Source organism: Empidonax traillii, unplaced genomic scaffold (assembly GCF_003031625.1).
Source record: "Empidonax traillii isolate 1590-97213 ecotype Southwest subspecies unplaced genomic scaffold, ASM303162v1 scaffold55:size2822071, whole genome shotgun sequence".
Classification (NCBI taxonomy): domain Eukaryota; kingdom Metazoa; phylum Chordata; class Aves; order Passeriformes; family Tyrannidae; genus Empidonax; species Empidonax traillii.
Genome location: NW_020955248.1, coordinates 230864 through 302952, shown reverse-complemented (window position 1 = coordinate 302952; position 72089 = coordinate 230864). Strand labels below are relative to the sequence as shown.

Sequence of the window (72089 nt, the reverse complement as noted above, 5' to 3'; positions counted from 1 at the left end):
CACTGAGGATGGAAGCAATTGGCAGTTTAGACAAGTCCTTCTTAGTTCTGTCTCTCAAAGGTACCTAGTAATTATTCTAAATGCTTCCTAGTACAAGTTGCAGATCAGCTCATTACATTTACACTGTCAGGCAGTTAATGTTTAAAAATCACTTATTTTCTGCTTTTATTGCTCTCCCTCAAAAGAAATATATTCTGTTTTATCTAAACAGGAATAGATCTGACAACTTTGCTTGCAAAAACTGCCTGTAATGTAGTTGAAGGGTTTGCTACTCACCTTTTTTCATTTCCAAAATGAAATAAAAAAGAATTAATTGCTCAGCTGCTACTCTGACATCAAGGAAAACTAAGTCATAGAAATTGTTCTGACACAGCTTAGAAATGGGCTGGGTGCCAGCAAGGAAACATAGGGAAGCTAAAAGCAATATAATTTTGCTTTATGCAGTTCTCTTATTGCTGCACTACTGCAGTACAGCCTGTTAGTTAGAGCCTGAGTGTCTCACAGGTCTTTTTCTTTCTCTTAAAGCTGTGAGCAGTTTTGGTACATTGGTCTATGAATTTGATACTTGCCATCTTCAAGCACCCTTAATGTCTCATGAGCTGGGAAAATGCATTAAGAAAGAACTGCATGCTCAAAATCTTCCCCATGTCCCAATAAATTTTTAAAAATTTTTAAAGAATCCATGACAACTTTTAAAAGAACAAAAAACCCAGAGAAGAAACAGGTCAAGGGGTATGTTAGGACAGTGGGTTTATTTAGACTACAAGTTTGAGTATCTGAATCTGGTTTAAGCCAGAGAAAAGTCAAGTTGCTCTAGATATCTCAAAGATGAAAAAAATATTACTGCCACTGCCTACCTTGAAAAAAAGCAGCACTTTAGCATCAAACTTAGCTGGTTTTGGAGAAAGCTTGGAAGACCTGGCCAGTGGTCTGACTACCGTAATTCATCTGTGCTGAGTCTGAGCAGAATATCAGAGGAAAGCCTGCAGATCTGACTTGCTCTGACTTGCAGTGGGTAGAAATCTGATATTTAAACACAGAATTAGTTCTTTAGTGTACTGGTATGTGAAAAAAATTGCACCTCTAAGTGCAACTGAGGGAATGACTGCAGCTCTATTCCAAGGCCCATGCTTTAGGGCTATTCCTCTCTTCAAAGAGATGCCTACTGGCAAACTCAGGGCTATTTTTACAGAGCAATCTCTGAAAATGCTAGGAAAAAAAAAATAGAGGCAGAAAAGTCTCCTCTTTAGAAATAACCAGTCAAAAAATGCTATATATGTAGCACGTCTGAGGGCTGTCTTCAGTGCTTATGGTGGGGTTTTTTGAAGGGCAGGACAGTTTAAAAGTAAAATTCAAGTGCTCTGCTACGGCTATTTTAAGGCAGGGGAACTGTGTTCTGGAGACTTTTTGGCAGCAGCTGGTGCCAGAGAAAGGCAAAAGTAAACTGCTAGATCCGTTGCAGAAGTTACCACTGGGAAATAAGACAGTTTCATTTATAACCCGTTTTCTGTTTCGTTAAAGAGGCCAGACTCGAATTTTACTGCAATGCACTGCAGGTAGCCCAGCCTCCAGCATGGGAAATGTGAACAACGAAAGTAATTGTGTTTTCAAAGAACAGGACGGTCTGGAAAACAAAATAAAGGTTACTTAGGTTTCATATGACTGTAGTCATACCTTGCTTACAGTGTGTCAGGAGAGTCAATTAAATCTGCAGGTTTTTTGGATGCACTCCTGATTCTCAGCCATTCTCTCTTCAGGGTTTTAACTGCGGTTTAACTGTTGTAGCTTTATCTGGAGCTAAGCAGCTTGCACCAATTTCAGGTTGCTGCTGCTTATTAAAAATTGAACTATACCTTTTCTCTGTTCTTAAGGGATATAGCTGAGATTCTGAGCAGCTCTGAAATTGAGTCTGTAGGTAGGAAATACACGTGGCACTTACTGGATTGCACAAGTAGGAGTGGTATTGGGGGCTGCTTGTGCAAAGCTAGAATGACTTTAACTGAGAGCACTGCTAGTTTTCCACCATTTTGTCAGCAGGAAAAACCTGACTGAAAACGAAGTATTATTGTTTGTAGTGTTCTTATTCCTAGAAATGAAATTAAGTACTTGCCGGTAAGCTGCAACTCAGGCAGGAACTGTTCAGGCAGCCACAGACAATTCTGCTGTTCATGAATCTAATCAAAATTGTGTCACTTGCTCCCTTCCTCCCCTCATGATTTGCCTGTTGCCTTCTCAAAAAACAAAATTACAGTCTTCAGAGACTGATTTTTAAATCATGGCTCGTAGCAAAATAAGACCTTGTAGGAGACTCTAGGTGCTACCACAGCAGAAGTAATTATTTAAATAAACGTGTTTCCTCATCACTGGCTTTTTCGCTAGAGTTCTTGCTCTCCTACTGTAGTGGTAATCAGGAGCAAAATGTATAGAAAAAAGGTTTACCGGAGTTCAGGATAGAAAATCAAGACCAATAGCCTAATTTATAACAACCTGCTAAAATACAAGTTTTAGCTTTAAAGGAATAATAATAATTTTTAAATATTTTTAAATCTCCCTATTCCCAGGAACGCAAAAACACCTTTTCACAGTTCGAGTGTGGATATTCATAAGTCAGCTAAATTGTCTCAAAACGCTCTCAGCTACTTAAGCTAATGAGCTGGTTTCACACTGATGCATGTGAAAAGTACTAATTTGTTTTGTTTTGCAAGGTCAAAATGTACAGGTCATAATCTACAACAGAAAGACAGTAACAAACAGTTTAGAGAGGATAATGTCTTAATTTAATTGATATTATTGCCAAGTGAATATGTATCTAGCAGTTGAATACAGAGCTGTTTGCTTTCCCAATGCTGATAGTATAACCAGTAGCATATGAGACTGATGATACAGTTTTCAATTAATACCAAGTGATGGCAACATATAAAATTGGGTGTATAGGAGATGCATGAGGAGAGTATAATTAATGCGGATGACCTGTTACTGCTTTGCTTTTTTATTATTTTGTTAGATTTATTTATGTTGAATTCCTTCCTCTGGTTAGATTCCATTCTATGCTTTTCTCACCTGTGGTGAGAGCAAGAATCTGCACGTGATAGTCAAATTGACAATAACAGAGATAAGCAGCAATCTATAAAACAGAGTGGAAATTTCCTGCAAGAAATTCACTGTATTTTAACAAAAAGGTTTGTAAAGGCCATGTTAAAATGCTTGTATCCATTATCCCAAGGTTTTTCGGACGGATACCATATTCGTAGGAGTACAAGTCTCCCAAATTTATTTGAGGCTTTCTAATACAACAGAAAGATTATTTCTCTCGTCAGGATAAGTGCAAGGGGACTGCAGTGCTATGTATAGTTTAGTTTTTTCTATTCTTTCGGTTCCATAATTGGTTCTTACTGCAGCAGCTTTTGTGGTGACCTATTGCATTACCAGGAGTAAAAATGAACCTTCTTGTCATTGCAGCCCCACCACCTCCACCCACAGTTTTTTCACAGGCTTTTTAGAAAGAAATGTACAGCCTGCTTTATATGCACAATTAATAGTAACACATTCTCCTGTGTTTTTATAGTCAAAGGAAAGGAATAAAATTCAATAGGATTTTTTCTTCTGTATACATTTCCTATACGCATACCTAAAACCAATTTTACAGCTAAGCTAAGTCTTCAATTTCATGTCTTCATCATGAATGTAAAGAGTTACTAAAATCTCCCTGAATACATAAAAAAAATCTAAACTCAATTTACTTTCTAATCACTGAGATTTCCTTCATTTGACTCCTCCTCATTTTTCATCTCTAAGGAAACAAGAATTCGTTTTGCCATGAAAATAGTCTCTTGGTTTCTTGATAGTTGACTTGTTCCCACTACAAATACTTCTTTCACCCCATGCCTTCTATTTATCATCTTAGCCGTCTGCTAGTGACATCAATGATGACGTTACAGACGACTCTCTTCGGAGGTGCAGGAGACGCGGTAGCAGGAGGCAGAGGTGGACTGTCCTCAAAGAAGCCAGTGATTTCCTAGTGAAATGGAAGGAAGAAAAGCATAGAACATATTGGGGTGGGGGGGGGGAAGTTGAACTGCTCCTACATAAAAAGATATTTTAAGCTCATGTCAGCTGTTTAGAAACCCATATACAGAAGACTCAGTTTCAGGGAGTGCTTCCATTGCGCCAGTATTATGCAAAATAGATCTTAAAAATATTAACAATATTTTTTTCTCAATAGACCTAAGAATTTCCCTTTCAGGCTTCCTGGCCTGAAATTCCCTTTCATGTCCGCTGGCTCTGATCCTTGATTCTATTTTTCTGTCCTGTGTTCTTCTCTCCCTACAACTGTCTGCTTCAAAAAAGTTACCCTGTTATGTATCCTGCCCAAACTACTCTTCAGCATCTTTGCAAAATGCCCCCCTTGCTGTACTGAATGTCTCTAGAGGCTGAGTTTGGTACTCCAGTGTATTGTTCTCTATTTTGTATTATGCAATGTAGTAATAGGCTTTTGAACCTGAGAAGCTGGAAAGTGTAAAGATAAAGGATGCCTATGAACAAGCAAAGAGGTCTTTATGTAATAACATAACGCTGATGTAGGTGAGGCACTTAGGTACATTGTTTAGAGGCAGACTTGGCAGTGTTAGGGAAACGGTAGGACTTAGTGATCCTAAAGGTCTTTTTCCGCCTAAACTATTCCATGATTCTTTGTGGGACTTTAACACCATGAGGTAGAAATTTCAAGAACAAGGAGTTAACACCTGCAGATGCAAAGTCCATCTGCACTTGTGAGTAGTTGCCTGAATCAACCCAAATCTCTTCCAATATCCATATTTATATAATTTCATCCCAGTGGACTGGAGTTTAATTTTAAATAGCTATCATAATATATGAGGTAGAATCTGTTTTGCTATCTATTCTAATACTTCACTTACCAGTAAGTTTCAAAACAGACTTATTTTGATAAACTTCAGGAAGCTGAAGATCCTGTGTTAACCAGGATATACGTCCTGTTCAAGCTGTGCACATTTTCAAGGCATACGTTTGCTCTAGGCATCACTGACGGCACTATTAGCCACTAGTGGTCGTTCATCTGCAGAGCTTCTGGCAAAACAGTTTGATGATGTAGTGGTAGTGGAAACCTTTCTGTTCATCTTCACTGAACATTTATCAAGTCATGAAGAAAAAGAAATACAGAAATGATAAATGAAAGAGTGAATGTTCATATACAAGTCACTCTGATCCTTATGAGGATATTCTTTTCATTAATTTTAAGTTGTAAGAGGAGGAAGAAGGGCAAGGTGGTTCCAAATTACAATGTGTTTTACTAGTGTTGGTGTGTAATGAACCAGTTGGCCCAAGTGCCAATGTTTTTAAAATGCTTAAGACAGTAGATGATTGCATGTGTAACCAGGAGAAATTCAGATGATTAGAAGCAGATATTTAACACAAAAGAACCCTGACTTTCTTTCTCTCCTCTGCAACAAGGGCTTAGGAGGACTAGAATATTTCCCCCGCAGTAGGCAGTAATATCACCAGTGCTTCTATTGCAACTGGAGCTGATCCTCCTTTGTGTTGTTAGAAAAAGAAGAAACTACCCTTCAGTGAGCACTCACAGGTTTCTCTGATCACCTTTAAAACAAAGTAGAGGATCAGCTAAAGGACAACTTTCATGCCTAGACAAAAATCAATTCTAAAAAAACCTTAAATATTTGTAATGCATTTCAATAACTGTTATTGAAAAGCTATGTTTTAATACAAGGTGTCTTTTATCCAGTTGACAGTTTTACTTCTGTTGATAGTGTTTCTAATTAATGCTTTGTATTTTATCATATCCTTTGTGTTAGTGCACTTAGGGATTTAATTAAATGAGCTGTATGGCACTATTGTGTAATAGGCTATGAAAGGATAGACAAATCTGGAGTAGGAGAAGGCACTGTGTAATCACACCTGGAGCATTCCAAGTACCTAAGGAAGGGAATATACCCTTTATCAGGAAATTTATACCTGATATGGAAACTTTGCAATGTATCCGTGAAATAGGTTTGAGGTCATGCAGAGAACAGTCTGATAACTCTGTCTAAAATGTACGCCAGGTCTTCATGTGAAATAAGTGGTTACTGCCCCAGTGAAGCCAGTCAATTTGTGTCTGTTTTCATTAGGTGAAATTCTAGTTGACTGCCCTTTGAAGTTGGTTTGATTTTTGAAGAAATCAGAAATTGGTAACAGGTTTCTCTGCTTGTATACTGGCTGATAACACACAAAACTAGTATCCAAGCATATAGTAGTTGAGATCGTTATCTCTCTTTACAGAAAAGGCTTAAAATCTACAGCAGGACACCAGTTGTTTAAATAGGTTGGGTTTATCTGTCCACTGCTAACAGCAGTTTAACAGGGAAATAAGGCCCTTTTTTCTATACTAGAATAAAAGTAACTTTCTTAAAGGAGGATGATGAGAAAAAAATACAATTGAAGCTAAATAACATCTGTATGTCAGGATAAGGCCCCCTCCAACCCAAACCGTTTTATGATTCTATACTGCTAACACCAGTTATTAGTAGAGGATATTTCTGTACTACAGTCATGACGAAAGGTACAGATTCTTAGAGTAGTTTAAAGTGATTCTACCTTGGTAACAGATTGACAGCTACCCGGGGTAGACAGGGAGTAACTGTGATTGACATATGGCTGAAAGCAATAGAACTGTGAGTGACATAAATGTGTATGATCTTATAGGATTGCAGTGTGGGTGGATTAACAGACACAGACATGTAGAGTGGAAAGCAGTAGCTTGATGATGCACAGAATGCAAGTTTGAACACAAAGCTCTTCAGGAAGTGCCCTGAAATTCATACTAGTCTTGTCTTTGTTTATCTTTCTTCAAGACAATTATAACAACAATGAGAAAAGCTGACAAAAAAAAAAAAAAAAAAAGAAAAATAGCCCGCATCCTTGCCTGCTCCTTTTTCTCACAACAAAGAAAGAGCATATCAGAGAAGTTCAAATTCTTTCACGCTACTCTCATGCTGGCACAACTTAAAAGTCTTGGTAGTTCAATTCATGTAAGCATCCAAAAGTTTGGCTGATCTCTGTGTTCCCCACTCGTCTTAGACTTGATGAAGTAGACCAGAATTACCAGGGAAGAAAAGAATTCCTTTCAGCATTTCCATGTTTTGTTTCACGGTGAAAAAAAAACAAACAGAGAACTTTGAAATGAAAAATTACTGGAAAAACTGACAAACCATTCTTGAGTCTCTAAAATTATTTGTTTAGGTTTGATTCCAAATTAAGACAATGGCTTGCTATTGTGTTTTGTTTCTAGATGAGAATCAGCCTACACTTGATAGACATAATATTCCAATGGTCATGTTTGGTCCTGTCAGGATCTTCTGGAAGGAAAAAAAAAAAAAAAAAAAAAAAAGGAGACTGCAACTCTTATGCAAGGCTAAAGAAAGTAAATTAACAATGTTTGGAATTGACATGGCACTGTATTTTAAGATCTGGCTTCATGCAGTGCAGTTGTAGTTAAACGGATCAAAGGAACTGATATAATTACAGTTATAGATTGCAGGCATTTTTAGTTGATATTTTGCCCAATGTCTAAATTTTTCATTTGTTGCATGTTTTTAGTTGCTTAACTCTCTAGATTTTATGTCCAAACTTCTGACTTTTCCCTCTGACCTGATGTATTCTTAGAAGCCAAGCAAAGGGTTCTTGGAGCTTTTTAAGTATGCAGAAGCTGCAAAGCCAGCTACAGAAGTAAACAGTGAAGATCAATAGCAATGATATCTCTCATGTTCAAAAGGACATCTTCCTGCAATTTCAGTTCTCCTTTCCAAGATCTTGTCAAGGAGTGAATAGATGTCAAGAGCTGTGGAGTACCCTGTCATCCATCAAGTAGCATTGCCTTCATTTAGACTGATGCATTGAGGAGCAATTGAACTGTTTGAGTTCAGAACTGTAATTTGTTTTACTTTAACTTGTAAATGTCTATTGAAAGTTTCTTTTTGGAGTTGCCTTGCCAGTGTTTGCATTTCTCTCTCATTCCAAAACTTTCCTAGCATTATTTCTGTTCTCTTGCCTGACGCCTCCCTATTTGTCCACTATATCTTGTCTCATCCCCTTTTGTCTTGAGAAGACAAAGCAGAAGCTCATGTTTCTGTACATCTGTGTTTCTTCTAAATCTAGGTGTCACACACGTGTGTTCTGAGATATCTGCTACCAATAAAATAACTTTGAGCCTGTAAATGCTATTTCCACATCTGTGGCAAAATAACCTTCTACTATTAGTCTAGTTCAGTGTGGAGGCCATTTTCAGAATTCCTAAGGAAATATATTAAAATTTACACAAAACACTAAGGTCACTGAGAGTGTAAGAGTCACATGAAAAAAAAGTCGAGCACTGGCCATGATGGAGAGAGAGATTCTCAAGCCATATATTTTTGAAGGTTCCAGCAAGAAAGCAAGGGCATGTTAGAGACAGTAAGGAAAAGGGCTGATCTGCTTCAAAATTCAGCATCTGCATGGGTGATGTTGGAGGTCCAGTCCTGGGTGGATGAAATGTATTCCTTCAAATCTTAATGTTTAAGCTGAAATACTTGGTTTGTGTGCTGCTTTTTTTCACCCTTTCTCAGTTTGTCTTCTGAGACCTGTGTGGGTGAAGTAGGGCATTTTATGCTAAATCAATGGGCACCTCCAAGGTATTTAAAAATGAGTATTTCATGGCTTGTTTTTGGTAGTTTAGGCAACATTATGATTTTGCTCACTCATGCTCTGCATTGCTTGTATACCACTTTTCCAGTAAAATATGCTTCAGACTTCTTTACGCACATTAAGCATTAAGAAAAATTTCAGTCTGGTTACAGAAGTAAGAACTGCTAATTAGTCACCCTACCTGGTACATATATTTAAAGATACAATGTTGTGTAAACAATTAGTTCAAAATGTTCTCTCTGTTACTTCATGTTGTAATAATCATCTCTGCTCTTGACCCCACCATGATTTGTTTTTCTTCTCTTATCTTCCACCTCTCCCTTTGTTCATAATTTTTAGTCCAATCATAAACAGTGTCAGTCCCCAGTGGTCCATGTTACAATACAAAATATCAGCTTAGTGTTGCACAGAGGTGAAAAAGTCGAAGGGAATGTTAAGAGTTACTAAGAAAAGAATAGAATAGGACAGAAAGCATCATTGTACTATTGTACAAATTCCTGCTGCATTCTCAGCCTTGAGTATTACAAAGAACTAGAAGGAATACAGAGAAGGGGAGCAAGTGTGATTTAAGGTATAGAGTCATTTATACAGGAGGAAATACTAAATGGTTTCATTTGCTTGGCAAAAAATAGCAGGAGCTATTATGCAGATCTATAAAAGACGTGTGGAGCACAGAAAGTGAGTAGGAAATGACTACTCGTTATTTCTTGCAACACAGGAAGTAAAGGGCACCCAGTGAATTTATAAGCTATAATAAATTAGCTTTAATACAAACTCAAAACAACACATTTCTCCACATCATATAATTGAAACTCAGCTCTACAGGATTTTGAGGAGGCCAAGGCTAGAAAGGGGGTCAAAAACAGACTGAGCAAATTCAGAGGAGAAATACATTTGTGGCTGCTGAACATGATGCTCTACATTCACCCTTTAACATGATGCTCTACATTCACCCTTTATGTCAGCTCTTTCAAGCTGTTACATGACTTGAAGCTACAAGGTTGTTTCAGGAAAAGATCACCCAGAATTTATACTGCTTTTTGTAGCCCTTACCAAAATAGTACTTACGTTTTCCTATTGCTGAAGAGAGGATCCTGAACTAGGGGAGCATTTGGTCTAATTTTGTGCAATTATTCTTAAATTCTCTGAATGATGTCATTTGACAGTAAACTCAGAAACCTGTTCCTATATCAAAGTGTAGTGAGTGATTTACCTCCTGGAGATTTGGATTTCATCTTCTTGGACACAGTTTGATCTCACCAAGCCAGACATGCTGGTCTCGAGCAAAGTAGGGGCCACTGGTCTCAGGAAAAGTTTAGTCTGTGTGAAGTTTTGAAAAAAGAATGGCTAGATTTCTAAAAACCAACAATAAAATGGAAAGAGAAGTAAGTTTGAGGAATCTGGGAGATGTTTTTCTAACTGTACTTTATTAATGATGGTTTCCTGCTGTGGTTATTTGCATACATTTATTGAGCAGAGCAGAGCTATTTTCCTTGCTCTAGTTTTGCCTTATAAAACTCCAAAGTATAAAACTCTCACTCATTCTTGCTGGGAATGAAATGTTGGTGTGACGCAATTTAACTACGAGCAAGGTGGTTTAGTTAACAGTCATGGTTTGTCATTAATTGGCAGGTTTAGGATATGTGGTTTTGTTTTGTAGTAACTTTCAATCTTTCTTTTACATCTTTCCTTTCCCTCTGCAGCAGTAATTGCTCATGTGCTCTTCAGTGGTCATAGGACCATGCAGCTCCACACAGGGATAGGGAAGGCTCTACAAAAAAATTCAGTGTATTTGGGGCAGGACTCAGCAAAATAAATGGGAGCCCGTTTTTCTAAAGGCTGATTTATGCCAATTGGGAGATCCTTGTACAGTATGAAGCAGCACTGTGCTGATCTCAACAGAGCTACTTTGTTTGGTATGGGTTAAAAATCTGTATGCAGGATTCTCTCCTTAAGTGCATGCAATTATCCATAGTGCATCTGGGGAAGGTTTCACTTCCCTCTCCTCTCCTCTTTTTATGGTCAAGCAACCCTACAAATGCACTGTTTATCCCATTGCTCTTCTTGAAGGTGATCCACGCTCACATAGCAAGCTGTGTTTGTGGCTGTGTGACACTGGTTGTGCAAGCTTTGGTGCCACACATTTGGTGGCAGTGAAAGCACAGAAGCACTGGCTTTGCTGCAGCCTTGCTACTGTCATCATGTGATACTTGTTGTTGAGATTTATGGGTTTGAAGGCTAAGATTTGGAAGAAAAATATCTTGTCAAGTTGACTGAAGGGAATACTTTACACCTGTGGAATTAGAGACACATTTGATGCCAAACCCTGCATCCAGAAGTGACTGACACATTTCATGTCCTCAGCTGAGGAAATTTCAACATGAGCCACAACACTGCATCTTTCTTTCCCTGAAATTAATCTAAGATTTTGTGAGGGATAGCCACACTCTACAGTTGGAAACTGCAGAGCTAGTTGACTCACTGCAGGTGAGTCAGCTTTCAGCTAGTTGACTCACTACAGGTAACTCCATCCCCTTTTACTGACAGGACCAGAAGCAGCGGGCACAAACTGAAATACAGGAAGCTCCATCTGAGCTTTAGAAAACACTCTTTTACTTTGAGCATGACCAAGCTGACACATGTTGAGCAGAGAGGTTGTGGAGTCTCCCCCCTTGCAGACACCCAAAAGCCATCTGGACATGATCCTGGGCAGTCAGCTCTAGGTGACCCTGTTCGAGCATAGGTTTGGATCAGATGGTCTCCAGAGATCCCTTCCCACCTCAACCATTTTGTAATTCTGCGACAAATGACCATATAATGTGAAGGCTGATTTTTAGTTTGCCAGGACTGTATTTTTATAGTTTGCTGGGGACAGTATTACTCACATGCTGTCAGCCATACCAGGAGAGACTGTCAGGATGCATTAGAAGAGGCTGCTCTAGGCATGGCCCACAATCACATCTGAAGTGTGATCAGATTTCCTTACAAGGAAAACTTCTGCATTTGGTCCCGGCTGGATCTTACAAGCCTGCAAGCAGATTGGGCAGTGGGAAACTTGGCACAGAATGCAAAATTGGGAATAAAACTACCTGGTAGTGTTCAAACACCTAAAAACCTCTTTTTGTTGCTTTACAGCAGTGCTCCCATCAATAAGAACTAGGCCCTTAACCTCAGGAAGAGTACCACCTAATGTCATTACTGTCAAAAAGTCAACGTTTCCCTGCTGCTATCATATTGTCAGAAATCACAGCAATTCCCTATTTTTAGAACAGAAGTGCAAAACATCAGATATCACTGTGCAGTACTCTGCCTGAATAACTGTTATATTTTTAGGGGAGTTAGCATCTCACAGCGATATTTAATTAGACAGTGAGTTGAAACAGTAAAGTGCTTTCTAAATACTAAATATTACTATTACAAAGCATGAAAAATGACAAAAAGGAAAGCCCCGCTTTCCTAAATTCCTGTGGTCTATGCGTGGAAGTCAAAATGGACTGAAGCAGATTTTGTCACAAGCCACTTAAACAGGGAGATGTAGAAGCTTTGTTGTGCTGACTGAGCAACCATGGAGGTGACCCCTTTACAAAATCCCCTTTTGTAATCAGTTTGCACGTCTTCCTCCAGCACTACAGATCACGTACGAGGCCTTGCACAGCACGTGTGGCCATTGCTAATAAGATTTACTTTTTATCCATGCCAAGTTTCATCATCTACTGAGAAGGCAGCTTGCTGAGCAGAGGGAAGAGTTAGATTGTGTTGGATGCTGCTGATACTAATGAGGAACTTGGCAAGAACATGGTGGAATATTGCTATAATACAATAATGTTTTTAAAACAAACCAAAAAAATCATTTCCAGACCTCTTTGAAAAGCAGAAGGCACAATTTATAGGAAATTATTTGTATTCAAGAAGGTGGTAAACAAGTTACAGCAGGTTTTCAAAAAGCCCATTGAAATAATCATCACAAGCAGGTAGGAATAATACAGAGATGACTCTGCCCTCCATTTCCTCATAAGATGTTGTAAAATATTTGGGGGCACGTTCCTCCCCTTCTGAGTGCACACAGAATTAGCTGCCTTGGCTGGAGAACACGTCCTCAGAGTCATAGCACAGAGTTATGACTGGTTACAATTCGTCTAAAAAGTGCTTCTCTGAGGACAGATAAAATCTTTTAGCTTTGAATTTTCTTCCTCTTTTTTTTATTCCTCTCTTTTCCGGCTGCTCTGCAGTTCAATTGCTGAAAATCTCATTTACCCAGTGTCTGAATTCAGACCCAGCCGTGGTCTATATTCTTTACTGTAAACTCTAAGGAATGAGTAGCTACTTGATAATTTAATAGATTTTTTAAAAAAATTTTTTATTCAGTTTGCCAGTTTCAATATAGGTCATACCAGTGTCCTTCCCTATTTCTGATATTAAGGGAAGAGTGCAGGCATGTTTGCCTTAGCATGACAACTATTGGTTCTTCTTTCTTCAGTGCTTTGAAATCTTTCAGCGCTCTGTTATTACGCACATACCTTAAGTAATATGGATGATATGTTTATGTGTAAAACATCTACTAAATTGAAGATTTTAACTACCCAGGTGAAAAATTTCTTACACTTGACGGATGTAAGACATTGTTAGCCAAATACTAATTAAATAGTTGAAAAATAGTCTTTTTGTGCAGAAACTAGCAGCCAGGAATCCAATGCAGCATTAACTGAGTAAAGAATTTTGCACTGCAATATCCAAGCAACTTTATAAACATATACTATTTATTCACTACTATTAAATGTAATTCTGCAAATTAGAGAGCATTTTACATTCTACAGGCCTTCAATTCTGCTGACTGGTAGCCAGGTACCAGATTAGTCAACTCGCCTAATCCCTTGTCTATGTTGCTGAGTCAAATTGGGATATTTTATTCGTAGTAGACAGCACCTGATCGATTTAAACAGGATTACCATGATGTAAGATGGTATTAAACATGATGAGTACATGGCACAGTTCAAAATGGGTGTCTCAGTGGGATCCCAGAGTGCAATTTTACAATATGAAAGAAAAGGAACTCTAGCCCGAGATACCACAATGTCTTGGTACAACACATCCTGAAGTATTCTGAGCTGCACATCATTCTTTGCAATTCCAGCAGAGCAACGTAGGACTCAAAGACAGCTTTAGTGCTCGAAAGTGGAGCTTTTAGTGTGGAGCTTTATTTCCAGCATAATTTTTAAATGGTAGTTTGTACATTTGTTGCAATACACATTTGACTCCTGTCAGTGGAAGCTGGGCAAGAAACTACCTTGGTCCCTCATTTGTGGTAATATGGTAGTCACTCATCAAGACATGCTAACTTTTAGTTCTTACTGCATTTAAAACAGAGGAAAGAGATGACAGATAAAATCACTACTTCCTTTTCGTTTTTTTTGGTCCCACAACTTTGCCCCTGAGAAACATCCTTGTTTGGAGTATATGACTGCTAACACCTTTGGTTTGCTATTTGTTAGTTACTTGGAAGGTAGGGGAATAGAATATTAATTAAAATATATCTGTTCGATATCCATCAGCTCTTCCCTTCTAAATACATCACTGTCACCTATAAAACAGGCCTCTGGTGATCTCACATTTTCCAAGAACTTGTCTGTCTTGGGCCACTGCTGCTTGCCAGCGTGCTGGAGAAAGCTGATTTTGATGTGACACGGATGTCGCCTTGGAAAAATGTTCTGCTGAGAAATATTTTTTTAATTATTGAGGCAGGGGAGAGCGGGGGGAGGGGTGATATTTTTTACACAGACGTTAAATTTCCTGGAATTAATCGGGTAGAAAAATGCCTTTGAGGCATCATTCGGTCCATTAACTGCAATGCCAACCACCAGTGGCTGGACTTGAATACTAACAGATTTTATAACTCTTTACAGTAATAGACAAAGCCAGACAGATTCACAGTTCAGCCGAGCCCTCCTGTTCTTACCTGCTGCCTTCTGTGTTTATACCCCCAGTGTCTGCAACCTGCTTCCTTTATTAACAGGGGAGATGTGAATATAAGAAGCTGTGTTGGTTTGCTCATTTAGGTAAAAATTATACAGATGAGTGAACACCCATCAAACCAGGATCAGTATCTCCTCCCCCACTTCCAGTTACTACTTTAAAATCTATATTATTGCGGCACTATGTCAGACATGTGACTCGTAACACACGGAAGAAAACAGGAGAGTAGGGAGCAGCTAAAAAACTAATTTTTAAAGATGCAATTTCCTGAGTGAAATGTTTATTCCTAAGATAAATGTGAAAAAATATAGAAGGGAAATGAAAAGATGTTGGTGTTATTTAGTGTATGCATGTTCTTTTGTTGATTACTTCATATTATGCTGCATGAAAGCTTTTAATATTTTTTTCTATACAGTGTTCTGAATCATAGTGTCTTTCCTAGGGAAGGTAGAAAGTTCTCATATACTTCCTCACTGCAGAACTGAGTTCAGTAGAGAGAGGTATAGCAGTGTAGACATAGGTTGCATGTGCACCTATTTTGGATTCTTACCTCCATATTTTAGGACTATGCCTTGCTGGTTCTAAGCTGGGAGTCTCCAAGCAGAACTTTGTTGAAATGGGTTATGACAATTTAGCATGCAGAATACTTCTCTAAACTTCTCCTCCACCAACCTCCATAGAAGATGCTGACCTTGCAGCCAGCTCTGGATGAGGCATAAAACTCAAAATCCTTATTAATTGGAGGGGTTAATTATCTCAAATTAAACTCAAAATAATAGGAAATTAACTTTATTGCCCTGATAATATTACATTATACACAGTTAAAAGTTCTTCCCCGTAATTCCTGTAGAATATATAGTCTTTCTCTGAGACTTCTCACAGTGGGTGTTTGGACATGATAATGAAGGGACGAGACAGCTAACTATTTAATAGCTTGTTTATCTGCTTGCTATGTGGTATCCCTGCAGCAGTCTTATTTTTTTGGTTGAAATCTTTTATATGCATGCATTTATAAGACACTTAGGATTGTGAGGATAAAAAACAGCAAATAAATACATTTGGAAAGGGTGTGTTGTACTAAATCAGCAAAGGGTAAGGAGCTCCAAAAAGAAGGGAAGAAAACTGACTCCACCTTAGAAAAGCAATGTGAGAAATGCAAGTAAAAAAAGAACAGTCATCCATCTGGGATTTATTAAGTGGAAAACTTTTTTTAACAAAAGCTGTGGAAGAACAGAAATCAAAAGATCACTGTATATTTGCTGGCTTTTTTGAAGCATCTGACCACTAATATGAGAGCATCTCACAAAGACTAATCAATGGATCTTCAGAATATCCTTATCAGTTTGAGAAGTTTTAGCTTCGTTTTACTACCGGAGGAATAAAGAGGTTATTTATCCAAGACTACACAGGAAATCTGTGGACGAAATAATAAAGTAGGCCTGTATCCGATGGAGTGACTCAACCATAGCACCATCCAGTCTCCTTTCAGGATTGCAAGGCAAAAAGGGAGGGCTGTTGATATAATTCATAGTCAAAGATGACGAGAGACTCCCCCCAAGAACAGATGGAGAGGGCAGTATCATTCTGGTCATGTCAGAGAAAATTTACCTTTTTTCTTGGGTTTTGGTTAAAGGCAATGCCATATATGCTATAAATATATTTTCAGCTAACCCTTGCTGGGCATCTCTGATGGTAGCCAGTCTTAAAAAGCCAAAATGCTCAGATTGTATTTCAAGCTTTGTCCTCATGTGATCATTTTATGAGGAGTTAGAAGACTTGCATGCAGTGAAGATGATAACACCTACATTACAGGAAGTTAAAGCCCTTCAGACTGATAAAATACAGGCATAGCTAATGTACAAAAGAAAAAAAAAATCCTCCTTATTGTTCTAATGGGAGTTTAAACTGGAATTACTAATATATCAAAATTAAACACAAAAATCATGTTATTTAAATAAAATCTTCACACTCTGCATTTTCCTCTGGCTTTTAAACATACATTGCTAAGATTGTATACAGGTGTTAATCTCTGTTAAAACTTTTAGTCAGTGGGATTGCTGGGTGAGCTGACCACATTTTTTGCATAGCTCCTAAGGGGGCTGTTGTCATGCACCATGATCTGAGCATATGTCATTATTTATGTTACCACCAGCGAGAACGACCTTGTAACCACATCCAATATGGTTAAGTGAGATTTTTATGCTAGGACTTGCACATCCGTATTGGAACTGCTGTAAAACATTGAAAGAAGTTGATGCAATTTTTATTAGCTATATTAACTTGCTGTAATAAAGGGTTCTCAGGCTTTCATTCATATTTTCAAGGCACATCTACCAATTGCATCATCTGCTTCTAAGGGATCTGAGAGCTCAGAAAAATAAGACTACCTCCATTATCCTTACTTCTTCTGTGCAGAAGACTGCAACTTTACAATTGTTAGGAGTACACTGATCAAAAAGGTTTAAATTCACTGCTTTCTAGGCCTTCCAAATAAATAGAATAAAACTGTGCTTATTCAGCACATTTTCCATAGAGACAGTAGATCAGAAGAAGCTACAGGTAACTGAAATCAACAGTACATGGATTTGGTCTGTTTCTTATTTGCACTGTAATTTTTCATGCAGGTCTGGCAACACAAAATGTTCTTAGAGTTCATGCAAAGGCAGTGCAATTTACATACACTTTAAAGTGTTTTAGCAATGTCAGAGTTGTGTAAAAGGGTGTGAATTTGTAGTACAGCTAAATGCATCCAATGGCTGACAGTTGTTGGAGTGGACAACCTCACAACTTTCCTTCTCCTCCCCTCTTCCCTAACATGGATTCCTGAGCATGTTTCCCCAGAATTTCAACCATGAGATTAAGACACCACTGGAAAATAACCAGTTCATCCTTTTAAAAGTTATTAGATTCTCCACTGGGGTCCCGTGAGTACAACTCCCTGCACTAATGCATAGCTGGAGCTGAGAGGAGGGAATGGGATGAATCCCTTAAGAAGTTTTAATATATTTGGATTCTTCCATGTAGTCATAGGAATCTCAGCAGGAAAAAAAAAAAGAAACCTTCCTTTGCTGTGTTGAAAAGAGCAGAGATGTATCTTTCAGCATCAATTTGCTTTGGAAAGAAAAAAGTTACAGGGCTAAGAGTGAGATACACGTATTGTTTCAGGCATTGGGAAGCACACACTGGAGGTGCTCTGACTCTTCAGTTTCTTAGTTTTGGGAGATTATTGTTTTTCCCCAGTTAACTGTGAACAGACTATACAGTTAGAAAAAAAAAAAAAATAACAGTTTCAGAGGTTATGGTGATTCCCATGCAAGTCTGTTTGAAGTTAATGTTGCAATATGGAACAACTGTAATGCAACAACAAAAAAAGAAAAGAATGTAAGCTGTTAGGAATTTCTTTTATATCAGGATTATTTAATCTTCCATAGAAAATTCATTTCTGAAGTTTCTTCTGTTAGGAGCTACACAGTGTTCCAAATATTTGAGAAACAGATCAGCTGAAACTATTTGCCTGTTTAAGTCTTCTGGAAGAGGGAAAAGGCTACAGCTCATTTCTGATGAGAAGGAGAAAGCAATCCTGGGAGGCAGACGACAGAAAAGCTGCAGATAATAGTGGTTTTCTCTGTCAGGAAAAGAAAAAAAAAAAAAGACTAGTAATGAATAGCATTTTGAGTGTTAGCTATTTTTTTACCAGCCAACAAATAAATTGTGCTGAAACATTAGACTCTATTCCCATGGTGATTAGATATTACAGTACATATGGTATGGAAACATTAAGCAGTGTTTGAAGACCTCACAACGCCTAAACACAGCATGACTGCCAACTGTTGACCATACGCTATAGCTGACATAAACATGGAGTTGCCTCCTGCTATCCTGCACCTGGATTTGCTATGCAGATAAATCTTAGATATTATTGCAGAGGAAGGCCCAACAAGGACCTTATATACTTTCTCTTCACAATAGCTGCATCAAGTCGACCATACATCCTCACCAATAAAAACAGATGTAATCTTCTGTTTGAAATTAGTTTGTCACATCACAAAAGATTTGTTGTCACCCTGTCCAAAAATTGCAGCCCTTCTGTTTTGCTCTCAATGAAATAGACAGCATTACAACCTTTATGACTGCATCCGACTACATCTGAAATGCAAAAATATTTAGGATTGATGGGCCAGGCTCAAAGGTGCAGCAGCAGACTAAATGCTGTACATAATGACTTTGGTTGGTTTGGACGGTATGTCAACTTGAATAGTCATATCTTGTAACTTTGTACTCAATATCTGGCATTTAGGCTTAGAAAAACAAGCCAAAAATTCTGAGTAATTTTTTTCTGATATTAAACACTGGATTCTTTTGTGAAGTTTCCTACTGCAACTTCACCTCAAATTAAATTTATAACATTTTAGAAGATTATCCGAACAAAGTTAACTCCTGGTAATATTAATTATTCACAAGCTTCTCACCTCCAACCATCTTACAGTTTAAATGTTATGTAGAATTATTTATTCATAAATAAATAGTCCTCATGTTTTTTAGACCTCTGCAGTACCTGATCTATGTAAAAGCTGCACAAAAATAACGGAAAATATGCTACCAGTAGGCAATTTCTCTTTGTTCTGCGTCACAGAGCTATAGCGATATAGTTAACACTAGCACAGAGACATCTTATTCCCTTGTTATTTCACAGATAAATATCACCTGACATTTTATTCTGAAAGTGGTGATCTTCACAGAAAGTGGAAGACTTTTTTTAATTCTGTGTAAAAACCAAAGAATTAATTCTCCTTTTACTGATATATCCTATTATTTACGTGAATACCAGTAGTCTAAATTATGCAAGAATAAAGAAAGTTGTGTTACAGATCTGCTGTAACCACTCTATTGATCTTTACCCATATTTTCAGAGTATTTAATCTATGGTTTCTACAGCATGCCTGTTCTCCTAGTATTGGTCTTGATACTTTCAGTCCCAATGCTATTGCACAGTTCAAACAAGAGTCCATTAAACTGATTACTTGTTATTCCCCACTGATGCTCTCTTCCTAGTTCTGCGCAGGCACCTCAGCCTTGACCCAAAGCAAGTCTTTGTTTTCCTGGTTGTGGAATCCCAATCTGTCAAGCTATTTTAAGACTAGCCATCAATAGACCCTGCCATTCCAGTTTTTAATTAAATCTTTTGGCAAAACCAGGCTCTATCAAACAGGGACTAAGACAGAGAAATGTTTGCTAGATTTAAACACCTACAATAAAGCCTATTTGTGACTACACAAGAGAGTATTCTAACAGATCCATTACTTTATTCCTAAATGCTTCCATTTCCCCCTTTTTCTAAAGCCACTGACATACAGTTTTCATTTTTTGCATGGATTTTTAGCTTTTTTTTTTTTTTTTAACAGATAACATTTTCTTTAGCATGGAAAGCTTTTTCATTTTTAATCAATTAAACTGTCAGCAAACATATTCTTAAAATATAAGTTTGCGCTGTTTTGGCTGAGGTTTGTGTTGAGAAAGTCGAGTAGGAGCTAAAAGAAATTAAATGTTGGTGAGTAGCCTTTGATAGTAGCTCTCTTAGGGGACAGCATAATACAGGAGGTACAACATGTAATTATGTTTTAGTTATCTTGAGGTCTGTTTGTTATATTACTTCTTCTGATGTTGTCAGAAACCATAGCAAAAGGAAGATAATTTTTCCTGGATTTGGCATGCTGGGCAGAGATATTAACACATGATATAAAATGCCTCAAGAGACAGGTTGCAGACACTGAAGGACCTCTGGCTTCCTCTTCTCTTGGAATTATAAAAGTGAAAATTTAGTACCGAGATCTCCTTCTCTGCGTATTCCTTTTTCTCTTTCATTCCTGGTTTCTATTGTTGATAAGTTTTACAAGCACTGAATCTGACATCACACTAATGAATTCTGGTCTGGGGTGAGCTAAATAGACTGACATGATGGACAAATATAACGAGTTGCAGCTGGTAGTTCAGGTGGTTACTTACGGCACTGATGAGTACAGGGTTTTCAAATTGCTTTTCACAGGGCTTTTGAAGTTGAGGTATTTCAGTTCACAAATAGGATGGAGTAAGACTGCATATATTGTCAGTTATCAAAATCCAGATGAAGGGCAATAGCGATTTAAGACAGTGACACACATCTTAGAACTGAGTGACCAAATGTTAGTTGGTTTTTATTGACTGGTTCTGAAACCACATTAAACCACATACTACTTTCAAATTACACAGTGGAGGTGGAAGAACATGCCTGCTTTTGCTGAAAGAAGGGAAAAAAGCATTGAAATGCAAATTCTTATGATACAGTTAGAGTTTTCCTTACTTTAATCACATAGCCCCCAGATTTTTCTACAATCACTTAATAGTCTTGAATTAATCTTATCTATCATTATAAAATCAAGCAAAATCATTATGCACAGCTGCGCTATAGAAGCATCACAGTGCAGTTATTTCATTGCACAGAACAGATGCATGCTGTTGGCATGTCAAAGCCAATAGGAGCTGCATGGAGCTTGTATCAGCAGGAATTCACTTTCACATACATCACTTGGGGACATGAATGTGCAATGTGACAGGCCCATCACTACCAATAATTCATCTAATTTACTACGGCAAGGCGGATACTTGGTTGTGTCTGAAAGTCAACAGGTCAGTGGCTTCATCAAGCGGCTCATGCTGTTCCCAGCAGTGCTGTGTTCCTACTAATAATTTAATCTTGTATTTGAAGTTCAGTTCCTAGCAGCTTACCTCCTCCTTCTCATTTTCTTTCGCTTCTACTTAAAAATATAATGGTCCATTTCAGCAAAATTAACTGTAATTTCATGGATCACTACAACAGGAATAAGTTTTATACATATTGCTGTAATCCGTCTATTTGTTCCTCAGAATACAAATTGACTTGATGAGCAATTCGGTATCTATGTAAATAAACCCTACTTCTAATTGAAAGTGCTGTATTTTCAGTGAAGATGAGGAAGGGAAAAGAAGATTGTCTCTGGCTTTGACTTTGTTAGTTGTTCCAGCATATGTCACTTACATTTTTTAAAGTCCATCATATGGAAAATATCAGCAACAGCTACCCTGATTTCTCTTTTAATAAAAACTCTGCTGCTCTGGTCATGCTTCATTCTTCCTTTTTCTTTGAAAAAAAAATTCTTAAGAAAAAGTTTTCAGAATTTGGATTCTGATATAAGATGCCAGATGACAATATCTAAACCACACAATTCCTCTAGCTAGTAGATACCAATTATCATACAGGAGAGAATAGAATATGACTCTTGTTCTTCCATCAGTGTGCCAGTAATGGGTAAGAAGAAACACTTTACAGTAGGATGAACAATAGGAAGTTTGTTTTCTATGTTCCCTCTTACGTTCAGATTCCCTGTGAGGTTTGCCAGCAGATGGAGTAATTTATATGAACTGGATACTTGGTTTTGTACTGTGGATATTTTTCTACTATGAATTGATTGACATTTTCATCCCTTTTCTTTATAAAGGTCTTAGTAATTATCAAGAACTTCTTGCAATGAAAATAATGTCTGGATATTCTGTTGAAAATAAAGATAACAGCTTTTATATGCTGCTACATATTTCCTAAACTACCAACGTTCTCCACCAATTTTATTAATTATGAAATAGAAAAGGTTACTTAAATGTCAGTGGTGAAGATATTTGAGTGATAAACACTGAGTACTGTCTCGAAGTGTAAACTTCATTGGATTACTGACTTAAGTCCAGTAAGTTAGTGTAACCTAACTTCTCCAGGAGGAACAAACTTACATTATTAAAATTATCAGGTAGTAGTTTTAAACGAAAAAGAAGGAAGTGTTCTTCCATACTATACATTGAGTAAATTGTGGCATTTATTGCCACAGAATGTAGTAAAGGGCAAAAAGCATAGACAAATGTCCGGGAAATAAATGTCTCTTAAGTATAACTTTTCAAATACAATCTCTGGCTCAGCAAGTCAAGTCAGGCTTGTTGCAGGGAAGAATTCCTGGGAGGAATGTCAAGAAGGCTTGCTTTGTTTCCTTTCTTCGTGTTCATTTTCTGTACAAAGACGTTACTGGCACTAAGTGGATCTTATTGTCCTCTTAGCTAAAGGTCACTGGGCCAGGTGGGCCTTTTGCCTGACTCTGTACACCACTGTAGTGCTCTTCTGTGCACGATGGCATCTTTAGGATGACTTCTTGGCAAAAGTCATCACTTTTGCTTGAAAACCGACTTGTTTCTGCGGGTGGCATCTGTCAGAGCTGCAGAATGAGCAAACCTGCTGGCTGAAACTGCTTCAGCACTCGTTTCCCAACTGTCATACACCTGGAGTGCTGGTTAGTAACTTAAGCTGTCTGGGCCCTCCGTGCACCAGGCAGCCACAATAACTACCCTATTCTCATATTAGTACTCATATAACTAGGAATTCATACACAAAAATTCCTTCTAACTGCCTTTGGTTCAGTTCCCTTCAATAATCTAGGAAAATACAGGTATAGGACAGTAATGTAAACAGCAGTTTTAGTATGTATTTTATACTCAGGAAATACTTGTTTGTCTTGTTTACTTTCAAGGCACTAATTTTCAGATATGCCAAATGGATGCCAATTTCTTTTCAATTTTCAGCATTTCAGTTCATCTGTCTTCATATTCAAAAATATTTCCACTGATATATAACCCTAAAATCAGCAGTGATGTCAATTTTCCCAAGTTCTTACTTGTATTGTTGATATTTTTAAGTACTTTTTCTGAAAATAACCTAGAAAAATTTTTTTTTTCTGATTGCTTTGTGCAGCTATAATTACTTACTATTTTTTTTCTTGAGCAATTAGCTTAAATAATCCACCCCAAGCTTACTAATTTTAATTGACAGTCCTTTTCAAGCCATCCTGGATTCCTTTCAGTTCTACAGATACTGAAAATTCTTCAGTGCCTCGGCGTTGAAGAAGCCCTGTTGACAATGGCGTTTGACTTTCTCTGATCCATTATTCATAAAAGTCATGTCAGGCACTTAAACACAGGCCTCCAGTTCTTTCTGCAGATGTTCATCCAGTGGCATTCCATGTCCATCATCTCAGAAAGAGAAACTTTATGTATTGCTGTTAGTTCACTGATCTCTCACATTAATGAACTTGGGGGGCCCTAGGAATTGTTAGAGGCTGTTTTTCTGACTTTTACTTTGGCCTCAAAATATTTTTCATAACGTTCTTCATGTGCCATAGGTAAATAGTTACTTTGCATCTAGAGCCAGGAAGTGATGCCAGACACTTCTCGTGGTGCTTATTTCATTCCCCAAAGCAAAAACCTCAACACACTTTGCAAATAAAACAGCTCAAACGTGAGTTAGGAATTAGGGCTTGTCCCAAAAAAAGGGGTGGAAGCAATAGCCCAACTGAAGTGCATCTATACCAATGCATGCAGCATGGGGAGCAAACAGGAGGAGCTGAAAGCCAATGGGCAGCAGGAAGACTGTGACATAGCTGCCACCACGGAAACAGGGTGGGATGACTCACGCAACTGGAGTGCTGCAAGGGATGGCTATAAAGTCCTCAGGAATGATGAGCAAGGCAGGAGAAACAGTGGGGTTGCCCTGTATGTTGGGGAATGTTTTGACTGTCTAGAGCTTAATGATGGCAGTGATAGGGTTGAGTGTTTATGGGTAGGATGAGCGGGAAGGCCAACAAGGCTGATATCGTGGTGGGATTCTGTTACAGACCACCCACCCAGGGTGAAGAGGCAGAGAAATTATTCTATAAGCAGATGGGAGAAGTCTCAGAATCATTGGCCCTTGTTCTTGGGGGGGACTTCAACTTACCAGATGTCTGCTGAAAATAGATTCCTGGAGTGTGTGAAAGAGAACTTCCTGACACAGCTGGTGAGGGAGACAGCTAGAGAAGGCACGCTCTGGACCTGCTGTTTGTGAACAGAGAAGCACTGGTGGGTGATGTGATGGTTGGAGGTCATCCCAGGTACAGAGATCATGGAATGATAAGAGTTTTCAGAGTTCCTTCAGACAGGTCTGAAGAGCAAAGGAGTCCAGGAAGACTGGATATTCTTCAAGAAGGAAACCTTGAAGGTGCAGGAGCAGGCCATCCCCATGTGCTGAAAGACAAGCCAGCAAGGAGGAAGACTGGTCTGGCTGAACTCAGGAAAGAAAGGAGAGTTTATGATCTTTGGAAGAAGGGGTGGTCAACTCAGGATTACAAAGATGTTGTTAGGTTATGTAGGGAGAAAATTAGAAGGGCCAAAAGTCCAATTAGAACTTAATCTGGCTACTGCCATGAATGACAATAAAAAATGTTTCTATAAATACATCAGCAACAAAAGGAGGACCAAGGAGAATCTCCAGCCTTTGTTGGATGTAGAGAGAAACATAGTGACAAAAGATGACGAAAAGGCTGAGGTACTTGATGCCTTCTTTACCTTTTTATGGGTCTGCAGGTACCCATACCCCTGAGCTGGAAATCAGGGACAGAGAGCAGAATGAAGCCCCCCATAACCCCAGGGGAAATGGTCAGTGACCTGTCACCACTTAGACACACACAAGTCTTCAGAGTTGGATGGTATCTACTCAAGGATACTAAGGGAGCTGGCAGAAATGCTCACGATATCTATGATTCTGTGATATCATTCACTTAAAATTCTGGAGAAAGAAGCAGAGACAGAAATAATTTCATCCTCCATTTCTCATCTGTGTAAGGCAGCCAAAATCAGGATTCCGTGGTAGCAAAATTAATGAACAGGAGATTACTTTCTGCAATAACTTTTTGGTCCCATTCAACTGACCTTAACCAAAAATACAGCAACCATAACAGATCCAAGAAGAAAATACAGAAAATATGCCTAGTCTCTCCTTTTGGCAAGAGTACAGTTTGGTATCACACTAGAAGGAAAGTGGCTTGGTTCTATTCAATAAGGTATGCGATAATAATTAAGTGCTTTGACATTTACAAGTTGAAAACGCAGTGAATAGTCAACCCAGAGCACTGAAAGCCCTAGCAAGTAAAAGAAGAAATGGATAATTTTATTTTTCAGTAACTTTGTTTAAACATAGCCTAACACTTTCAACTATTAAACCACCGCATTTACTCACTTTGGTGCTAACGTAGGTAGCATTTTGAATAAGATCCAAATGCCAGTGTCAGAGCCAGTGAAAGTTACCTTACAGCAAAAGGACAATATCTGCAACTAGGGAGAAGGGAAGGAAATGTTTTGTGTCAACTATTGCAACCCCTCTGTCTAAGGAATTGTTGAAGGGCTCTAAACCAGAGCAGAGAGGTGAAGGAATCAAAACAAGAGCTTCCATTTGTCTATGAATTGCTCTGCTAAACAGTAACAACAGTTTTTCTAGGCCAATCAGCTTGGATCTGTCATCTTTCACAGCTGGTACACTCAATAGGAGGTGCATTTTGGTCAATGCAGCAATAGCATAAAAAGGGAATGCAGTCTCCAAATGATTTAAACGATGCCTGTGAATTGTCATTTCATGGCTTTTTACAATGTTCCTGTTCCTATCCCTTGATTTTATTGGTTAGTATCAGGCTGGATAGATTTCTGCGTAATTCCCAGCTAAGTTACCAGAGAAGGTCCATCTTCATCATGTATCAATTTGATTTCAAGCCTTGGAAAACACACCTACCCTCAAGAAGGAAAACAATCTGTAGTACATTTTAGGAGAACAAAAAGTAAAAATATTAAAACTCATAATAAATATTTGGTTTACATCTGAGGCCACTCCCTCCATCCCCCCTTATGTTTCTCCTGTCTGCTAGCTACCACAGTCCAGATTGAGAAATGTTTTTAATGGAAGGATAGGCATGAATGTCAAGCAAAAGATCAAAATGGTACCTTTTCAATTTTTTAAAGAATAGAGCTAATTAACCTTTTTATCAGACTACATACATTTTCAGATTACTTAAATGGGAAAAATACTGGTTTAATTAAGATTTCACAGGGAGAGACAGTTGCAAACACTCGGAACAGAGAGAAATTGAGATCTTTATGAGGAGGGTGCTGTGTGTTTTACAATTCCTCGTGTCTTTTTGTTGTTTGCACTTCAGATGGAGTCCATTTATATGTCTGTCTCCAGCTGAGAGAATCTGATTTTGTCATGTGTTTCAATGAAGCTATTAAAAAACATCAATCATGAGATTCCTCTTTTCCCTTTGTATGTTTCTCTCTGTCAGACAGGCACTGTGACATTGGTTATATGGCAGCATACATTGATTTGCTTTCTTTTACAAGCTGACTAGTTAATCCTCCTGCAATCATACCTTGGTTTATGGAAAACTTGGTACCCATGTTTTCCTTATCTGGGTTCCCACATGGTTTGTATTTTGTAGGTCTAGGATTTTGATGGGTATGCGATGCTTTCTTCTCTTCCTTTGTTTTTAGTAAGTGGTGAAAAGTCCAAGAGTGACAGCTTGAAGTTCTATACACACACAAAAAGAACAACATAAACAGTGCTAGCATACCCTTCCCCCTCACTTCAGGAGCTCAGGAATATTCCAGATGTATAAAAAGAACGTACTAAATGGCATAGCAAAACAATACCAGTATTTTGGTGGCATTATGTCAAAAGAGTTGAATCATAATTAAAACAAGTTATTAGCCTAAAAGATCCTCCTGTGATCAAAACAAAACACACACATAGAAAAAAAAAAAAAAAAAAAAAAAAAAAAAAAAAAAAAAAAAAAAAAAAAANAAAAAAACACCTGAAACATAAAATCTGGTAGATGTTTGTATTTAAATAATATTCAAATTGATCCATTGAGACAATAAAAGCCCTAAGCCTGGATATAGCCATGCATTCATTTCCAGTCTTTCACTTTTGTTTGTCAGATGATGTCAGATAAATTGTGCCATATAAATGAAGCTGAACGCTGTATAGGTCTTAATGTTAGTAGACAAGACATCAGCATTTGATTCTTGCATTCTATGTCTCTGTTCTTCAGCCAGCTCCATGTGATTAATGCTACAATGCTGCATATATAACTGATTTTTAGTTTGCTTTCAAGATTGATGTCCCTAATGCAAAAGAAAAAATATTTTTTATCTTAAGCCAAATGGACAGTTGTGCATTTCCCCAAATCATTTTATATTTTTAATGTGGTTTTACCCTTTTATTCAAATTACAGTAGATTTTGAGATAAAGAGCTAGTTTTAGCTAGAAATCAGAACATTTCATATTGGAAGTACTTAAATCATAAAAAATGGCAAAAGAGTAATTTAATAGCAATTCATAAAACACCTTAATTGTTCTCTGTAATTTTTTGGACAAAAGATATAGTTAAGAATAGTTTTTTCAATATTAGATAGTTCAGTGTTATCAATTAAATTTTTCCCATTTCTGTTCGTAACACCTGTGCTCTTTTGAAAAACAGGTTGAACCTGAGCAATCTGGCTGCTTGTTTTACAAAGTCAACAATAATTAGGAGTTGAAATATTTTTCTGGTGCTTTTTAGCAATAGGATAGAAAAAGCACGGACCATTTGGCCAGGCTCTGAACCATACTCAAAGAAACAGTACAAAGTCAAGAAAAGTGGCCTCAAGAACTCAGGGCATGTGAATCTCACCGGCTCAAGAACTCGATAATTTATGAATCTATTTCAGCTGCAGCAAATGGCCCTTTCACGGCTTACAGCTCCCTGACAGAATTTAGATGATGTTTTTAGGCTATGATTTTAAGTGGTCCTAGAGTGGTGACTGCAGGGAGAAATTTAACTTGATGTCAACTCCTTTTTACTTTCCCTGAAATGCCTCATGTTAACAGCCACAGGCACTGCACCCAGCAGCCCATGGGCCAGGACAAGGGCTTGTGTTTCCTAAGGCCAGGGGCTTTCTGCTCTCCAGAAGCAATCATTTTTCCAGCCACCCATGCTCCTCCTCCACAGCGACCCTGCTGATCCCTGGCAGCCCTCAGGCAGGAGATGCGAGCTCTGCAGGGCAGGGAAGAAAAGGTGGAAGGAAACAGCCTTTCAGAGGCCAAGCTCTAGCAGGGGCAGGATGAGCATAGTGCACGGGTAACTCTAACGCCTCCGTGAGGTTTTACTTATATATATATATATACACACACACCCCTTAATGTATATATACATATACAACTTGTTTGTATATATATATATATATATATATATATACACCTCAGTAAGATATACCATGAGGTACAGGTGGATGGACTCACATCACCAGGATCACTCCCTACTTATCCCCTCTTCCCCTCAGTGGGAACAGCAGTGATTCTTGGATTAACTTCCCTGCCGTCTTTCCGCCCATCCCACCCCGGGAAATTCGAACTGCTGCCCTGTTTCAAACACCTGCAAATGCCCCGCCCCTTTCTCTGTTAATCAAATCAGATTGCACTCAACCAGCCCTCCCTTCTCCCGTAGGCCGCTTGCATCCAGAGGGGCTGTCAATCATGCATCAGGCCCCTCCCCTCCCTGGCTTCCAGGCCCTGCTGTGAGGAATGGGAGACCCTTTCAATTTTCTGTAGGGGTGTGCGGGGGAGCAGTTCAGTGTGGTAACCCAGCAGTGTCTCTTCAGCCATTGCTCACCTAAGGAGAAGAAAGTTCTATTCTCATATCCATGAGATACTACCATAGATTTTACCATCTGAAAGGATGCACAGCCCAGACAAATCATCAGTCTTCTGGGCAGACCGCAGTCACTCTTGTCCAGGCCACTGCAATACAACCCTGCTAGCGACCCAACTGATGCAACAGCTAAATAGGCAAACGTGCCTTTTCTGTGTTCTTGTAAGAATCAGACTTTCATAACTCTTTTTCTCACAGCTTGAAGACAGCCCCCTGGTTCACACTAATCGCTCAATCTGATGAAATCCTGGACACTCGATATATCAACTCTCTTGGTCTGTGCCTACACAGGCACAAGATGACTGTTGCATTCGCCTGTGTTTGCTTACGGAGATCCAAGTGCATCTTCACATGTGGGTGCCCTGTGGCATATACACCCATAGATTCTGTCACATCGAATGGTGTGTGTAGCAGGAGAGGTGCTCCACGAATTCAGATGCTGATAGCTTATGGCCACCGCTGTCCCCTCATAACAGAAAAGAGGGTGCATTTTAGGAGACCTCTGATGGCTTGCTCTTGGGGATCTTACGTCCAAAGGTGCCATTGTTTTCCAGATAGATATATTAAATAACTCAGGACTGAGCAAGTTACGAGGTGCCCCAGCACAGCTGTAGCATTCAAACTGCTCTAGAGCAGTTTCCCTCACAGTAAAAGAATAAAACCGCTCTAAGCTGAGTCCCACACCCGGCTCGGTGAGCTGCTATGCCTGCAAGTTCCTGCGTGGTTTGTGGTTTGCACCCTATCGGCTTGATTGGCTGTGCTTCAGGAGGGAGAGGCTGAGATGCTGGGGTGAAGACTTGTGTGTCCCACATGGCTCTGCAGACCTTGGTCCTTGCTAAGCATTTGTGCTGAAGACAGGTTGTTATGAGACTTGTGCCATTCGCCCACCGCTTTGTTTCATCACAGAACCTGAAACAGGAAAGTGCGAACACCTGCCTCAAAGGTACAGATCTGCTTGGCTGCTTGCTTCTTTCACTATGAAGTTTTAAGGGTAGATAAGTTGAGTAAATTAGTATCACATTTTCTGGAGAGTTAAACAAATAAGACCTTAGCTGCAAGGCTTGAGATTCAGTGTTTTCTTTTCCACTGCAGGTGCATCAGGTTTTTCTCTTTGTCAGTGGGGGATCAGGACTGTGCTCAGGAGGAGTGTATTTATTGGAACAGAACAAAGAAAATAATGAATGGGGAAATTTCTTTTTATTAGTCAGAAGTACAAAGCAAAGAGATATCCAGATCCCCAGAAACTTTAAGGTTGCTCTGGCAGAGATCAGACTATTGTATCTCTGAGACACCCATTGTGATCCTATCAACAGGGGCAAGATGCCTAGAAAGAAAAATGCTTCTGGCAACTGAACATCTGGCATCATTGACCCTCCTTTTGGTGTCTTCTGTGGAATGTGGTGGTTTCTGAAGGGGTCAGGCATGCTTGTAATTTTTCCTCGATTGCTTTTTAATGTCCATGTAAAACTTTTTGATGTATTGTAAGCGTAATATGCAATATTGTTATGAGACATTTCTTTAGACTGGAGTGCTATAGAGCTGAATGGCAGGGTCTTGTGTGTGTTTCGTATGTGTTTCATGTGTGTTTGTGTACATAAAGTTCATAATAGTTGTCTTGTAGGAGCGAAAGGACATCAGTCTATAAGACACATTTTGGTAGCATCCTATCAGTACAAAATTTTCTTAGAAAAAACAGTTAAACTCCCTTCAACAGTAGTGGGATAATCTGTCCCTTTTATAATTGCCTGGTGAAAAAGGTTTTATAATGACTGAGTTTTAGTAAATGGGCATGACAGGAAGAGCTGGGTTTTGGCGTAAGAAAGAGTTGCCCATCGGTTATGTTTTGGTGTGGAAGATTGTAGGTGATGTAGCCATTCACGTGAAAGAGGCAGAGAGAGAGGCCCATGCTTTAGCCTCTTCTCACAGGTTTCCAAATAGGACATAAACTCTGGTTATGATATGATGGCAAAATGAGTTGTGGAACAGATATGGAGAAAGCATGTTTCCGTAATAGCAGCTCAGTGAAAAAATGTTGTTGCAGTGAAGCAATTCTCTTTACTTTCCTATTTAGTGACATTTACTTCCATTTCTTTCTTACATTCTAATTTGACAATCACACAGATAAGAGATTAAGCACAAAATAGCAGGTTGTGTCATTCCCATTTTTATCAAGAAGACAGAATAACCTGGAGATGGATGGAGATGCAATGTGAAAGTACACATCTAAACTTAGCATTGTTTTGTTGTCTGGATTTTGGAGTTACTTTCCTCTCTACCACTCCCTTCTGCACACATCTCCTAAACTAAGACTGAAGGATTTGCCTGGGCAAAACAGGCAACTTCCAGAAAGCCAGGGCTCTGCTGCTCAAGTTAGTTGTTTGTCCTGATCTCTTACACCTTCTTACATTAGTTTGCATAAAGTGTAGCGTGTCTGCAAGCTTGTCTGGTTTTTATAAGATATAGCCATTATTTTTCTCTTCATCTTTGTCTTCCTTTACCTGTTCACATGGAATTTCTTTTTTTCCCTCGTGATTACATTCTACTCTTGTAACCATACACGAATGCCCTACACTTTTGCTGATTCAAGGGCAACAGCAGTGAGGTTTTAATGTCCTCTGCACAATGTTATACTTTGCTCTCCTCATCAACTTGCAGCTTGACAGCAGCTCTCTTTAGCCACGAGCAATGTCTAAAATTTTAGCAGGCAAGAGGTTGCTATTAAGCTACAGATCTGGAACTACTGCTGTAGACATTCTCTTCTGGTTTATTTTTACTATCTGACATAATGAAGATGGTCTTCATTCCCTTCCCTATGTTTCTTTCCTTAACAGTATTTTCACCTGAAATTCTCCTCTTAGTGGAGCTGTAAGATATGTATATACATATACACCTTAAAATACACTCCCTGGCAAGTTCAGTCTCTGATATTAGTTAGAAGATCCTACATACTGGGGCTGATAAAATGCCATACGTTTGACAAGTAAGGAAATATTGCTACCAACTGTTGCTATGTCTGTGGTTTTGGGGCTCATTTTAGTTTCTTTAGGTTTTTTACAGTATAATAAGGCCCCAACTTCCACTACCTTTCTGCCTTCTCTCCAGAGTCTGCTTTTGGTTTAAGAAGAACGTAACAATTCTATCTTCTTTCAGTTCCTCAAATGGCTATATAGAATCATAGAATCATTAAGGTTAGAGAAAACCTCTAAAATCATTGAGTCCAACCGTTAAGCCAGCACTGCCATGTTCACCCCTAAACCATGTCCCTAAGTGCCACATACAGATTCAATATAATGGTTGTCACACACTTGATCTAAAGCTCAGGGCTGACTACCAGCCATTTTCCAGTCAGCACAAGTTTTATCCATAAATCCCATGATATCTTTCAAAAATCTTTATTCTGCAACTCCGTTGAAGGAGTCTTCTTAGTCTTTTCATCTTCGTTTCCCACCATTCTTTGTATATTTGGGCAGCAGGAAAGGAAGTATATTACCATCAGGATTTATGTGGCAGTAACTGTCTTTCCTGCACAAGCCTTTCATCTTAATGTCTACAGACATTTTTGCCTACAGATGGGTATTTTGCTCATTTGCCTTTAAGACAGGTGAGTGTGAATGCTTTCACTTTATAACTGTAATCAGGCCCATATACGTGAGTGTGATGACACTGGGATGACAGAAGCACTTAAGCTGTACCAGCCAAACTAACCTGACAATCTGCAGAAATGAACTGCTCCCCCAAGAACGCAGTTTTATGCATTTTGGTACCCCATTCCTTTTAAATATCTCCAGGTATGGCTGCACTGCACTTTTTCAGTGCATCTTACAGTACAGAGAGGTGAAGTGACTTGCCCAGGGATGCACAGCAAAACTTTAGCTGAGCTGGGCTTGGAAACTGGATTCCTGATCTTCCTTCATCACCAAACAAGGCTGTCTTGTTTCTGCATTTTATAGTGAGAATTTCATTTTGAATACTATTCCAAATGAGCACTTTTTTAAAAGGGGGGAGAGAGACTTGCACAAACATGAGTAAAATTGGTAGCGACAGCAGCTAGGCTAACAAATGTACGTCCTAGAGTCTTCATGGTTCAAAACACAAACTGAATCCCATGGTACATCCATTCTAGCTGATGTTGTACTCAAATGCTTCTGATCACTACTGTCCCAGGGATATTGAACTCAACCCAGCTAGGTAATCTTGGAGAAAGGAAGGGCATCTTCTTTTCTTTTGACTTTAGCCCAGAATGCTATCTCTGAAGCATAGTGGCTGTAAATACTGTTTCTAGAAGGATATATGAGAATGAAAAAAAATTAACCTGGAAGGGTCTGAGTTCTTCCAGTAGCCATAACTTTTTTTAATTGTTCTGCTAATTAGAGAACCATGCTAAGGTACCATTTAAATAACATCTAACCAGAGGAGACTAACCTTTGAGGAATAAGCTTGCTAAGAATGGACACATTATCCTGGCACTAAGATCAGAGGTCAGTACTGCAAAATATTATGAGATGAAAGAAAATTACTAGAATGCCTGAATGAACATTATATGCCAATTTTTGGCACATAAATTGTTTTTTCCTCTTTTGGAACTCCCAAGATCCATCCTTCCTCCCTCTCCCCATCTCTAATCTTTTTTTAAGTACAGCTTTATCTTTTTGGAGCAGTGTAAAGTACTAATAACATGCCATTTTTTCCCCAAGGCATTCTATGCCTTGTGTTTTCTAGTTTTTCCTTCCCCCCCCCCCTTTTTTTTTTTAATGGTCTCATCATGAAAAATCCACCAGTAATACTTAGAGTACAAACTTAAACCCTCAGAGCTCTGGCATTCCTTTTATATTTTTAAAACCTAGCTACATAAACAACTTCATATTTCCAGGTCATAGGCACTCCAAAATACAGCTGAGTTCTGGCACAGGAGAAGCACTCCATAACCCTGCAATCTGAACAGGGATGTGAAACAACTCCTAAAATTGTCTTTGTGCATAATCGTGCCCCAGTAAGTGTTTTTCATGTGGAAGTGTAGAGTGTATAAGGCCAGGAAACTAGAGGCATTCTCTCTGAGTGTTTGTATATGGCATTTGTAGTACTACATCAGACTATTTGTCTGTCTCATCTAGTATGCTCCCCAAATAGTGGTCAAAACACATTGATTCTGAGAAAGGTGACCAAACCCTCTATTAACCAAGTATGCAGAGCTTTACAAAGGGATGGAACAAACGCTTTCTAACATCAGGGTGATTAATTTACAGTTTCAAGTGGTATTATCAAGTTTCAAGTTGTATTATCATTACACTGGTTGGATTGTCCTTTCTTGATAATTCTAACAGCGTAACAGATCTCTGAGATTAAATTCATCAAAGCAAACAAAAAAAAATCTCCCAGTCTTCTCAGCTGTCAAAGAGAACTGAATCTAGTCTGAAAATACTTTCCCATCTTGAACAGAAGGTGAATCTTAATACACTGAAGCCATCGAGTACTTTCACATTCTTAGTAGAAAGGATGAAGCGACATGCAGTATTACATTGCCAAAAATTACATCAGCGTTGTCATAATCATGTCGTTACCTTCAGCACAGGCCATGTGCTGTACTTGCATCCTTTGCCTACTGATTTGGTATAGCATGTATCACTATCTCCTGTATACTAAGCAATGACACCTGTACTACAGGCCCAAATGCTTTAACACTCCCTTCTCCTTTTGCAGTAATGAGCCCATTCAATAACAAAAGCCTCTGGATTTTTGTGTTGTCAGATTAGCTTTAAATGATGTTCAGGCAAACATTTTCCTTTCCCACGACATGGCAGCAAGGCAGTTCTCAGTGGGGTTGACACTGCTGCTCACAGGAAGAGTTTCATCATTCCAAGCAGCAGCTGCTTCACTCTGTTTCCAACAGAAGTGAAGCCAACTGTCCCTGCTGAAAGATGGTGGAGGCTCTACTGGCACCTGAGAATCCCAGTGTGAAGTGACGAACATTTTGAAAGGACCATTCTAATTGTGGGCAGCTCAGGTGTCTTGAAGGCTCCATTTGTAGCACCGTCTTAAGGAATACATTAAACACTGAGCATTTTTTCGAATGGAGATTTTTTTGTAAGCACTATCATAAAGTTTAAAAGTTCTTGAAAAATCTTCATGCATTGTCTATGCAAGATTTTTGTGATCTTTAAGTAGAATAAAAAACTAGATTAACTAATCCATTATTAAGGCTACAGAAACAAGGAAAATATCAACCCAAAGTGTCAAGTTTCTTAAAAAATCTGCATTTAAGAATAATTTTACTTAGTAAATTAATTAATAGATTTAATTGTAACTTCTCGAGAAATAAATTATGTGCCCTTACAGTAAATGCTGTAATTCCTAATGTATTCTGTGCTTCTCATAGGTACCAAAACCACCAAAGCTGTATTTTTAAATGCAAAACTCAAATTAGCTGTAAGTACACAGACATGCCAAGTGCCTCCATAGTACATACTAATTAATTTTATTTTTATTTTTTAACTGGTTTTTGTCGTCCTGATTGCTTCCCTTGACTGTTGAGGTCCATGTGGCAAACAGGGTTGAAGCAATCACAAGATAATGTCTGTAGAAACGAATCATTCATTAATAACTGCAAATGCAGAATGAGTGTAGAAATATTTTCTTAACTGTCCAGGTCTTCTGAGGGTCAGCTCTTCAAGCATCCTGAGCTTTATTATTAATTAGTTCTTTTACAGAAAGGCTTCAACTGACTTTCAGACACTGTCGACACTGGGTGCTTTGTACTGACAGAGGTTATGTCTTCATTGCCAAAAACAAGCAGCGCTTTAATATTCAAGAGGTTTACTCCAGGTATATTCCTTAATGTGCTGTCTCAGGGAGGAAAAAGCACAGGGGATTTTACACTGTGGCTATCTGCGGTCAGTAATATGTGCCTCCTTGGAAAGTAGCTGTAACAGGTACATCAAGGTAATGATTTAATTGGGAATTTAATAAGCAGTAGCTGTCTTTATTTAAAAATTAAAAAAAAAAGAGAGACTAAACACATCAGTTCTTGAGGTGCAAGCAACATCATAGGGGAAGAAAACCCAGGCCTCAGCAAGCTCCATTCTAAAGAGAAAGGTAGGAAGTAGAAGGGAGGAAAGATGAAGGGCTTGTTTATTTGAATGAGGAGCTCTCCCAGGCAGTTGCTTCAGGACAATTCTTCAGGTAGCTATTAGTACTCCAGAATAAGAATTCCTTTTTCTGGCATGATTTCTATCTCTTCAGTAGTGCCTCAAAGGTCTCCACACCTGATTTTACCCATATTATAACTGTCTTGCTCTAATAAATCATCAAGGGCTCTGCTCTCACCTGAAGGATCCTTTCCTCTCTGCATCCAGCTAAACAGTTTTTACCATTCTTTGCATACCATAACTTACAGAGGCAGTGGGAATGGTAGCACACTTGTAGTCACTGCTCTGAGTCTTCTGAGCACTTTGTGATTTCAGCTGGTAGTTTCAGGCAGATTTGTAAGGAAACCCTCAGTGTTTCAGGAGATGGTGTTAGTGACTCAGACAGAATCAAGCCCTTTCCTCTGAGTCAATACTGAATGACATGCCTTAGCACATTTCTTGCACATGAGACCCACAACTGTAGGTTGATTGCTTGTGGTCATCAATTACCCTTCAGCTAATTGCATAAGCCTAAAGGCGTTTTGCCCTGATGGCCCAGGCAGATCAGTTTGAGTATAGCTTGCCTTCTGCACATCTGACATTTCAATTTTAATTGGGCAGTTGTTGCTGCTGCTCCTAACCCGCTGTGCACTGATGAAAAGTACTGGGGAAAGGATTTCATTGTTAGGTGAAGGAATGGATACAGAGTCAGGGAAAGCAGCAGCCAAACTGGAAGTACTCTCTAGGGTAAAGCTGGGGTCAAAGCACACAGTCATCATATTTTAACATTCAGACTTACAAACTCAGCTAACCCATACCAGGGTTGTCCAGAGAAGTATTATTTTCAGTGAAGCTGCAGCAAAACCCCCCAAGAACTCATAATAGGCCTTCTTAATTAAAGTGCTGGGTAGTTTTAGCAAGAAAAGACAAAGAAGCAGTTATAATCCTTTAAAACACACCAGGGAGGAACTACAGCAGTGTGTGGCCCCTGCCAAGCGCTGCTGCAAACCCCCTCGCTGGAGCCTGTCAGGATACCAGAAATCTAAAGTGAGTCTGAATTTAATTTGTGATTTGTGAAATGCACTGAGAATCTCTTGGAGTGAGCAGTGGTTGATTTCTTAAAGAATTACTGCTATTTTGAACAGTTTCTGTTTGTATATTTAATTTTACTTTTTTTGTTTGAAACGCTCTTTAGCTTTTGAGCAGAATGTTCTTTTAAAATGTTGTTCCCCTGTTCAGTCAAAATCTTGGCATTTTTAAGGAAGTGGTTTTGAATGCATCAACTTCTGCTCTGCAATCTTAGATGCTTAATTGACTTGAGCTTCAGAAACTCTGAGCATTTACCTCTTTCCTTTGTAAGTTGAAGAGATGACCAAAGTCCAACCACCTTCAGAGAGAGCAACCAAGAAAACGGTATTCCCAAATTCAAAGAATGCTTTGTGGATATTTGGAGATTAGCTTCTTTTACAACTATGATCACTTTATTAAATATAATAATTTTTGTAATGCTAAACTAAAAAGCAAGGTTCATCTTCAAGACAGCCTACCATAATCAAATACAGCAAGATATGCAATAGTGGTGAATCTGAACATTGTAGTCCTTAAATCTGACCACAAGTCAGTCAGATATAAGCAGAACAAACTGACAGAGACTGCAGCAGAAAATGGAAGTGCAGTGAGTATAATAGAGGTTTGAATTTTTTAACCTGGAAGCAGAATTACAGTGTTGCTAATATCTTTACATATATTCAATTTGGATAAAATTCACCTCATTCATCATGGAAGTAACCATATTAATCTGTGTTTTGAGGGGTTAAATCTCCTTGTAGCATGTTTAAATCTTATGATGAGTAATTCTTGCCACTGGTAGTTTTCTTACTGCAGAGCCCTTACCAACGTTCACAGTGCATCTTGAAGGGTGAGACAGGCACAGTTCCTACAGTTTGTAGCTCTCAAAACTTTCTTCTGCAGGTCTTCTGAAGTGTGTAGAAGAGGAACACCCTCTTGAAAGCTGTATGAGGTACATGACTTACACTGTTTTCCATTTTTCCTAGTAAATTTTTTCCCAGTTTGGAATATTCCACTTCTTTCCTCTTTTGTATTGTTTTCTGAATTCCATCTACAAATAATCAGTTTTCTGAAATTACATAAGGAGGATATTAAGCACACAGAGGTCAAGAAATAATGATTGTAAAGCTAGCGTCATTTCAGTGTGTGTTTTGATAATATGCAGCCGTATAATTGGGGTCTAGCACTGAAGTCAATATCATCTATGAATGCAAACTGAAAGGAAATCTCAAACCATTTAATGCAGATCTCCAACTTAAATTATTTTCCATATGTCTTTGATCTCGGTGTGTGCATAATTTATATACTTGCCTGAATAAGACTTGTGTTTCTTTAGAGTAGTCACTGTAGAAAAATGAGGTTACATTCTCATCTTGTGCGATTTCAAAGTTAACTCTGCTGTGAGCAGGGGCTTGAACTGCAGGATTGCCAAAAATCCCTTTTAATCTAATTATTGTATGATTCTATAAACAGCTCTGACCTGTTGGTTTCTGTTCAGAATACCATTTGCTTCACGTAATTTGCCTTATGAATAGGAAAGACAGTGAAAGAGTAAGGACAAAAGATGTAACACAGAGCTATAACAACTAGTCCAACAGACAGTCAATAAGATATCAATTCCCTGGTTTTTGTTTTTTTTTTTTTGCTTTCAACTCTTCTTCATGAGATGATTTTTAGATGACAACACTGATGTCACCATAGCATATTCTGGAGCGTAACTGTAGGAACAAATGTGCATGACGTTTTATTGTGTTGTGGAAGAAATAGCATACTTTACTCCCCTCATAAAGCATAATGTTGAATGCAACAGCTGGCTGCTTTAAATATGTACACACCCTCTTCTCAGCCTGACAACAAAACCAAGGTAAAACAATCATACTCTCATGGGTAAGTGAGCTGGTGGGACCAAATCCAATTATCAGGGGATCTGTGAACTGGTTTGTAGCTGTCTCCCCTAATTTTATCACTAGTTCCACTGGCTGCTAGACCTTTACCTCACTAAGTGTGCCTTGGAGTGGACTCACTAACAAAAATTGGATTTTCTTCTCATTCCATTTTATCTTCTATACAAAGCCAATACAAGCACAGTGGGTAAGTTGGAATTACAATAATAAACCTGCAGTTTCCACACAAACAAATGTAAGAGTACATTTTCTCTAAACTTTTTGAACTAGTTTTACACTCACTACTTAATGGGACAGAATCTGCAATGACTAGGCTCAATGTTTAGGCTTTCAGATAACGAAGCATACCTGGCTTAATATGAATACAGGAGTCATGAATGTGCACTTTTGTTTTCATTAAAGCAGTTTTATTTGGAGATTTAAGTACTGCCATTCAGTGGTTTGTGCGTAAACTGTGTCACTGAGCAAAAATTACTGAAACTGAGAGAGGCAATGTGCATTCTATACTCACTCACTAAGGTTAATTGAGTGTGGTATCAATAACTTGCAGAGTGGGAGGGAGGGAGGGAGGATCTGCAGTGCTTTATGCAGCTAGCAAATCTTAAAAACTTCAAGGACACCATAATTTGGACATTAAAAAAAAAAAAAAAAAGAAAAACAACCAACCAAACAATAAATCAGTGTAGATCTTGGTGATGCCCTTTACCTATGCAACGTGCTGCAGATCTGTTCCTCTGGATGCAAATACATCATTAGCTCTGTACAAAACCAAGCCAGACTCTTTTTAGTTTGAGGCAAGATACCAGCACTCTGCTTGTCCCACCCAGCTGATATTTCATCTCCTGAAGAATAAGTTCATGTGTGACCCACTGATTCTATATTCAGAGCGAGATTCTCTATCTTCAGTTTAAAGCACTGAGTCCTAACGCCATAGTCTTGAATATCTCATGAAGTATCTTAAGAATATCTTTGCCTCTCCAGCCTCAGAAAATGTCTCCTGTGAGGCGTTTCACCAGAATCTTTGTCTCCATCTGGATAGGTGCATTTTTCTTAAATGAGAGCTAAGTCGGTGTCTTTGTCCAAAGTTTCGAGCCCAAGTGCTTGAACTGGGGCTCCTAAGCCTCAGAGGTGATCTTGTGCATTAAAGTGGCTTAATGCTTAAAGTTGCTAAATATGCAGGGATCAAACAGACTTAAGGGTGAGCTATAAATGTCAGACTCCCTGCAAACTTGCACTTTGAAATGGAAGTACGAGGAGGAGTGAAAGAGCACAGTGTTAGGCCAGATCATGCATTGAGAGGGTGCCAGGTATCCTTTCCTTGGAAATCTTTAAGTAGATGGTTTACTGCTAATGCACAGAGCACACACTCCTACCTGTGAAGTGTACACAGACAAGCTCATTCGGATTTGTATTTGCCAAAGAAAACACAACACACACGTCACCTGAAGTATGCTCATGGGACCTCTGTTCCTCTGTTCAGGCATACTGCAAATGAACATCTTTCATTTACAGTCAGATCCCTAGAGATACACGTTTCAAATATACTTTTGCTGAGATATGTCCAGGCTTGCATGTAGAGTGCCTGCTCTTGTATGAGGGTAGAAGAGGCACTTCACAGGATACTGTGTTCACCCACTCACGCAGGTAATACCACATTCTCACACATCTGCAGTCTGCTGTTTTCCATGCACTTATTGTAGTATTATTTAAATCTCTTTCTTCCCATCCTGCTTAACATGCAAATATGGATAGCACATCAAGATTAGAAATAAATGTAGCAGAATTAAATCAGTCAACCTGAAATGTCGAATGACTCATTCACACCCTTTGCACAGTGTTCCCTTTTTGCCACATGCAATCTACCGAGTAGTCTGAAGGCTGTGTTGTTCCCTTCAGCAGAGCAGTAATCGATTACTTGCTCACTGAAGGAGTAGGACCGTGATTATTTTTGCAGGGTGTACAAGGGTTATGCAGAGAGCTTCCAATGAGCCTCATTGCCATGATGGTGCCCACACTATGGGAAGGGGAAATGTCGGACTTGATCAACATATAAGGAACTTTTTGTGTTTAATTAAGTTTCAGGCTTCATTTTAGTTCAGTAGCCAATATTCTTACATCATGGTATGACCCAGATATTTTTATTCCAGATAATGAGAACCCATTCCAATTTTATATAGTTCCATTATGGACTAAGATAAACAAGAATGTGTTATTCCTAATTCAGAGTAAAAATGTCTGCATGTTAAATCATTCAGGAACTGCTGCTGCACTTAAATTTCAGAGGTATCATAATACACGTGAACTAAAAAATGCATTGACAAACACGAAATATGTTCCACACTTCTACTTAAAATGGTACGATCACTGTGCAGAGAGAACCCTAGGAATAGTAACAAGCTGGCATTCACATTTGTCTTATAATGAGAAGAAAAGTTGGATTGACTGTTGGAGTTGCATCTTCAAATGTATGACTTATTGTAATTGATTTCTTTTAAAACCCTTTCAGAACCATTCCCAAATGAGGATGCAGTGTGCTTATTGCAAATTTATAGAAAGACTGTTTCGCAGCACTTAAGCCTTGTGATAGGGGTACTGTGTTTAAATGGAAGTTGATCTGTGAAGAGACCCATTCAGCAGAAAAAACATAGTTAATACAACAGAGCAGCTCAGAAGGTAAATATGCAAGTGGTAACATTATGCAATGAAGGTGTCACAACTGTCCTCATTATACCACAAAGCAGATATCACTAGTGGCATTTCAATTTCTCTGTCCTCACTTAAATGTGAAGCTTTCTGTGTGTATCAGTGTGTCAGTTCTTCTCAGAACAAAGGTGGCTGTGAGCTGAAATCGTGTATAACATGTCCACGATAAGAGGGACATAAAAACCTATTTGTCAGATTTCCCATGGTTTTTTTTCCAGTATCATAGCTAATTGTATGCTGAACTAGACATTTGTATTTCATTCTTTCATAAAAGCACAAGAGGAGAGGAAAAATATATAAAGGAAAAGAGGCAAGAAAAACTTCTCAGTACAAAAACCAAAACTTGTGCAGTCAGATGCGATTTTGCACTAAAATAGATTTATGATTAAAAGGAAAAAGAAACTACTTTTTCTTACTGAGCTAACTCTAGTTTTACTTTTGTGCTAAATCATATCTGTCGGCACACAATGTCGTTTTAGTACTGGAATTCCCAATTTTGCACAATTATCTGTGATGGCAGGATCAATCTTAAAAGAAATAGCAAGGAAAATAGCAGTTGCATCACTGATTTTGCTTTTCTTCACATTTTACAGAAAATTTCATCTGCTGGCCTTATCACAGAAACATGCAGTAGCTGATTGGAAACATAGTATTATGTACCCAGCAGTATACACTAGCAGATTTCCATAACATTTTGTTAACATATCCCACTCAAATATATTGCTCCAATATAGAGTCCAATATAAGATTAAAAACTATTTTTACTAGGTTGGATTGATGCTTTAATGTAATGAATTCTCTAGTTTGGGCTATGCCCAGAGATAAAAAAAAAAAAAAATAGCCTTCTGTTGCATCTTTCATCTATTACATAGAAAAGAGGAGTTTGTATTGCTGTGGAAATGAACCAGTGACATAAGGTGAATTTACTTGTATTTTCACAGAAATATTTACGGATTTTTTTTCCTAGATTTCCATTTCACATTGCAAAGTGCATGATTGCACTTAGACAAAGGGAATTTACCGTTCACATGCACATCCAGTGCGTATTCATGTGCAGACCTGCACGAACACCAGAATTCCTCAGCTCTTAGTTACAGTGCAAGAGCACAGGTTTACAGAACAGGATATTGGAAACTACTGTTTTTTGGAATCCCCTCCCTGACAGTCAAAGTTGGAGATAATGAATCTTGAGTATTCTTTCCCGTATTTAGATACCCAAATACAAGGAAAGCACCTTGGAACATCTTGATCTAATTGTAGGTGGGGTTTACTGTCTGTGGTTGGTTGTTTTTAATCAAGTCTGATAGTACCAGAGTCTTGATTCTGTTTTGACTCTTTTGCTTTGGAAGTGGCTTTTGAAAAGTCCTCCCTGAAAGGATATGTGTCTGAAATATAACGTCACTCCTCATCCCAGTCTCTCGTATGATTGATTTGAGAAGTACAATTCTCCATCTGACTTGCAGCTAGCAGAATTCCCCAGAGCTGTTCACAGCTGGTGCAATTTGGAGAAGCTTTGAAGGTACTTGAAATTATACCAAAGACCAGTTTCGGGATAAGTAGTCCCAGGATTTCACAGAGCCCAAACATGGTCTGAAGCCCACTTGATCCCTCTTGACTGCAGTCTTTTAGTAAGGGTAGATCTTTTCAGAGGATGAAGATTGAAAAGGGCTACACCAGCATAAAAGCAGAGGTATGTACATGTGCACAGATTCCAGAACAAATTCAGAGATGTACATTTTGCCCTTTTTTGGTCTACATCCATTTATCCTCCAGTGAACCTCCAATATTCGTGCAGATCTGCTAAACACACATGGTTCATTGGTATACTGATATGGTGTATTGATAATAGTAGTCTGTTGCGGCCCTAAATTTTGTGAATTCATGGAGTGCAAGCTCCACCTGTACACAGAAGCAGTTCCCTTGCTTACATGCACAGTGGGAACATGGCTGGTTTTCTGATAACCGCACACTTGCAGTACAACACGTATCAGTCAGTGCTGAAGCTTACCAAGAGAAGATGAGAAAAATTGAGAGGCAGTTAGCAAGATAAGGTATGAGGAGATTTAAGAGAAAGTAGCAAAGAAGGAAGTGGCTACATTTTTCATATTTTAGTTGTTTGTCTGGACAGCTTGAGAAGGAGCTGCTCGACAATTGTGCCAAAAAAGACGATTCAAAGCAACTTCCCATCAGGTGGCATTCCTCAAGTGTCTGCTCTTTAAGAGCAGTCAGGGAAATTCGTTCTGTGGGAAGCAGTTAATGGAGCTGCATTACGGACCCCTTATTGCTCTGTCTGATAGAGAGACAGCAGGTTCACTTTGGCAGTTCCAGAGCCCTGATCAGTTCAGATTAGGGGCACATCGTCTGTCTGGCTTAATCAGGCATGTTTAGGTATATTTATCATGATTAGAGGGCTGTAGTGCAGGGAGGGGGAAGAAATAAAGAGCAAGATTACTTTTCTCTAGCTTCAAATGGAAGCTTAGCAAATCCCACTGAGTCAAAAGATGCTCATCAAAGACAGAATTTAAATCCTGGAAAGTAATGTTTTGTTGGACACTCCAGCAATAGATTCAAATGTCTTTTGAGAGAAGAGTCTTTTTCTTTCTCTCACTTTCTTTCTCCCTCTACCACTTGCATGCAGCAAAGAAGAAAATCAGCAGCTCATGCAACCCGTGATTCATCCAGATTTCCAAGTGAAGGCACAAATTGCTGTGTGGTGAACAGAGGCTTCCTTGACAGGGAGCTGGATCTTCTTTGATCTCAACGGCCAATCCTTAAAACACAGTTCATGGTCGTAAGCTGACAGGACACCTCAGAACACAGCAGACATGCTTTGGCTGTGTACCCTCACAGCAGATGGCAATATAGAAGCTGTAAGGCAGTTTTTCACGTCTGAACTCTTGGGCAGCAATGTGGCAGTTAAAGAAAGTCTACAGAAATCCAGAAGAATCATTTGTTAGTGAAGAAAAATAAGTCAAGCTTCCCTTTCTCTGTTGTAATCTACTCCTTCCTCCTCTGCAACTCCAGTCGATTCTGTGACAGTTCAGTTCTTGCGATCTTGTAATTGCTGTCAAGATGATAATCTGGGATGTCACAAGCGTGGCTCAGTGTTATCACCATACAAATGCAGAAGGTAGACTAACCTGACTGACAAGAATCAAAAAGCTGCTAGTGAGGCACTAATAATTCAGTGGCAGGATTTATGGAGTAGGGAATGTAGAAGAGAAAGTTGGCAGGTTTGGAAAAATTTGAAGAAAATATTTAATAACATCAAGTTTGCCAGTACTTCTTTAGAATACAAAAGTGGAGGATCATAGCCTTAAATTCCCAAAGACAAATCTCTTAGAAGTGCAGAGATGCTCCTCAGCTGGCATGGTAGGGGGTATATTTGGGGATCAATTAGCAGAATAAAGCAGAATAACGGGAAGCATTGTATCAATTATATAGCAAATTAACACTGTTGTTCAGGATTAAAGACCCATCTCCTTGCAATAAATGGTGCTACATTGATGGGACCAGGCAGTTAAAGTTGCACACTCTCCTAGTGCAGGCACGCCCATAGAACTGGAACAGTATTCTTACAGTTAAAGCTTATTCCTATAAGAGAAATGGCTTCACACCTTTAATTGAAATAGTTGTACCACATGTGCAAGCACAGTAGTCTGTAGTCATGTCAGCTCAACTGACTGTGGTTTGTGATGGTGATGGTGACAAGATCAGCACTAGAATAGCAATAGCTGTGCAGCTGATGCTGTTGGCTGAGCTTTTTGAAAATCAAAGAGGACTGTTGCAGGTGAGGGTGAGCAACAAGGTACGGAGCTTTCAAGACAATCTTTGCTAAGAGGAAGCATAGCAAATGGGGACAGAGCTCTTTCCAGATCAGCTCACGGAGCTCTGCAGAGAAGCTTTTATAGCACTGCCACTCCTGTGCACTCAGTCTTGAAAAAAATAAGTGCCCACTAATGACCTGTCACTGTGGACAGCCTGAGCAGCTGTTTGCAGAGAGCAAAGCAGCGAGAGGATGAATTGCTCTGTATGGAGCATATCTGAACGTGGGAACAGGAATAGATGGGAGATTGGGAGAGACTAGACAGCTTCCATTCATAACATTCAGCTTTATGTGGATTTACAGTCCTGATGCTCCTGAATCCACAGATACTGAGTTATTACTTACAACAATTACTTACAACAATTGAAATCTTCCTTGTTTCCACACTTCAACTTCTCTTTCTCTTGTTGGCATAACAGGTGGAGAAGCAGAACCACATCTCTTAGTTTGCAAGATGCTTTTTAAAATTGTAATAGGTTTTTTATCTCCCTCTTACGATTTATAACTTCCTGGACACAATTTATTGTTCTTCTTTATTTTCTCAGCTATTATTCAAGCTCCCTAGGGAAGTGGTCATAGGATCAAGCCTGTTGAACTTCATCCATACAATGCTCTGTGAGCAGCAGTGAGTTGGACTCAATGATCCTTACGGGTCCCTTCCAATTTGAGATACTCTGTGATTCTATAGTTTATTTCATCTCTCCATAACAAATGGAGAGACATTTTACAGTTCGTTCAATATTAGGTTATCAATATCATCAATATTATCAATTTGCTTTTCTGGAGGCAAACCAATTAAGAACACAGAGAAGTAGTTTGCACTGAGGACTAACAAAAACTGGCCACCTAATTCTTTATATATTATCAACTCAAACGATTCATAGTAGGTAAGATATTTATGTGTTTTATTGAAAATAACGTTTTTTCCCTTTTCTTTTCCCTTTTGTTTTCTTTCTGGTTGCCCCCGTGCTTCCCAGGTAGAAACTAAAGTGAATCAAGTGTCTTGGAAAAAGATTTTTCTCTTGAAAATTTCAGTCCAACAAGAAATTACTAAAAATGTTGAGGCACCGTATTCCTAGACAGTTTTCAGGCGTGTTTGCAGACACATCTATTTTGGGTCACTCACCTAAGTGCAGAAGCAGGTATTTCTGTTACTTATGTCTGAAGTGTCTGGATGTTCCTTCATACTGTTCAACACAGCTGTGGTGAATGTATTCTGCAAGGTGAAGAGCTTAATGTGTTACTGTAACTGTGACAGAGGAGGAGTATATCGAAATGGAGAACAAACAAAAGGGAGTTATTCCGTATTCTATCCTATTTCCTATCCTTTCTCATTGTTGGGAGTGTGCCACTATTGAGAGTTTTGTTTATAGTATAGAAAGCCACATCTTTTATGGCTTGACATTAAATAGATTTAATATTATAATGGAATAGTTCTGGATACATAACAGGAATCCAGGCAGTGACATTGTTTTGTGACATTGTCAGGCAGCAAGCATGAGTGACAGCTCACAGCAGTGTTCTTGCTGGGGGGCCCATTAGATCACATCATGGTAGAAACAGAGAAAATAGGTCGTTCCAGTGTGTAACGTAATGTAATCTGTCATGCTGTCCACAGACCACAAGAATGCACATAGCTTAAAACCAAGAAGACTGTGAGAATTGGTGTCCCACCAATTTCTGCCTGTACAGAAATTTAAATTCCTGCTGTATTGATAGGCACATGTAAAACTTTTCACAACATGGCAAGAGCTAGCTGCTGTATTCTTCTTACAGCCCCCTGCTTTCTGCACCTGTATATTTTTTCAGCAAAATGTATTGGAGCTTATCTTCTTCAAAGGGAGTTCTCATTGTATCTACTTCTGACCAGTTTGAGTGCTTTGCAATTTTCACACTCCCCCTGTTTTAACTTACAGATATTCCAGGGAGATAATTGTCTCCCCAAAGGGCAGTGTGCGTGGGGACTACCACCTACCAGCCTGCTGCTGGACCGTTTGTCTCGGACTAGCACATGGGGGTGTTCTTTGGTAAAGTACCACAGCTCAGAAAAAAGGATGACTTGGGTCAAGTTACAGTTCCACACAGCCTGGATGCTGTGCCCAGCAACAGCAGCTGGGGGGGAAGTAGGGTAAGAGCAGGACCAGTAAATGTCAGAGCTTCTTCCCCTACGGCTGCCCAGATCCCAGCACTCTTGGGAATGAACTCCTAGTGCTTATGTTAGGAGAAATGATGGATAAAAATTTCCTGTTTACCTTTTCCATGATTCTTATTATTTTCTGCATTGTTCAGGTGCCCCAGGTATTTGTACAGTGACACGATATTGCCTTCTGGCTTGTTCTCTGTCATTTTCCAGACACTTCCTAACCTGCCTTTTTGACTTCCTCTCAGCTGACACTGATGGATAGAACTATCCACAGCAACTCAAAGGTGTCTTTCCAGAGTGGTAATTTAATTTGTATTAGCCTAGGTTTTTTTCTCATCAGCAAGTTTTGTCGCTTCATGTTTTCCAGATGATTTATGAATATGTTTCCTAACTTTTAATCTGTTGTTAATCCTCTATAGGACCTTACCCCCTATTCTTTGAGATCCTAGAGGGCTTTTTTAAGATTCTTTGGTGAGAGACTTCATCAAAAGGGATTTAGAAATGCAAGTTTTGTGTTAAGTGATCACCTATATCCACACACTCATCAGCTCCTTTGAAGAATTCAATCAGGTTTGTGCAACATGACTTCCTTCTTCAAAAGCTATATGAGGGGGAATTGCTATGTTATTTCTCTCACATGGCCAGTAATTCTCTTCTTCATTATTCTTTCCACCAATTTCAGGCATACAGAAATCAGACCTCCTGCACCTTTTGCATCCCCTCAAAACACTTCCCAAACACTGGCATTGTGTTTGCTGCTTTTTCTTCTAATACCAAGGCTGAGTTAGGTCTTGCATTGCATGCCACAGGTTAATTGTTCAGCCTTTACTATTTCATGTTCAGTTAAGATTTCAGTCAAAATTCCTAAAATATAGAATCCTTGAATTTACTCTTGTTCATTTACTGATTTTTATCCTAAAACCTGTTCTTCCAGTTCTTTAGCTTGAGATGGTTCCCCTGGCTCTGTTCTTAAAAGAAAACCCCAGTGTGGGAACCTCCTTAGATCCCTATGGAGATGGCAGAGAATTCATTTAGATTTTGTACTTCGTTCTTATCTTCTTTGAGCATTCTTTTTACATCTCAATCATCCGTGAGCCTTACAGACACACTCTGGCAGGCTTCCTGCTTCTGTTGTCTTTGAAAATAATTTTATTACATGTTTTTATGTCTCGAGCTACTTGTTCCTCGAGATATGCTTTTCAACGAACTTATGGTTTCTCAGTTAACTCAGGAGATCTGTGCTTATTTCTGTTTTCCTTATTAGGGTAGAACTTGCACTTTTTGAGGGATAGAACCCTCCTTTAGTCATCTGTTAAACCACCCAGGGCTGAAGCAGCAGCAAAAGGCAGGTCCTTTTGAACTGACACTACCATTTTAAATATGCGGCGTACCAGATATTTCCAGCATTGGAGACTGATAGTTGTCCACACATCACTGTGTCCTGTGACAGACAGTATTCTGTGCCACTGTCCCCCATGTCCACTCCTGACTGTCCTCGTCCGCACATGTGGACCCGTTACTGATGTGGCACATTGTCACTGTAGGGAGGAGCCTGATCGGGGCTGAGCTCTCCGTCTCTTCCGTCCTTTAGATGGTAACACACCTCCTGCTCTCTAGCAGTGCCAGAGGAGAGGAGAGCTGCTGTAAGGTACGGGGTGAACATTGTTCTGAGACTTGAGTGGGGGGAGCTGTGTGCAAAAAGGTACTAAGGAGGAAAGGGGGGGTTTGGAAGAAGAAGTAAGTACTGCGCAGTAGGAGGGGAAGACCATGGGATCCCAGGGCCATCTTGTTTATCAGCTTTCACAATAGGGCAGTGCTTTTGCAGTGTGCAAAATCCCTGTGCCTCAGCCAAATCTGACCAGCTGGAAACTGAGGGAAGAGGTGGGCAAACAGAAGGAGGTGCTTCCCCACCACCCTAGTCCTCCACACCAACTCTTTTAGCACAGCAAAGATTTGCGATTTTACACTCTCAAAGTATGATGTGGTACTGTGCTACTCTCTTTAAGGCTGCTGTTTTACCAGCTTCCCATGTTGCTGCTCAACTCTACTCAGTCGTGACTGGAGTTAGCACAGAAGTTCCAGGTTCCACAGGGAGATTAAGCACCATCCTAGTCTGAGGCATTTCTTACCAACTGCTGTTGGTTGTAGAGCCCTGAAAGTCTGTCTGTTTTGTAAATCCAGTTCCTAGGAGGCTTATTTTGTTTGTACACAGGCTCAGCCCAAATGCTATGCATTGCTCTGGTTGGTGGGATAGCCGGGACTTAAATGCAGCAGTTTTGAGTGTTTTAGTGACTTGTTCTCCCTTATAAATTAAACCCTCTTATCACTGACAGTCAGTGGAGCTGCACCGTTAACTCCATGGCAAGAGGTTTGTGTTTTTGGAACAAAATATTCCCATGCCACTTGTATGTGGCTTAGCTGGTGAAAACAAAGCTATTACCTATCACAGCTCTTCTAGATAACAGGTCCCTTCTCCATTGTTTCTGCTGAAATGTCATCTGGAGTTTCTGTACAGATGTTCAGGGTTGAATCCTGTCCCCAGCTGCTCATTAGTCCAATAGGTTGTTCTTGAAGAGCCGAAGAAAGACACAGTAGCTCCTGCTGTATATCTTGGTGCAAACCCTCAGTGGATAAAGCTTCAGATTGGAGATGTGTGGTATTTTTAATGCTACAGGCATAGAAATAAAAACTTCTGTTCATGCGGCTCCTATAAGCAAGCACATTGTTATAACTATGCTCTCCTTCTGATGTTAATATGTGAGATCAAGCAGGGCTGAGCCTGGGCAATTCCTGAGTGATAAAACTCTTTGTAGGTGGTGACCTTCCCTGGCACTGCTACTGCTGGATTTTGACCCAACATGGTGAAGGGTAACGGTATTAAACTCTTTGGGACACTGCTCTCAGACTATGTTGCTTGCTGACCTGATTTAGGCCTTGGCACTTTCCATCAACAGAGATGCTGATGTTCTTGCTCAGGGAATGGCATTCTGCCAAAATAAAATGCCTGCCTTGTGCTCTGAAAGTCACGCTGCTTTTCACTCCTCCTTTTGTGAACCTTCTGTTGCACCAGTCCCACAGAACTGCAGTAGCCTTATGCCCCTTGGATCCACCCTGTTACAATTGGGAACCACAGAGAAAATTCACCTCCATGCAGAAAGCCAGTGCAAAATGGAGGATACTGGTCAGCTCACACTCAGAACTGAAAAATCCTGCTCTGAACGCTGTGTAGGCTACATGAACACTGTGTAGGCTTCTGTACAAAGGGGATTTTCACAGACAGTATTATGCAGTCTAAAATTGTCCTTGGTTATTTGTACCAGGCAGTTAAAAGCAGAATCTGGTGCTCTGTCTGCAAACTGCAGCACTGTCCTCTGGGATAAAAGGTGCTTAAGAAATGTAAGTTATGATAATAGCGACAAATTTCTGTCTGTGTTGTGGGGTGGTATTCGGAGTCACGCACATGCAGAGAGGGAAAGAATGGGCTCCTGGCAGGGGAGTTTTCATGAGGGCCCAGCACTGACCCATGTGGAGTGGGGATTCTCAAGTTACAGATGGAGGGAGGAACAGGATCAGAAAAACAGAACTGGTTTGAAGTTCAGGTGGTGAAAAGTGGTAGGCTGGAGTTCAAAGACAGGATTATTGGCTAGTGTTGCTTTAGTAGTTGGAGGGAGAAAAGCTTAAGGCCAGAGCATTACTGCATTGCTGATTTATCAACACAGCCAACACTGTGTATGGTATTTGAGACACTTCTAAATCCAGCCGCTGGCAATGAAAAGCACATTTAATCCATGTGTTAGATTGTTTGAAGAGGTATCTGTCTCCCAGTCTCTCTCTCAAGTTTGGGATTGCTGAAATTGAAAAGGAGGTGAGAGAGAAGATTTTAACTGTTTCGCAAACTGCTCTCCTTAAGAGAAGGGGGTCACATTTCCAATAGACCCTTTAACATTTAGGATATAGAAAAATGAAAGGTTCTCTACTCTCTTTTCCCCTCCAGAGAGAACCCTCACTGTCTCTTCTCTGTGTAAGGCACAGAAATCAAAGAGAGGATTTGTATGAAAACAATTTATTGTTTTTAAGTGTGTTCTTTTCCTAAAGCTGGGATTAATGGTCTGCACTTAGGAGTTCCAGGATTCATCTGCATTGTTGGCTCTGATCTCTCTGCAGCAGGCCACCACTGCAAGATAAAACACTGAAAAACAGCCTTTAGTAAAGTAATTCTCCTTTAGTCTTTTTCTTCAGTTATCTTACATGAAAGAGTATCATTGTTTAACCAGTTCCCTCAAGGGTTATTCCTCTTCAATTTAATATCCCTGTGCTCTGTTAGTGTGCAAGGCGCTGACACTGGCTATGGAGGCTTATAGACTGAAGCTCCAAAAATGTCTATGCAAGAAAAGAGGACAGTTCTCAAATCAGGCCTGAGCTGCACCTGCAGGGTTACACCAATGCCTTGGAATAAGAGTAGGGCAATCAGAGAGTGGGCCTAATTAGCAAAGGTTATCCAAAGTAAGAACTAAAGAGCATCAGTAAGTCAACAGAGAGAACAGGGAGTGAAAGTGTTTGGAATAGATGGAAAGCTGAAGACTGAAAATAAAGCACCACTGGGCTTTAGGGTGTTCTGGTTCAATACTGTGTATATTGGAAGCCCAAGGCAGCAGGCTGGAATAGCAGGCATTCAGCAGATCTCAGCTGAGCTATTTACTCAAACCTACCTGGGAGGTCCTGAGACTGCAGCAGCCCCAGTTTTGCTGCAGAACAGTTTCATGCTGAACGAGCAGAGCTCTCTGTGGACTACTAAAAACTTTGCCTTGGTTCTGCGTAGCTCTTATCAGTCACATGAATACAAATTTACCTATAAGCAGCAAAGAAGAGGGTGTTAACAGAATCCAATAGGAAGCACGTAAAGATTTTTTTACAGTTAGAAATGAGTTGTAACAAATCTCAGAACTAATATCCAGTGATGTTACACCCCTCCTCTGGATCGCTTTATCCAGGCATCTTTAGGCAAGCGCAAAGGAACTCTGCAAGCAGGAAGTAGAGAACTGAGCCAATAAATAACTGCTTTCTACAGTTAGCACACAAAGAACTTAGTTAGGATTTAATGAAATATTAGGCTAATTATTAGCATACTCCTCACCTTTGTACAGGCACCTGAAGATTCTTTGCAGGCATCAATCAGAAGTGAAGAGTCAACCTTCATGGTTGCCATCAGTCACCAGCTGGGTCAGTTGTGATGGCAATGACAACTCAACTCAATAACCCCAATGATTCATGACGGGTCATCAGCTAGACTGACTGTCCCAATTAAACCTCATGTGGTTTTGTTTTTTCCCCGGAGATTTTATACATTGGTGGTTTTTCTCTTGAATCCCTGTGCTACTGCTGGTGCAGTCCCAACAGCCCTACGTCTGTCTATAACTTTTGCCCTGCAAACTTGCTCTAAGTTCACTCTCAGCAGTTTAAGTTGCACTGTATCAGAGCTGGGCCCTGGATCTTTGTTAAACAGGTAGTTAAATCCCTGGGTTGTGTGTCAAAAGATTACAGGAGGTATTGTAGAGAACTGTATTGTAAAGAAGATTTTAAAGTGGCATAACTTTGGAGCTTGTTCGGTATCAGCACTTTTTGGGAATCTTGTATCAGTTCTAATAGGAGACAGATATCTAATCCTACCTAGGGTTGTTCATACAGTTTCTTTCTAGGGCTTTCTGGTTACGAATATTTTGGTTCAGGCAAGTTGATACTTTTTCTCAAGCCATAAACTCTGGGTATTTTGGTGAGAAGTGAGGTTAGGTAATGAAACCTGTGGCTTCAGGATCATTGTTCTGGGAACACTTCAGTGTTCCCAGATAATCCTGGCTTAGTAATCATAAAAATTACTTCTATATTAGCGCTGCCTGATCATCTTCAAGAGCAAGGCTTCAAGAGCATCTACGATCGGTGCACTTGCTTAACATGGCACTGCCTACCTATTTCTCATCTTGTCACTGGCAGCCTCACTACTGGCAATGGGGTCTCTGAGCCAGCCATGGGAAATCAGTAACTCTCGATTGTAGAAGTGGTCCTAGTGGGGTGCATCCAAGTTACATGAACAGGAAGTGGTGAAGAAGCGAAGCTCATCTTGCCACTTCCCCTGACACATTGCTCTGGTGATGAAAAGCAGGCTTTGGTTTGCAGGCTGTCTAATATATTTCAGGCTCCTGGGTTACCAACACTGAGGTAAGCTAACTCTCTGCCTGCTTCATCATAGGGAGTACAGTTTTTTCTAGCTGAAAGTTGTGGTCACCCATGCTAAGCCATTACAAAGAAAAGACTCCTTCAACCTTCAATAATGTGGCTCTAGTCCAAGAAAAAAAAGTGCATTTGTTGCAGCCTGTTTGGTTTGTCCACAGTTTGTCTCACTGTTGAGATAAAGAGTAAGTCACTGCAGAGGACAAACGCATTTTTCTGTTGCATAACAGTCACTTCCTTTATTGGGCAGAGTAGTGGTTGGTCTATACATGCTTTTCCCATGAGATTGCTGCAGAGAAAGAGATCTCTTGGAATAAGCATGTGCAATAGGTTGTTTGAACTTCTGACATGAGCTGATTATATCCTCATCCATGCCCTCTCTTCTACCTGCTGATGTCTTTCCATGTCTACTAACTAATGTCTACCAGTGGTTGGTGCATGCTCATCCATATTCAAATCCCAGCATTGCCTTTAAGCTTTCCAGAGGCTAGACTCTGCAGTCCCAGCAACTCACAAGTGTTGACAAGAGCATGCTTCTTCCAGCTTTGCTCTGCCACCAAGACACAGCATGGAAGCCATCGCCAAGTTTGATTTCGCTGCTTCTGGAGAAGATGAGTTGAGCTTCCAAGCTGGGGATATGCTGAAGGTAAGTGCAGCCTTAGGCTTGACTAAACAGCATTTCTGAGACTGCTTCCAGATCTTTCTAGGCACCCTTGACAAAACAGCTGAAGACAGACTTCTATAAACTAGAATACAAATGCAGAATACTGATCTCCCTTAGGGTTCGCAGTAGGTCAACCAACAGTTCCCAGGTTACTTGAGTCTGTGTCCACTTTTCTGATTTTATGTCCATAAACTACGGATTCAGTTGCCCTGCAGTTCTCCGGTAGTCAGCAAGGAAGGGTAAATACCTTTGCTGAGGCAGAGATCAAGTTTTTTGGTAGACAGATTTTGGGGGTCCTGTCTGTTTTCATTGACTATATAAGTAGTCCTCAGTGACTACATTTAGGTGACTATTTCTAACAGCAGGCGGGATGAGTGAGGTCCAGAGAGATTGCCATCTTCCTTATTTCCAGCTCTTAAACTGTTTAAAAGCTAATTATCATCTGTTATAGAACTTAAATCTAACTTTTCACTGTTAGTAATTATTGTTAGTTGCTGCAGGGTTTTTAGGCAATTGCAAATAGAAGAGGAAAAGTCTATGAGACAATCTGTTACACACATAATGGAAGAGTTTAAGAGGTCACGGGCTCTATAAAACAAGGGCTTTATAACACAAGAGTGTTACGTATGCTCTTGCAGGAATTTGGCAATGGGGGCAATGGCAAAAGTAGAGTTGATCGTCTACAACACAGAGCATAGGAAAGTTTCTTTAAAGCTGATTTGCATGTGTTATGGTAGAACAGTTCTTGTTAACGCTACTGAAGTCCCACAGATTAAGGCACTCAATGTTTCACCCTAATTATTTATCTACTTCTCAGCCCCCAGCTATTCTGTTTCAGTTGAAAATGCTTCAGTATTACTCCTCTCTAAGGCCTTAATTCCTCCATTGCCCAAAGAGCAATGGCATATAAACTCTTGTTAGGCCAGGGAGCCTTTGCTACTTCCCTATGCAGTCCCAGATATTCCAGTTAATAATCAGATATTGGATCTTAGCCTCGTCTTTTCCATCACCACCGTTTTTATCTTATTGGCCTTTTAATTCTTGACACTTAGACAAAGTGGCATCCAGACTCATTAATATTAGATTTTTCCAAAGAGCTGAGAGAAGGTTCTGGAGAAATCACTGACTCTCTTCAGCACAGATAAATACTCTTATTCCTAATTCTTCCCCAGTACATCCCTACTATCTGGGGACCTTAAACTGATACCTTCTTTGTCAGGAAACCTTTCTCAGGAGACTTCCATCAAATCCCTGGCTGGGGTGATGGTGTTGGCCAGATCACTTTTCATTCTGTTCCTCAGTTTCCCTTCCTGTAAAATCATTATAAATTGGAGATTCTTTTCCAAGTACACTGGAAGCTGCACACTATTACTACTATTATTATTATTATTATTATTATTATTATTATTAGGCACAGAGAATTTACTACCAGAAAAATCAAAGTGCCTTTTGCTTTAATGTCTTGAGGCAAACAAAATGACGCCTTAGCCACCCAAGCCATAGTAGCAGTACATTTCCCTGAGTAACAACTCTGTTCTGGCATATGCACACATACATTCATACCCCATCACGAGCCCCCTCCTGCTGCCTGCAACAACCTGCTGATTTATGAAGGAGATAAGATGAAGTGTTGATGTAGAGATTAGAAAACAGGAAACATGAGGCCCTCAACCAGCAGTGACAGGAGGAAATCCACCCTCTCACCCCCCCACACATCCTTCTCTGGGAGGATGACACACTGAGAGAAACCTGCCAGCCCAGCAGTGACAAACAGCAGGTGGGTCTTTCTGGAAACCTTGCTTCCAACAGAGCAGGGCCTGAGCATGAGCACAAAGTACCTATCATCCCCTTCGGTCAGCCACAGCAGTTAAAAAGAGCTTCAATCCAGCACCCAGGCATGAGGAAAGCAGTGACTATACAAGTAGGGAACTCCACAGCTTTCTATTCCCTAACTTTTCTGAATCCAAATGCTTAAAAAAGAGCTACGTGGCAGGGAAGGCAATGGAGAATCGGCCCCAGAGACAGTAACATCCTGTTGCCAACACCAAGCAGTTAGAATGTGCCTTAGGCTCCCAAAACCATGAGATTGGCTCACAAAATAAGTATTATTACTGTTAACAATAGATCTTAAATTAAGTCTGTTCCACTTGCTTTCTCCTTTTAAAATTGTCATGGCTTATGCTTTTAGGCTCCTCTCCAAAACCAGAAAGAACAGAAACATGTTCTGTTTCATAAAGAGGAATTCTGTTCCAGGAGATGGAATGTCAAACAAAACACCAAAGACCACAACATTTGCAGTAAAATCACAGCATGGTTGTATTCCTGTCCTCTCTCCTCTAGCTTAGGGCTGTATTAGGGGCCATCAGCCAGGGAGCAGTGAATTTGGACAGTCCTTGGTCATCAGGGAAGATCCTAAGGACCAGTCCAGTTAACATTAATGTGAGCACACCTGAAGCTGCTCCAGTGTATGCTATGGACTGAATTCCTCCTATCCTACAATCTCCTAAGTGTAATGTGTCTTTTAAATACTTTTTGCCTCCTTCTTTCATCTACCTTGGCAAAGCTCAGGGCAGCTGAAGACTTAACCCACTAAATAATCTCTTGGAAATGACTTGTGAGAGCACATGGTAACATCTGTGCAGTTGTAACACACACACACACATATAGCTGCATATCCCTCCATATCCATCATGGATATTTGGATATTCTCCCTTGAGAATCTGAGATGTTCCAGTACCAACTATTAAAAGCAGCATAGAGAATAACTTAAACCCCTATCAAGTCTTTCAAAGCTGAGTTTTTCCATTTCACAGGCATCAGAGACACTCAGACAGTACCCCCAGCCACCTGGACAGGCAGTCAGATGAAGGGATAAGGTTAACAAGCAATCTGTCTAATTCTACTCTGAATTTTCATTGCTTGTTTGCTCTAAAGTGGTCATCAGCCGCTAACCTTGTTGCACAGTGGCTGGGAAGTACAGCAAGTGTAGCGTTCTCTTCTATTCTTACAAGAAATTCAAGGTTTCTGCCAGAATCATGCTTACTTTTGCCTTTCTCAGGAAACACGTTTATTCCATTTATCTCTCCGTTGCAGGTTTTGAGCTCCCAGGAAGAGTGGTACAAGGCGGAGCTCCGAAGTCAAGAAGGCTACGTTCCAAAGAACTTCATTGATTTTCATGTTCCCCCGTAAGTGCCACAGAATCGGTGTGAACCACCATTGCCCATTTCCTCGGGGTGCTGCCACGAGCTTGTGTGTGTGTGTGCACGCACACTTGGAGGCTGGCAAGGATTGCCATAATGCTACATCGCAGTTCTGCCAGTGCAGCGTATTTCTACCCCAAAGCACCCTCTGTTCTCTCGGGGCTGAATGGTTCTCGATGCTCTCTATCACTCCCAAGTGAGTCTTTTGTTATTGCTCCTCAGAGGGATGTCACTGGGATGTGGCAGGAACTGCATTTAGATCTCCTCAGACAGAAGGAGAATAGTCATGATGTGAAGTCTTGGCAACAGAGTTGGAGGCTGAGCACAAAAGGAAGAGCAAGAGATCTTTCCAAAAACGAATTATAAAAAAATAATTCCCTCCCCCTTCGACTCTAAACTACATTAACTCCCTTTTCCCACCCTGTCATCCGCATTCCCTCCCCCCGCCAAGTGTGTGTGAGTTTCTCTCGGTGCACTAGAGGTCAGTGCAATGCTGCACGAATGTGACAGCTGGTGTTACTCATGGATCGGCAGAGATGATAGACCAGACACGCCGCCCCGCTCACACACACACACACACACACACACACACACACACAGTCTCTCCACGTTTCGTGACTGCACACCCAAACACGTATCTGTCAGAGAACAGGCGTACCTGCATTTCTCTCTTCCCGCTGAGGAGATGGCACTGCACTTTCAGAAAGGACTGATGGGTGTTTAAATGCATTTTAAATGTGCTCTCCAGCCCTATGCCATAAATATGACAGTGAAGGGATTTTTACAACCTTTTCCTTTCAGCTGGCAGAAATGCTCCCTGAAACTCCTCTCATTGTCCTCTTTCTTCAAAAGTGCTGCAGCATTTCAGGAGCAAGCAGGCAGAACAAGCACCAAGCCCAGTACAACTGGGAGCATACAGGGATTTTGAGGTTACAAATAAGCGCCTCTGTTCCCTTTGGAGGTGGCACTTACTGGCCTTTTTGGACATAAGCCAGCCTGCTTGGCTGAGCTGAAGGACGTTATTAGTTTGCTGTGCAAATATGGGCTTGTACTTTTGGGCCTCAGGGGGATGAGATCTTCCAGTCAGTTGTTCTTGTTCGCTCTTTCACAGGGCTGTGGCATCATGCAGGAACACTGGCAGCCTCTTTTTTCACACACGTTTTTCTCATGATGCTTTCTCCATGCAAGAGCTGTGAAGAAATATTTCCACTTTGATGCTTTTCTAAGAGCAGCAGGTCTGCACTTGGAAGCAGTTCAGGCCAGATGCCAGAACCAGATGTAGGGAAGAAAGCTGCCTCCTATTTTTGATGTGTTGGTTTTGCCGATCTTTTTCTTGTCAAGTAATCATTGAGACTGGTTATCAAGGCTCATTAAAGTCTGATTTCCCTTTGCAAATGATACATAGGTAAACTGTGATGATAATAAGAAACTCCAAAGTGAAAATGACAGAGATTATGAAACTATCAGTCCCTAAGTTTAATGCAATACAGACAATTAAGCATTACATAAAAGCCGATCACAGATTGTAGATCTTCTTAGCTGTGGAGTGGACATATGCAAATGTATGTGATAATTTTTTTTTTTGTCTACTGAAAAATTCCTACTGACATTGTATTCTTTTACTTTTTATGGTGACTTTCTCATTATTAGTCCAGTGTCTTATACTATTGTTTGTTATGCCTGGCTAAATTTGCATAAGTGTGCTTATGTATTCTGTGCTTCTGCGATTCTGTGGTATTATAACTCTTGCAGGAACCAATTTATTAGTACTAAAACTTTCATGGCTCGCTTCTGCTAAAAATTTATGTGTGTCCCTTGCAATATATCCATCACAGCCCAGTAATTTTCAATCAGTTTACCAAAAAGCAATTTGATGTATATGTCTGAGAATTATGTGTATGTATGTATACATACACATTTGTAATTTAAAATTTCTTTGACTAACACCTTATTGTACTGTGCCTGTAATTACAGTTTCAGATGAGTGTTGCTTCTTAGCAGGCCAAAGCTTACATTGTTCTCTTTGCATCTACGTGCTTTTACTGCTCAAAGAAAATGATCTGCACCCATCAAAACCCTGTACCTTAGCATACACACGGCCACTGGGAGTAGCCATGTGGGCTCCTCTGATCCTTTTGTTTTCTTTCCTCCGCCCTGCTTATTCACATTCTCCCTACCCTCAACTTTTTTTATTCCTCACCTTAAGTCACATCCTTATTCACATCTCCATGATTTTTCCCACTGGACAGCTGGTTTGATGAGAGGATATCCCGCCACGAAGCAGAGAACCTTCTCATGAGCAAAGGAGTTGGCTCCTTCATCGTCCGTGCCAGTCAGAATTCTCATGGTGACTTTTCCATCTCTGTCAGGTATCTGCTTCTCACAGCATATTCCTGCTTCTTCTTCTGTGTAATGATGTCCCTAGTCTCCTCTTGACAGGATTCCTAATGTGACGTAGCCTCTTGGGAAGTTTGCATGCTGCCAGTCACTGGCAGTGCTGCTGTGTTGAGAATGAGAACAACTTAGGCATCTGATTCCAAAACGTTTCTGCCTCTTTTTAGGGGACAAAGTGAATGCCCCATTCCAAAGCTGCATCCCCTGGTGACCTGCTTCTCTGAAAGAGCTACAGCAAAGCAGGGTGGTACATAGAACCTCTCCCACAGCGCTTAACATGTGTCTTTCATTTCTTTTAATTCCCCTGACAGCTCTGGTTACTGAATCCAAGAATTCAGCTACTACCTATTAAGAGATTACAATTACATTGTTAACTTATTTCCCACAGGTCACTAAACAGCCACTGGACAAGGAATGGTTTTTCATTGCTTGCAGCCCAGCGGCATTTCAGCAACTTACTATAGCCCAACCCTTCTCAGAGCATATGCTTTAAAGCAGTGCTCTTACATAATGGTTGGCTTTCCAATTTTTAGTCTAACAGCTGATAACCAGTTTTAAATTAGAGTCATGGTTAACAATGTCTTTTCCAAGCAGTGTGTACTTTCTGATTCAGGGAGCTCAAAAAGTATGTGGGAGGAATGCAGGAAAACATTCTGGTTACATTTATACCAATAAACACCAACACCAGTAAGTACAGTCAGGCTCCTTCTCTGGCCTTGAAGTCAAGCAGTGTGGCAGAGCTGCTAAAACCTCCTCACCCACCAAACCAAACAGCTGTATTCAAGCAGTTCACTGTGAACAATTCCTGATCCGTTCTGTCCCCCTAACCACGGCCCAGCACTACCTAAGGGAGAGAGCTTTTGCATTTAAATCAAAACCATGCTAACACTAACAGCCTGTGTAACTGTAGCACTCCAGGACAGGAGTCAGCATCTGAAAATTCCTTCTTTTTTTTTTTTTTCTTTTGGGTAGGGAGAATTACCGATAATAATGATATTACACTAGATTTTATACAATTATAAAACTCAATGTGTGGCTTTACCTGACTGTGTCTGCATGCATTGGTGATGCCCATGGTGTATAAAGGTGTAATACATCTTTTACAGCTAATTCAGACTGGATGCTAACAGGACCTCCAGAGGCTGGTGGGTAGACTACAAGTGCACCTCTTCACCCTGGAAGCTCCTCTGGCCTTTATTTCAAAGGAAAGGCTTTAAAGCCCTATGCTTTGTTCTGATAGTGCTTTATGACTGGGCAGCCCTGGGGCACTCTGTGCTTGTAAATTGATGAGTCTTTTGAAATAGAGCCACATTTGGGTCCAGGACACAAAAGGACTGGCGGTTGCTTGACTTTCCAGAAGTCTAGGTTTGGCCAAGCAAGAAGTTTTGTTACCCTTCTGGAAAGGACTTTTTCCAAAAAGGTAAAAGTGCAATCTGTTTGATGATCTCTTACTTTTCCAATTGGATCCAGGCATGAAGATGATGTGCAACACTTCAAAGTAATGAGGGATTCAAAGGGTAACTATTATTTGTGGACAGAGAAATTCCACTCGCTAAACAAGCTGGTGGACTACTACAAGACAAATTCCATCTCCAGGCAGAAGCAGATCTTCCTAAGGGACAACAGCCAAGAAGAGAAGGTAAACACAAACTATCCTTAGGAATTTCTCGGTAAGAAACCTTTCTGTGGAAGGAATTCATCCTATGAGAATGTCTTGGAATGGGGGGAGGAGAGTCTACCCTTGAAAACACATCCATGTCATTACACTAGTAGGCCCTGCAACACAGATTTTTAGTGGATTCAGTGGTATGTAGAGTTACATAGTTGAGCAGAATGTTCTTATTCTGCTTTGCATAGCAATAGACAGTACTGCAAATCTGCATAGAGGTGCTTTGTTAAAGCTGTGCTAAGATCCCAGAGCTGAAATTCTAAGATGCCTTACCCAGTCAAGAGAAGCAGGACTTACCTTGTTGAAATGCCTCAATTTCATAAGGGCAGGTACAGAGCTGACTGGTAGTTGTGGCTGAGAAGAATTTGAGTCTGGTTTCCTAAGTGTCCTTGAACACACCCAGAGTGCAAATTAAATGGCAAGAAGAATCTTCCATCTTCTGCTACCAAGCGAACGCAGTAACGAGTGTGGAGGAGCACAGGGCAGAACCTGGAGCAGTGGCTGCTAGGAACTGAAAAGTACTGCTGAGAACATAGATATGGGAACAAGCTGTGCCTTCAGGGAAGGTGTAGTAGGTGTTTGAGAAGGCAGAGAAATCCCAGTCCAATGAATGCCTGGTTTTGTGCCAGGGGAACAAGCAAATGACATAGTAGAGACTGTACGCATTGCACTCACAGTACTGGGAGTGAACACACCTGGTCACTGCAGTAACCAAAGTCCTGCTTTACTGGGAAACGGATTCTGGTATTAAATTACCAGGATGTGCATGTAGAGGCAAGGTGTTTGACTTGCTGACTGCAGCAATAAAGTTTTATAGGCTGCACATGGGTCATTCTTGTTGGCTCCAAACGTGAGATGATACATTTTTCAGTCTGAAGGAGGGCCTTAGGTTGTTGTCTCCTCCTAGACCACTTACACAGAGCTTTAAAATGCATTAGTAAGGTATAAAATAGAGGCTATGAGACCTGCGAGAGAGATCACAGTGAAGAATTGTCTGGGGAAGGAGAAATCAAGACTGTACGCATGTATATCAGTAAAACAACCTGTTTGGGCTGACAGGAAGGGAAAGAGATGCATTTGCTCCAAGATGCAGACAGGCAAATGAAAGAACAGAAGTCAAGTTTGCTTTGGCAAACTCTATGTACATTTGTTATGGTGATGGGCTCAGCAGGGTATGTTTAGTACTCATCAGCAGTGGGGTTTCTGTTCACAATTCAAATTTCTAGATGCTACAGCCATATGATAAAATACTCATAATGTATAGATTTCAGTGCAGAGACAAATGAAGTCTAAGGGCAGTATTTCAAAAAATAGCTTGATTCGTGTGCTGGACCTCACACCAACATTTTCAGCCCAGCACCCCCCATTACTGCCCAGTCTTCAGATGGGGAATGACTAAGAGAAAGACCTAAAATATAGGATTCCTGATTTGTTGACCTGTTCAGAGGGGTGGAATCTTTTATTTGAAAGAGCCTGCAAAGTCGAGAATAGTGGTAGTGATTAGTGTGCAATGATTGCTGAGCTTTAGTCAAGGATGTGGTAGGTAGAAAAACCTGACCCCACTTTTGTGATCTTGCTCCCATCAGGAGAGGCGTGGTGGGAGCCTGGAACGGATGGGCCGGGAAGGATTCCACCTAAGTGGAGCAGCTGGAGAAGATCATTCTTCTATATCCAAGAGATATGCAGAGCATGCTATCCCCATACTGCAGCAGCAACAGGTACTACCACAAACAAGAGGATGTCGAGCCCAGGCACATGAAACATTGGCTTTAATTGCTTGGTAGCAAGTGAACAGTTGCTTTATCAAAAATCTGCCACCCTCAACCTGCTTTAGGAAGCAGAATCAGGTCCTTTTACAGGAATAGCAGCAGTGATGCTTTCAGCCTAGGGACATTTTTTGATTTGTAATAAATATGTGGTCTGTGACTGACTGACTGACTGACAAACCAGCAAAAAAAAGAAGTCAGTGTTCAGTGACCCTTTTACTGGGAACCTAGGAGTACTCTTCAGGTGGTTTTGGTGCCCCATCCTAAAAACTGGAAAACAAGCAGTGATGTCATGTTCTTACTTTGCTTAGGAAAAGGCATGAAGTATCATCCGGTGAGAGGGCAGGAAAACGCTCACAAATGTTGCGCTGCACATACATGCACAGTTTCAGGAACTTGTCTCTAGTCTATAGTACAAATGAAACCTTGCTGTCTGTTTCTTTTTTCTGAGTTATGCTACTGACATTCAGCACCACAAAACACATCACAGGATGAGTTATTATTATAGTAATCCTAGGAGAGTTTGGTTTCCTCCTGAACATTCCTTCTCCTCCTCCATATTCTTGGTCCTCTCTGCACTCTTTCATCATGTTGCTTCCCTGATGTGTGAGGTTTCTTTACTCTTTTGCTTGCATAGGAATGGAGAGAACAGCAGCAGTACCTGGTGCTATTTTCAAATTTCTTCCTGGTTAGTTTTCAGGGAAATAGTTTTCCTGGATTTGACTGATTTCTCTAGCTAAAGACAGTGCAGCATCATCCAAGGAGAGGCCTTTTCTTACAAAATGGAAGAAATCCAAAACCATGTCCCTAAAGGCATGATAGCTCACACACAGCAAAGCCAGAGGCAATCATGAGACAGCTGTTCTCTCATCAGACAAGCAGTGTGGCCTGTTAAGGGACTGCCGGTGGAATAATACAGCTTCTGACAAAGCTGAGTGCCTGCACCCTTTGCAGCACAGTCTATTCATGAGTCACGTCTTATATGGAGCAGAAACACTCATAGGAGTGAAGCACCCATGTAGTAAGTCTTGTGGCTGCAAAGCCACATTGAGTTCACCCTCTTTCTGGCAGGGACAGGTGAGGTGCAAATTGTGCTCCAGTTTCAGGCAGCCTCAGCAACATTTTAGGCTGACAAAGGCACGCGGGAAACCAAGGGAGTTTTTGGAGGAGTAATGTAGGAAAGGAAGCGGCAAGAGGGAGAGGACAAAAGCTGTTTACAAGCAACAGCAAACACAAACTATTGTTCTTCCTCCCCCCTGTTGACACAGGTGATCAGACCCTGTGTCACTGAAGCACAGTGACATTGCAATCTGAGGTAACATGATATAAGGTTCTGTCACACCCTTATCATGAAAACAAAAGCTTAGTGCCTGCACTAAGGGCCTAGGGGGATAAAGAGACTCAGCACCTCTCAGCTGTGCACACAAAAGAGAACTTGCTTCCTAGGCGTTTTCCTACTTCCTCTCTCCATCTGTCTGGGTTGATTTGTGTTGATATGACTTCAGATGTGTGGTCATATGGCTGCTTTTCTTTGAACCTGATTTTGTCTTGTTCTTCTTTGATTAATTTGGCTACTGGATTCTCAGGCTTGCTTGTGGTTCTTTGCAGTGTGGAGCAGCCCAGAAAAGTAAAGTAAGGCCTCAGGTACAGTCAGCTGCATCAGCATCACTGTCATCCCACCAGCATATAGGACAGAGGAAAAGCAAGGAGTGGGCAGGACTGGGTCATAATAACTCCAGATTGGCAAAAGTCCCCTTGGCAGGCATGGCTTTTCATCTGTGAGTTAAAACAACCTCAGTTTTTCTTCAAAAGTCTTAGAGACCAAAAAGGCCATTTTTCCCAGCAGCTGTGATACACGTCGAAGGACTTTCAACTTCTAAAAAGTAAAATCCAAAATAGAACAGTCAAAGGTGACCTCTTCCTTGAGGGTCACTGCTTGCAGAACTGGAGCACTGGGGCAGTATTGGAAGCAGATAGCTAAAATTATTTACTTGAGGGCTGGCCCCTGACACACTTCTCACTAATGACTCTTAAAGCCCCTCACTTATACATCTCAGCATATACATGTGTCGTAGTTTAATCCCAGTTGGCAACAAAGTACCATGTAGCCACTCACTCAGTCCTCCTCCCGCTGGTGCAAGTGGAAGAGAATCAGGAAAAAGATAAAACTCATGGGCTGAGAAAAGAACAGATTAATAACTGAAATAAAGATGATAATAATAATAATAATAAAAGGAAATAACAAAAAGAAAGAAAGGAATAAAACAACAAAAACAAGTGATGCACAATACAATTGCCCACCACCCACTGACTGATTTCCAGCCAGTCCCTGATCAGCGATTGGCCTCTTCTGGCCAGCTACCCCAAGTTTATATACTGCCATAATGTTCTGTGTTATTATGACCCAGTCCTGCCCACTCCTTGCTTTTCCTCTTTCCTATATGCTGGTGGGATGACAGTGATGCTGATGCAGCTGACTGTACCTGAGGCCTCACTTTACTTTTTCTGGGAGTGCTCTATGCTGCAAAAAACCACAAGCAAGCCTGAGAATAGCCAAATTAAGCAAATTAACCAAATATCCCTGTGGCCACTTCAGGTTAGCTGTCCTGGCTGTGCTCCCTCACGGCTTCTTGTGCACCTGCTCATTGGCAGAGCAGGGGAAACTGAAAAGCCCTTGATTTAGAGTGAGCCACTACTTAGCAACAACTGAAACATCAGTGCGTTATCAGCAGTATTTTCATATTAAATACAAAACACAGCACTGTACCAGCTTCTAGGAAGAAAGTTAACTCTATGCTAGCCAAAACCAGGACAACATGACTTTTCTCTTGCTGTTTTCATTCTAGGAAAGATATGGCGGGAGCCTGGACAGGAAAGATGTGCTGCATGGACTAAGGGATCATGGCCAAGGAAATGCAGGAGCTATGCAACGGAGACACACAGACCCACTGCACCAGCAGACACCAGTAGGTGACATACCCGGAAGGTCCCATCTGCCAGGGTTCCCTAGCAATGGCAAAGCAGTCTGGGCAGTGTCACCTGCAAGGAAGCTGCATGAGGAGTAATGTATTAAGGACATATCTTAAAAGATGTTTCTGAGTCTCAAGACTCTATCCCAGCCACTTGAATCTGCTTCTGGGGTACTCTGAGGACAGGACTGCAGTGTTACATGAGCATAGTTCTAGGACTGCTCTCAGGGTCAGTCTTAGTTAACATGCAGCCTAAACGGAAGAGGAAACTTAGCATGAGCTCAACTAAATAGGCATCTGGGACACTGGCATGAGCACAGGCTCATCCATGGGCTTAGATCGAGCATGGGTCCAGTCCAGCAGAAGACATTTCTGAAAGCCTAATGATCTAGGAGGGCTTCATGTCCATTAATGCGAGGGACTATGAAGTGTCTTTGCCACCACAGCCAGGCTGTGACTTAGCTCAGTCACAAGAAGTGCAGTACATGTTTTAAGTTCTACAGAGAGCTGCCTCACGATGCTGTGCCATGCTACAGTACTCTCTCTCCCTGTCTTGCAATGCACTAGTAGTCACACTGTCTCTTCCACTAATTTTTTGTCAGTCCCAAGAAAGCCCGTCATCAGTCAGCTCTACTTGTCTATACCTGGCACATCCTCACGCTACTGTGCCATCAAAGTAGGACTCATTACCTGACACCCTTAGCTGTCAGAGCTTAACAGAGAGGATGTGGGCATGATCCAGCTGTGTATCTGCAGATATCTCAGACCACTGCCCTACCTGGGTCCATATATGGCAGTCGACCTTAAGTAACCACCTGCTCTGCAAATTCCCAGTATGTGAATGCCCACAAAGAATATGGCGTCTTTCTCTGCCTCAGCCGGTAATCCAACTGCCAACTCTAAAGTATTTCTTCATCAGCTCAGTGTGACCTAAGGAATGCTCCTCTTCCTTGAGGAAATGTACAGATTAGCCCACAACAACCAGAGAACTTAGATCCAAGGAGAGAAGGAAAGGACAGCAGACCTTTCTTGAGTGTGAGAGAAAGAGAACAGATTGGTTTAGGAAATATGGAACAGACTAAAAAATAGGGGCATATCTTTTGGGGGATTTGGAGGGGGTTGTCTGTTGCAAAATCCGCAAATCTTTATTATAATCCAACTCAAAATACAATAGGTTTTATCCCTCAGAGGCTGTGCCAATCAATAACAACATGCCCTTGCCTGCCACATCTCATCAGTGATCTAGAAGCCAGAAATCCAATTATAGGAAGGTCTATAAGTCCAACCAAATAACTAAAAGCCAGGTCTAAGCAGGGCCCTGAACGGATGATTTATCAAAACTCAGTTTGTCTTCAAACAGATCTCTCCATCTGTCCCCACAAAATATACCTCCCAAATTATCCATGCTCTGTGGTGTGGGCACCAACAATTTCCCAGAAAGAAGCTCATGCTATGTCCTTTAAAATCTGATTTCTGGCCAAAATGGGAGATTGACTGCAAAGTCTCTTATGATTAAGCTCTCATAAGAAAAAAAAATTTAACCATAGTGCACATTAAAATGCAAACCCAAAATAAACTGATATACCCAAACAGATCCTAAATCCTTTTGATCTCAGGGGACTGACCTTGGGGAGAGTCCAAAGAAGGTTTAAGACCCTCCTCTATGCCCCAGAAGTGCCTGAAAGAGCAAGTATCTTCTTCACAATGTTGACTAGACTCACCTGTGTGCTGGCTCTCAGATCTTTGCTGGCCAAGGACACATTTTGATGTCTGCACCAGCACCAGCTCAGCTCCCCAGAGCCATTCACTTGCAGTTACAGCCCTGCAGGACTCAGGCAGGAGCCCTTCTCTGAGCTCCCATAACTGGCTTCTGACATGGCTGTCACGGCTGCCCTTGCAGGGCAGAGGTGACAGAGCCACGAGAACCCTATTTCCTAAGGACCTGCTCTCAGTCTGACTTTTCACCTTATGGTGCAAACACCCACAAATACACTGAGGCTGCTGAGAAACCAAGCACCGTCCCTTGGGTGTCCCAGCAAATTGGTTCCTCCTTCCTGGCATCTTGGCCACTTCCTGGTTTAATTGCAAGTTGGTCTAAATTTCAGTACGCTCATCCTCTCATAGTGAACATATGTACTGGGAGTTAAGAGGGATGACAGGACGATGGCCTTTAAGAGTCCTGGCTCATTGTTCCCTGCCTGTCTCTCTCTCTCCTTTCCAGAGAACGCTTTGGGTCCGTGCCTTGTACGACTTTGATGCTGTGGAGCATGATGAGCTGGGCTTCCGCAGTGGAGACATCTTAGAGGTCCTGGACAGCTCCAACCCTTCGTGGTGGAAAGGACGTCTGCGTGGGGAACTGGGTCTCTTCCCTGCCAACTATGTCACACCAGTGCTCCTGTGAGGGCACAGTTTGCCCCAGAGGGCCCCGCCGGAGCTGCTCTTCTGACGTGACAAGGGACAGAGAAGGAGTGCATCTTCCCTGGCCACCAGGGAATACATTGGTTTTGGTTTTGTCTTAATTTATTGGCAGTTTATTTTTTTAAATGTTGGTATGAAAGGGAACCCTTTGAAAAAAATATTATTTTTTTCCCCTTATTTTTCACCTTCATGAAGGGGAGGAGCAAAAATTCTGGACTGTTCATTTAGACCTTGCTGGATCCTCCCTGCCCTGTCACCTTTTTGGCTAACAATTGATAACTTCCTGCAATTAGGTTTGTTCTGTGGAAATGCACCTCAGGCAAGTCAGACTTCAGGTTCAGTATTCAGATGGTCCTACCCCTTCCTTTTGGAATTCCCCCACGTGAATTAAATGATCATTGGTAATCACATTAATCCTTCAGGCAGGAAAGAAAAGTGAAGGGGCTTTAGGTTGAGGTGCAAGGCAGTTTATATTTTTCTAAATAGTTTCTGGGTTACCCATCTCCTACTGTGTGTATGGACTATATGGATATACCAGATGAAGGGAGGGGATCCTGTAAGCTTTTGTACAAACAAACCAGCGATGAAGGTATGGGAGGGCAAGAACCTACTTTCTTTTATGCTTCTGATAGCCCTGCTCTTCTTTCTGCACCCCATAACAACTTATCTCATTTTCAAGCTGCTCTCTTAGATATCTACACTTCTGCTAGATAGCCTGGTTAGAGCAGATCAGGCCATTCAGCTAAATTAGTATCCACTGGATTGGATAACAATTAACATCCCTCACTGGTTCGTTTTGTAAAACTGAATTGGGGAGGGTTGGAGAGAAGAGGTTTTACTGGTTTGGTGGCAGAAGTTCTTTCCCTGAGAACTTGGGGTGTTGAGGAGCACTGTGTACACAACTCTGCCTTACCAGTGGAATGTCTCATCCAACAGGTTAAGCTGTTACTTTACCATATGCAGAGAATAAAGTTGTGGCCGTCAAACAGTCTGATTTATGTTCCAGTTTCTGTTGGATAAAATAAGCGAATAGGTTTTCAAATCATTGCTGAGTGAATGCCCAGATGTGATAGAAATGTACTGCAAATGCACACTAAAAATGAACCAAGCCCTGTGAAGGAGACACTGCTGCATAACTGCTGCTCAGGCAAGTTGATATTAAAAATACTGCCTGAATTTTTCACAACATGTGGGACCTCAGCAGTCAGCAAGGAAGTGATGATTAATCATTCTTGAAAAAGAAAGAGAAGGCAAGTGGAAAACTCTAAAAACAAATAAGACTCAGCAACAAAAAAAATGTTCTTATCTTTTTTTAGTCCCAGTGAGAGAAAAATAACCCAGGAAATAGGTTCTTGGTGAAGTCCAGTTCAGTGTAGTTGGCCTGAACAAAGCTGCCAGCTAGACAGAGTATTAGCAGAAAGAACCCATTTTGAGAGAACTTCACCAGAAGCAGGTTATTAATGGGTGAAGTAAAATGAGAATATTTAACAAAGCCTATAAGCTCTAAAGAGAATAGAAAACTTTGAAAGACACACTAAGAGCTTATCTCCATTGGCTACCAGGGTGGTCCAGGAAACGGAGAGACACCATGCCGGGGCTGGACTTGGCCCTGTTCTCTTGCAGGAGCTCTGTTCTGGGCCTTTAGTGTCTTCTTTTGAAGGGAAGTCCATGAGGCTTCTTTTGGAACGAGATACCTTATTATTGGTGTGAGGGTGTAACTTCAGTGACTGCATAGTTTGAAGAGTGTTTCGTTGTGATTTGCCTTTTTTGAACCTTTCTGTTTGTTAGTTTGATTTTCGCTAAAGTAGTAACAAATTTGGAAGAAAGAGTGTTAACATCCAGTCATAGAGAGCAGGGGGAAGATGGATGCAAAGAAACCAGAGACTAGGAAAGGCAGAAGAGGTATAAAAATGATGAATCTTTCATGTTCATCTCTGACTGAAACAAGAAGAAATGGTTTGTTCACAATTATTCCCGTCATGTCAAATCATCTTTCAATTAATTCCTTTTTTTTTTTTTTTTTTAAATTAGAAGTAATGTCTCCTTTTCCTTTCCTCAGCACTCTAAAGACCTTCTTGGTAGTGAAGACATAGTTGCACAAAATTAATTGAAGATAATGCACTCAGCAGTTTGATAGCTCTTCACACATTTGAAACCCCTTTACAGAGGTTAACTAATTAAGCAAGTCTAAGTAATGCATTGTAAGTACCCCCATGTTAACTCATGATTCATTTGAGGAAGAGGTAAATTTTCACGTGATTTTTTTTAATTGATGTTTAAGGAATTAATACTTAAGGTAATTAGTATTAAAGGTCTGCGCGCTAATTATGGACAACATAGCAGAACCACAGTAAAATCATGATTTCTCATTATGAGCAGCACCTAATGACAGCAAAATTACTAGGAGGCGAAGGTGTCATGGCGTCTGTGATAACTACACTAGTGCCATGTTCTGTACCGCCTTGTGCAGTGGCCAAGCTTTGGTCTGCCATACCCAGTCTCTCTTGCCTCTGCTGTTGTCCTTGCTTGATCCCCAGCAAGAGCAGAAGCAGCGCTACCTGCATTTACTGCACATGCCAGTAGCTGGGAGGCACAGGCGTCAGAAAGCAGTTTTGTACCCTCCCACAGTAAAAGTTGTTTTCCTCCCAGCAAAACAACAGCACAAAGAACCCTGGCTATTCCCAAGTCCGTGGAGACTCTGGATACAAGGGGAGGCAAAGTGGGGAGTTTTGGGGGCATAGAAGGTTGGAGGATGGAG

General features: G+C 40.4%; 1 protein-coding gene across 1 annotated transcript; it reads left to right on the top strand.

The window, feature by feature from the left end:
• Window positions 1–30101: 30101 nt before the first annotated feature.
• GRAP2 (GRB2 related adaptor protein 2) lies at window positions 30102–70610 on the top strand. The gene is made up of 8 exons (XM_027879568.1): window positions 30102–30204; window positions 54795–54897; window positions 58009–58100; window positions 60365–60484; window positions 61980–62148; window positions 63765–63896; window positions 66791–66910; window positions 69135–70610. The coding sequence occupies exons 2-8, from the start codon at window positions 54820–54822 to the stop codon at window positions 69312–69314; spliced, it is 891 nt and encodes a 296-aa protein (XP_027735369.1). The 5' UTR covers window positions 30102–30204; window positions 54795–54819; the 3' UTR covers window positions 69315–70610.
• Window positions 70611–72089: the final 1479 nt, after the last annotated feature.

What these genes read in the sequence shown, in the direction of transcription:
- GRAP2 (XM_027879568.1), top strand. Translation starts at nt 54,820, where the DNA reads ATGGAAGCCATCGCCAAGTTTGATTTCGCTGCTTCTGGAGAAGATGAG. An exon ending in GACTTTTCCATCTCTGTCAG is followed by an intron (nt 60,485 to 61,979) that starts GTATCTGCTTCT and finishes AATTGGATCCAG; the next exon opens with GCATGAAGATGATGTGCAAC. An exon ending in CACTGCACCAGCAGACACCA is followed by an intron (nt 66,911 to 69,134) that starts GTAGGTGACATA and finishes TCTCCTTTCCAG; the next exon opens with AGAACGCTTTGGGTCCGTGC.